General features: G+C 41.3%; 1 protein-coding gene and 1 long non-coding RNA gene across 2 annotated transcripts; both read right to left on the bottom strand.

Moving 5' to 3' along the window:
* Window positions 1-1,209: 1,209 nt before the first annotated feature.
* Window positions 1,210-57,909, bottom strand: CD9 (CD9 molecule). The gene is made up of 8 exons (XM_069106077.1): window positions 57,654-57,909; window positions 21,989-22,091; window positions 7,491-7,588; window positions 6,623-6,697; window positions 4,670-4,768; window positions 4,427-4,516; window positions 3,489-3,572; window positions 1,210-1,662 (listed from the first exon to the last, which is right to left on the bottom strand). The coding sequence occupies exons 1-8, from the start codon at window positions 57,717-57,719 to the stop codon at window positions 1,597-1,599; spliced, it is 681 nt and encodes a 226-aa protein (XP_068962178.1). The 5' UTR covers window positions 57,720-57,909; the 3' UTR covers window positions 1,210-1,596.
* On the bottom strand, window positions 24,123-30,066 carry LOC138175557 (uncharacterized). The gene is made up of 3 exons (XR_011172034.1): window positions 27,381-30,066; window positions 26,355-26,447; window positions 24,123-25,595 (listed from the first exon to the last, which is right to left on the bottom strand). It is a non-coding gene; the product is annotated as an uncharacterized lncRNA (long non-coding RNA).
* Window positions 57,910-72,089: the final 14,180 nt, after the last annotated feature.

Genomic DNA, 72,089 nt, shown 5'->3' on the forward strand with positions numbered 1-72,089 from the left:
GGTGGTCCTGAAAATATAAGCCTGAGTTCTTTGCTAGCCTTATTTGTTCTTTTCTAAGTGAAGGGACTAGAGGAGACTCTGGGGACTCTACAAGTTTTTTGTAGTCAGCTTGGCACTGATACCCTGATGAGCAAAGAATGACTGTGAGGATACAACCAACTGTGGCTGAGACTGGGACTTATCCAGTAGTGGTGATACTTTTGGATGTGAACTTGGTGGGACCAATGCTATGCAGCAACTGTGCTAAAAGCGAGTCTACTCTCCTCAGAGGCTGAGGTGAAGTTACTTCCTTTTTATGGTCCTCAATTTCCTCAAAACTTAAAACTAGTGTGTTGGATCCCCAAGATAAGGGAGAATGTGTTTCTAAGATGTTGGTAGGGGTGGAGGGGCGGGGCGAATGTTTTTACTTTTGTTCTTGTTACGTCTTTAAAGTAAATATCCTTTTATAAAAGTTAGTTGATGTTAAGTGGTCAAATGCCCAGTTACCTGGGACTTGATAGTTCTTTTCTTTTTTAAGCAATTGGGGTTAAGTAACTTGCTCAAGGTTACATGGCCAGTTGTTTCTGGGTGTGGTGCTAAGTATCTGAGCCGGAATTCGATCCCAGGTCATCCTGACACTGGGGCCAGTGCTCTTACTCACTGAGCCACCTGGCCACCCCTAAGCAATTGGGGTTAAGTAACTTGCTCAAGGTTACATGGCCAGGTGGAAGGATTAGGTTTTTTCCTTTTGGTGGAGTGAACAGAACTAGGTAAAATTTGCAGAATGAAATGTAGGCTTGATGAAAAGAAAGTCTTTCTAACAATGAGGAGAATGGGCCACCTTAGTAAACAGTGGCTTCCCCTCGATAGAGTACTTCAAGTCAAGACTGCATGATCATTTGTGGGGGCATGGTACAGAGAGGATTCTTGTTCAGGTCCTGGTTGAACTAGACCACTGTAGTCCCTTCCAACTTGAGATTCAGAGATTGTATTACGAATCAGGTCTCTCGAGGGCCTTGAAAGGTAGGACTCACCAGACATATTGGTTCTTTTGACTCTACAGAAACTGAGAAAATTCAATTTCTGAATGAGGTGGGGTAGGGAAAGGGAAGACACACAACACTACAATAAAGCATTAAAAAAAAAGTATATGGTAGATACTTAATTCAGTAACACAGTTTCCCTTTCAATGGTCAAGGGAGAGGAGGCCATTTAGAAAAACCAGTCAGATTTATTGTCATAATCTTTATTATGTATGAAATTGTCTTCAACATAAGTTACATCCTGATTAAATCTGAGATAAGACATTTTTAATCTATTAAAGGCCAACATGGTCCTTTATTCTGTACAATATCTTTAACTAGAGTCTAGCAAATATAGTACCTTTCATTGCAGGATTTCTTTGACCACAAAAGCAAAAACCAAAAAACCCTCAACTACAAACATTGGTATCAAATAAGGCATTAAAAAGATAACAAATATAGAACAACTTTGTCTGTTTAAAAATGCAGAATGAATACTAAAGTTAGTGGCAAACAAAACAAAATAAAACAAAAGACACAAACAGAACAGTTCTAGAGGGCAGACTTTCCTGCTCAGGGGATGAAAGCAAAGACTCTAGACCATATCTCGGTTCCTCCGGATAGCACAGCACAGAATCATACTGAAAATCATGCCAAAGATCTGGAAAGAAAAGAAACTAGAAGTCAGATTGTTTTACTGGAAGGAGACCAGGCTGTCCTGCTCTTGGCAGAAAGGTAATGCACAAGGGTCACAGAGAATAAGGAAGACATTATCAAACATGGTTAATGAATTATTTGTGCTGCTTGCATAATTATACTTACTTGGTATAAGGGAGAGTTTTATTTGGGAGGGGATGAGGAATCAAGGGAAAGGACCCATTTTTTCAAAATGAAGAGCATCAATATAACATTTAAAAAGGAAAAAAAGGAGGAGGCTGAAGGGAAGGTAATGTAATTATTGTCTCTAAGGGAGGGAAATTACAAGCAGAGTATTGTCTATAGGAAACTATTATTTAAGTTAGGTATCAGAGAATTTCCTGTTAAAATTTCCAGGAACTTGAAATCTGCTGTCTCTGAAAGCTAGGGAAGCTTCTTATTTACCCCAGAGATCCTTTGGCATAAGAAAATCACAGTAGAGATAGACTTCTCATTTCATAGAAGAAAGCAGCACACAGTACAGTAGAGAGAACATGAGAATAGGAGTCAGGGGACCTGAGTCTGAATTCTAGCACTGCTACCTGTGTGACCCTGAGCAAAGTATTTCATTTTTCTGGGCTTTGGTTTCCTCATCTATAAAACCAGGGGGTTGAACTACATGATCCCTAAGGCCCCTTTGGGTTCTGGATCCCCTAATCCTAAACTGAGGAAACAAGCCCAGTGAGACTTGTCCCAAGTCAAAGAAGGTAAAAATGGCAGAAGTAGGACCAGAATCCAGTTCTTAGGATGAGTTCAGGGCTATTTCCTCTGTACTATGAGGACTGGCTCAGGTGGTATCAGGACAGGTCTAGAAGAACAGGACTCCCAGTAGGTTGGAGTCAAGTGGGAGATCTGTCTCAGCCAGAGCTCTTTGCCTAGATTAGACAGAAACCTATTTGCTTAAGAAAGGTCAAAGTCTTTTCCTGCCTTATCATTTTTTTGGCTGGCCACTCTGTTGGTTATGCCTAATTCCATCACAGATAAAAGAAAGTTCAATGGCGGTGTTTCCTAAACAGCTTACTTATATTAAAGCAACTCTTCTTGGCCATTGCCTAGGGACTTCAGAATAAATTCATGCTATGTTGAATTAGCAGTAAAGTCAATTATTCGCTAATTCAGGGCTCTTTTTTCTTTTTTTGCTGGCCACATTTCAGAGTTTTTTTTTTAAGGTATATACTAAACTTGATCATCTCAAAGGTCCATTACAGAAGCTCTCATGCTGATTCTAGTTGATGCTTGACTGAGGAATTAAGAGGTAAAAGTTAGTTAAGCAAATTTAGCTCACAATGATCAGCACTGGTTTGTAAAAAAAACTGGTAAGGGAAGAGTTTGCAACAATGGCAAAATGCAGTCTTAGGACTGTGTATAAATAAGCAAAGGGTGTGAATATGTAATCTGACATCAGCCCTTGGAAAACTGAGTAATCCATATTTGTGAAGTAGGGGGCAGAGAATCAGTGCCAACATAATTGGTAGTATGACTCACACATGGCATAGTGCTACAGGGCTCCCCCCTGCCCTGCTGAATCTGGATATGGGGCTCTTCCAACTAGTCCTCCCTGATTATCTTTCTCTGGGTAATACTCACTGATCTACCACTTAACAAATACCCTGTTCATTCATATCCTGGTTTAACGGCTCTGTTCAGCTGCATATCTTTGCTCATGCCAATGCCCGTCCTGGAGCATAACCTTCTCAGGTGACCAAGGCCTGATTTACAGAACTTCCTTCCCAACCTTGCCTAGCATTACACCCTGAGCAACCAACTGCTTCATTTCCTGCTCCTACTCACCATCACAACAGCAATCCCTATGCCAACAGCTCCAATGATGTGGAATTTATTGTTGAAGACTTCTTCAATAGCTTCCGGGCAAGGCTTTAGGTAGAGAACACAAGGACATGTATCACAACCCATGCTTTTACCCAGCTTTCCCCATTAGATACTACTCATGTTCCGGTAAACAGCATACTCTGGAACAGACTGATGGAGACAACAAATGGGGAAAAGGCAGGGAACAAGAAAGTTCAAAAGAAATCCTGGCTGAAAACCGAGAGGGAAAACTTGGAAAAACATGGAAAAGGGGTTACTAAAAACTGGCTGCAAGATTTAGGAAGAAGTAAAATTTTAAGCTGCTACCTTAGGGTTTGGATTTGGTCTCAGGTTAGGTACTTTCCTCTGAATCAAAATTACATTAATACAGCACTTCATATTTACAAAGCATTTTACACTTCACTATTATCTGAGAGTCATGACAATCCTGGAATGTTAGTAGTATATTATTTCCCTTTTACAGATGAAAAACAGGTTCAGAGATGTCAAAATTATTTGTTCAATAACAGAGATGGTGTATTGAATAATGGAGCTGAACCCAGATCCCTACATTCATTCTTCTTTTAACTATGGTCCTATTAAAAATGTTTATATGGCAAGTCAGAGGAGGAAGCTCTAATTAAGGTATGGAAGTTGTACTCTCCCTCCTGCCCCCTCCATGAGAAACTTTAGGCATCACAGTGATTGCCAGGAACATCTTTGTCTTCTACCTGCTTTGCTATTGTGGTCAAAATGGAGGCAGAAGGGCATCATACAGGAAAGAATAGGGAAGACAAGGCTGCCAGCTACCCCAGAGGGGAGGAGGGATTTATTTAGAAGACACTTGGAGATTAAATGGTGGCTGGCCAATACAGCTGGGGTAGGAAGGCGTGGTGAGGAGAGAAGAAATGATTTTTTACCTTTGTAGTTATTGCTGAGACCAAGTCCTTGGTGGGGCAGGTGTCCGTGAGCAACTGATCCAAAGTGCCAGTCATGCCACAACAGTCTAGCTGTAATGGGATAAGCGCAGGGCATATAAAGGAAGACAGAAAACAAAAGTCTGGTTCAACTATTGGCATGACATAGACCTACCTGTACACATACACTCACATCCCCACCCCCTCTGAAGAAGTCAGAGAAACTAAGCGTGGAAGGAGACTTACCGCATGGTGGATGGCTTTGAGGGTTTCCTTGTAGGGGCTTTCTTTGGTCTTCATCTTTTCGTATGTTTCCCTATAAAATTCCTTGATCTCACGAATCACCTATGGGTGGATACAAGGAAGAACAAAGACACATTTCACAAAACCTTTTGCTCGTTCCTTATAGCAACTGTTGAAAACCATTTCTATTTAATTACTCATTCTCCTTTCCCTCTTTCAGTAGATGTGCACATACATATAGAGTGAGTGTCCCAAAAGTCTTGGTGAAGTTTTGAGCTTTAATAAAAAGGATGGACGAGAGAGAAATCTCTTTCTAGCTTGGCAACTTTGAGCATTGAGTTGTCCTGACATTCTCTTATTTTATTCCTTTACAATGGAGTCAAAATAAATGACTCTCCCATATTTCTTTGTCTCCACTCATGCCGTTCCCTTGCTCATTCCATGGCAAAGAACTGGAAATCAAGGCAACGCCCATCAATTGGAGAATGGCTGAACAAGTTGTGGTCTATGAATGTAATGGAATACTATTGTGCTGTAAGAAATGAGGAGCAGATGGACTTCCTAATAACCTGGAGAGACTTATATAAACTGATGTTGAATGAGAAGAACAGAACCAGGAGAAATTTGTACACAATTACAGACACCTCGTATCTGTGACGACTGACTTTGATAGACTGGACTCCTCTCAGCAACATAAGGTTAGAAGACAACTCCAAAAGAGTCATGATGGAAAGGGATATCCACATCCAGAGAAAGAGCTAGAGTCTGAATGCAGAGTGAAGCAAACTACTGGCCCTCTCTCTTTTTCTTGTTCTGTTTTGTTTCCTCTTTCCCACTGTTCACTCCATTGGTTATAATCCTTTACAACCTGACTAATGTTTAATGTGAAGGTATTTGTAGATCCTATATTTGACTGCATGCTACCATGCTGGGGGAGGGGGAAGGGAGAGAAAATCTGTAACTCAAGGGATTGTGGAACTGAATGTTGTAAACTAAAAGTAGATTAATTAATTAAAAAAAAAAAGAAATTTCTCACCCCATCTCTGCCTCTAGAAATTTTAACTTGAAATGTCATCTTCCGTGAAACCTTCTTGGATCCCCTCAGCTAGGTGAGACCTCCCTTACCTCTGGACTCTTAGAATATCTTTTGTACCTTTCAGAACACTTATCATGTTCTGGCTTGTTTTCTGGTTATTTGTCTTTGTCTTATCTTCTCTACTAGGGGAGGAACCTTGTTTCCTACAGTTTTATAACCTCTATAAGATTTATTGAGCAGATACTCTATGTACTAACTAAATAAAGATACTAAAGTGTCCATCTCATCTCTGCTTTTCTTGGAAGGCTGTGTCTTTTCAATCCCCCCCCCCAAATTAAGTAAATGCATTTATTCTGGGTAAAACACCAAGCAAGATCCTCCTTAAGGGAGGCCACTGCCCCTTAAAGGAGGTTGCAGCTTGAGGGAGACTCCAATATAAAGGGGGGTTCATCTTCTTAAGGGAGACAGTCACTACTTAATGGAAACAGCAGCTCGGAAGGCTATGTCTTCTCAGGCACTTTTTTTTTTTTGGTGGGGCATAGGGCTGGGATTGGAGGGGGCATTGAGGAAAAAGGGGTAGCCCACAATGTTCATCCAAGTGTTGTGAGGGCCAAAGGGGATGAGGCCTGAGAAAAGGACACTGGATCTGCTGATTATCCTGTTGCCAATTAAATACTTTAGTTTCCACCGAAGATTTCCTCAACAATTTCAAATGAAGGAGCAGAGATGGAATTACTGCTTGTCCCTGGCATGCGTATACATGTACATGTGTGTGTTTTGTGAGTATGTGTTTGTGTTACTTCGTGATAAATCAAGATTTTGCTAAAGACTGGCAAAGAAGATAGGAAGAAGCAATGCCACATCCTTCAAACCCAGACTACTTTAAGAAATGGAAGAGAGTCCTTTCAGGCAAAGCCTACCTCTTCTTTGTGGGAATAACCCCAGATGGCAGCAGCTATTTCAATGGCAAAAATCACCAGCAGGAAGGCAAAGAACTAAAAAAGACAAAAAGGGGAAACAAAGGTCAGGAGAAAAAACCCCCCACACATAAAAGTAGTTAGAGCATGGGATTTCAGTATATGTTCTGTACAGTTCTAAGCATATCCTTGGTAGAGTTCTCAATCAGTCCTGAAACAAAGGAGAATGGAAACCCTAGGGAATGGGTTTCTGGGGATACAAATAATTAAGTCACATGTCAGGAGAAAAAGCAAAAATATTATAGTAACAGTAGCATTAAAAGTGAGAAAAAAAGCCAAAGACTTAGAAGAGATAAAATACAGATAATAGGAAGTCATCTTTAAATTGATATTTATAAAAGCATGGCCACATTTTATTTGCAAAGATCTTAAATCTTGGAAAAAGGTAAAGGAGGTGATAGATTCTGGGACGAGTTAAGGGAACTAGAATTATTTTCAGTGAAGAGAGGAAAAAGATACCTGTGGATTCAGGGAAAAAAAGCAAACGTGGTCTTCAAAAAAAGAAAAAGCAAAGTTCTGGCACTTAGTTGCCTAGAGGCAGCCATGGGATAGATTTTGGAAGGAAAGAAGAGAAAAACAGTCACCACCAAGGAGAACTAGATATAACTAAGCTGACCACCCACCACCCCCATCTCTTGTTAATAGATATGAAGGTCTACCAAAAGGGAAGAGAGTGCTAGGGAGATACTGGGATAGTTCATTTCCTTGGAGAACCCTATTCCAAGCCAAAGAGGGGTTCTGTGTCATCCGTGCCTGGATGGGACACAGGATTAAAGGGGAGTGATGAGACAGTTTGAAAAAGGACACTCACCAAGCCCAACATGCACTGTGACTCCTGCACGGCCCCACAGCAGCCTAGGAAACCTACCAGCATCATGAGGGCACCAGCCCCAATCAAGATATAAACACCTAAGAGGACAGAGGAGAGAGAAGAAAAAATACACTCAATCACTCCTTAGCACAGCTCTGCAAATTGTTAAAAAACAAAACAAAAAAAACATCTATTGGCCTGGCTGATTTTGTACACTAGGCCCAAGGAAAATGCATAGTGAAATAGCAAGAATATTGCATTTAGAGGCTGAAGATATAACTGGATAATCCTGGTCAAATTAGTGAGTTTCTTAAGTTCTTCTTTTCTCTACTGTAATGTGAAATGAGAATGGTATCAACCATTTAAAAAAAAATAAGACACCTTAGGATGATATGGAGAATACATGTCTCCTAATTTGCCAAGGAAATGTTTAACGATCAAGGGAGGTGGTTGGTGTATTAAATTTCACAAAAGATATCCTTTAGGACTATTATGGTCTAACCAGATTTAAGTGGTATAAGTCTTGTAAAGTGAAGAGTTGTCATCTTCTTAAGACTGTAAATTCCTAGAAAATAGGAATAGCTTTGTGTGTGATGTTCTTTATAAAGCACCTTATACAGGATCATAGTTAAGGAGGTGCTTGTCAATGCAGCTAGTGGATAGAGGGCCGGACCTGGAGTCAGGAAGACAGTAATTGGCTGTGTGACCCTGGACAAGTCACTTAACATTTCTTGGCCTCATCTGTAAAATGGGAATATCAATCACACCCATCTCACAGGATTGTTGTGAAGATCAAATGAGATAATATTTGTAAAGCACTTTAAAGTGCTAATATAAATGCTAATTACAATTATCATTAGTGTTTTTGTTGATGAATTTTTAAATTTTTAAAAATATTTTATTCCCCCCATTACATGCAAAAACAATTTTTAACATTCATCAAAAAAAAAGGTTTGAATTCAATATTGTATCCCTCCCCCTCCCTTAGGGACAGCAAACAGTCTGATATAGGATACAGATGTGCAATCATGTAAAACATATTTCCATATTAATCATTTTGTGGGAAGAAAACTTTAACCAAAAAAAAAGGGAGAGAGAAAGAAAGAAAAATAGTATGCTTCAATCTGCATTCAGAGCCATTAGTTCTTTCTCTGAAGGTGGATAGCATTTTTCATCATGAATCCTTTGGGATTACTGTGTTACTGTGTACAATGTTCTCTTGGTTCTGTTCATTTTACTCTGCATTAGTGCATGTAAGTTTTTTCCAGGTTTTTCTGAAATCTGCCTTTGTCCATCCATCCGTCTGTCCTTCCTTCCTTTAAAGGCCAGGCAATTGGGGTTAAGTGACGTACCCAACATCACACAGCTAGTAAATGCCAAGTCTCTGAGGCCAAATTTGATCTTGGGTCCTCCTCACTCCAGGGCCGTTCACAGCACTACCTAGCTGCCCCCTGTTTGTCATTTCTTACAGCACGATAATATTCCACCACAATCATATATCATAACTTGTTCAGCTGTTTCCCAATTGATGGGCATCCTCTCAATTTCCAATTCTTTGCCACCACAAAAAGAGCTACTATAAATATTTTTGTACAAGTAGGTCCTTTCCCTTTTTAAAAATCTCTTTGGGATACAGACCTGGCAGTGGTATTGCTGGGTCAAAGGGTATGCAGTTTTACAGGCCTTTGGGCATAGTTCCAAATTGCTCTCCAGAACGGCTGGATCAGTTCACAACTCCACCAATTCATTAGTGTCCCCAGTTTTCCCACATCCTTTCCAACATTTATCATTTTCCTTTTTTGTTACATTAACCAATCAGATAGGTGTGAAGTAGTACCCAGATCAAGTGATTTAGAGCATTTTTTAATGTGATTCATATGATAGCTTTAATTTCTCCATCTGAAAATTGCCTGTTCATATCCTTTGACCATTTATCAACTGGGGAAGGACTTGTATTCTTATAAATTTGAATCAGTTCTCTATATATCTGAGAAACGAGGCCTTTAGAGATACTTGCTGTAAAATTTTCCCTCCAGTTTTCTGCTTTCCTTCTAATTTTAGTTGCACTGGTTTTATTTATGGAAACTTCTAAATTTAATATTATTCATTTTTATGATGCTCTCTATCTCATTTGCTCCTAAATTCTTCCCTGACCCACAGACCTGACAGGTTAAACTATTGCATACTCCCTTAATCTGCTTATGGAATCACCTTTTATGTCTAAATCATATGCCCATTTAGATCTTATCTTGACATACTGTGTGAGATGCTGGTCTATACCTAGTTTCTGCCATACTATTTTCCAATTTTCCCAGCAGTTTTTGTTGAAGACTTGAGTTCATGTACTAAAAGCTTGGATCTTTGGGTTTATTAAACACTAAATTGCTTTGGTCATTTACTACAAAGTAATGTGACCCTAATCTATTCCACTGATGCACCACTTTATTTCTTAGCCAGTACCAGGTTGTTGTTGATGAATTTTGAAAATGCTGGAGGATGTGAGAGAGGAAAACCCTGACCTTGGAGTGCTCTACAAATGAAGACACCCATTGGTTTGGTAGAGTACTATCCTTCATAGAGGCTGGAATGTGGAGATGACAAATGTGCTACTACTCAAATTTTTTAAATGGATTAGAGTATTGCTGTTCATTGTCTGAGTATAAAGACTCAGGTACGTCATTTGGGATGATTGTTATAATCTAATACTATAATCTCACATTTATGGAGCACTCTAAGATTTTTCTTATAGCCCAGTGAAGTATTGTTCCCATTTTACAGATTTTAAAAAAAGAGGTTCAGAAAAGTAGAAGAAGATTGGACTAGATCAGGCCTCAAGGTCACACATGGACCTCTAGGTCCTCAAATGTGGCCCTTTGACTGAATCCAAACTTCACAGAACAAATCCCCTTATTCTGTTCTGTGAAACTTGATCAAAAGGCCACACTCAAGGATCTAGAGGGCCACGTGTGGCCTCAAGCTGCAGGTTCTCCATCCCCGGAATAGATGATCTCCAAGGTCCCCTTCTAGCTCTAAAAGGGTTTATGTTATTTTATCTGGACTTAGGCATGTTTAGAATGGAAAGGCTTCTGTCACTCTCACTGGGTCATGAATGTCAGAGTAGAACTTGGTGAATAACACTATTAAAGGTGAAGAGGTAAAGGGATTTGGAGAGAATGTGGGGGAAGCGGGTGGGTGGCCAACACTGCCTGCCTCATAACAGAAGAAGCACCAAGACTGGTGGGGATGAGCTCACATCTGCCCATGCTCTGCCAGAGAGCAAGGGAAGAAGACTCTGGAGGACCCAGATTTTATATTTGTTCATCTTGCTAGGCTATTATGTATACTTTTGTACTCAGAGGTAGGGAAGACTGCCATCAAGTCCAAGGTTTATTCAGGCTACACATCCAATTGGGTGGCAAAGGAAGTCCTAGAATACAAACAGATCAAAAAGTCTCATGGGACTGTTGACTATTTTGATTTGAACCTACATTATGTAGAAGATATTGGGAAAAGGTTAAAAAAAAAATTCTGACTTTTAGCAGGTCCAAGAAATTGAATATGTGATCTCATTGGCAAAGGGGGCTCCTGTTGGAAGCTTCTTCTACCACTGCCAAATTGGCATCTTCTCCTTAACTCAAGAGTCTTCGAAGGTTGACTGGGCACAGGGAGGTTAAGTCCTTTGGTCACGGTCACACAGGCAACACTTACTGAGCCATCTACTCTGTAGGTATCTTTTTTGTTCCTGTTTATATAGATGTTTCTACAAGCTCCTTAAAGGCTGGGAGTTTTTACTTTTTTTTCTTAGCCACCAGTACTAGGACTAGAACCCAGATCTTCAAGACTCTATGAACATGGTGTACTGCCTCTCACGAATATACAGAATTAAAGTTAAAATGGTAACCTCTAACATAGGTAGTGTTGAGATTATGACACTAGGACCATATGGTCATAAAGATAAGACCCAGAGGGTACCTCAGAGCTTTTTCTAAACTAACTCCCTCATTTTTTAGATGAGGAAGCCAAGTTTGAGAGAGGTGATTTGCCTGATCACGAAGATTAAAAAGCACAGCTGGTATTTGAAGCCAAGCCCTCTGCCTTCCAGTCCTGTGCCCTTGTCTCCATCCAGGGCTACCTTTCTTCAATTGCTTTTTTCAAGGGCTTCAAGCATTTATACACATGCACACACACAATATTATATATATATAAAATGTTCTATACATATAAATAAATATATTTATAACCACTTCCAATTTAGGGATAGAAAAAACGTAAGCTTGAGAATGGACTTATTTTTTTTTTAAAGCAATTGGGGTTAAGTAACTTGCTCAGAGTTACATGGCCAGTTGTTTCTGGGTGGGTGCTAAGTGTCTGAGCTCGGATTTGATCCCCAGGTCATCCTGACACTGGAGCCGGTACTCTTACTCGCTGTGCTACCTGGCTGCCCGAGAATGAGAATGGACTTATTCAACATCAGCAGACAGGTTAGTGATGGTTCTCATCCCCACTCTACACACCCAGGCCAGAAAGCCCCAGGCCTGTTAGTTTAGTACAGAGCCACAGCTCTGCTTGAATTTGAAGAGAATGACTCTGAAGTGGAGGGCCTATAGCCAAGAATTCACACTTCCTCTGCCTTCATGGACCACCACCCATCTAGAATGATGTCAAGAAACTCAGGGATACTGTAAAATACTAGCTAATTATGGTTATAATTTCCAGACAATCCCAAGGTTGAATGACTTATGTGGGGGAGGGGTACAAACCCAGATTACATCTAAATGTTGCGTCTCTTAGATTCAAGCTGTATTACCAATAGGTATAAACTCTGCATCACAGGAACCAGTACAACCACACAAAAGATCATATCTGCTAACACTTTATGGCTTTATATGGTGAAGAAAAAATGTTTTCCTCAAAATAATCACACAACACAGAGAGTACAAGTATTATTTCCATTTTAAAGAGGATGAAACTAGGGGCTCTGCGAGTTTAACTGATTTTCACATTTACAGAGCCAGGAAATGTCAGAAGGCAGGATTTGAACCTAGGACTCCTGACTCCAAGTCCAGTGCTCTTTTAGCTATTACTAACAAGGCTTCTGGCTTGGGAGTTAGGAGGCTGAGGGTCTCATCTCAGTGATGCTTCTGACTTGGTGACAGTCCCCCAGCTCAGCGGGGTTGGTGCCTTTTCCTGCTTCTACCTGAGGCATGGAAAGGATGAGTTGAGTCAAGGCATTCCACAGTCTGGCTCTCATCTCCTTATTCGGCTGTTTCACAACAATCCCCTCCATGAACTCTACATTTCCAGCCAGACTGGACAAGTAGCTACTTCCAGAACTTGACATTATGTCATTGTCTGCCTCCAAGCATTTAAATAATGCCCTCCCTTACCCCTTATGCTCGAAGGCTCAGATTTCTTGTGCCTTTCCAGATCTAGGCCCTACTTCTGGGTGCTTTCCTTCCTCAATCAATTTTCATTTCCTTATTTGTGGACCTGCTTCTACCTCTAGGACAAGTTAAGCTTCTAGAGGATCAAGGATATCTGACATCCTTTTATCATTCTTGGATTCCTGGAGCTGAGCACCATCTCTTGCACAAACTAGATACTTAAACATTATTTATTGAATTGAATGAAAGGTGGTACAGAATGTGTGAAGTCAGAATGACCTTAATTCAAATCCAACCTCATATACTTAATAGTTGTGTGACCCTGGGCAAGTCACTTGACCTCTCTGTATCTCAACTTACCTATAAAACAAGGATAATAATAGTACCAACCTTCCAGGGCTGTTTTGAGGAGAATACAATAAATTTGTGAAGTGCTTTGCATCATCTTAGAGTGCTATGTTAATGTTAGCCGTTATTCATAAAGGGAGTGATTAAGAAATTAAAAATGATTTACAATTCCTAATTTGTTCAAATTCCATTTTCTATAAGAGAGACCGTGGTTACAGAAGAAGGTACTAACAGAACCTCTGAGTGTCTAAGGTTCACCTACCCCTCTTATTTGCACATCTATTCTAGTGGTTATTAAAATCAAGCATAAGGTTTTTCTTCGTGGGGTAGGAGAGCAGAAAGAGTATTTTCTAACCATAGATGCAACTGTCTTAATGGTTCTCTGATATTTTTTTACTTAAGAGCGATAGGACAGGTTGGTGGTGAGGATGGAGGCTTTTTTTGGTCAGTCAACAAGAACTTATTAAGCACTCCACTATGGGTCAGGAACCATGCTAAGTGTTAGGAATACAAAGAAAGATAAAAGCCAGTCCCTTCTCTCAAGGAGCTACCAATATGATGAGGGAGACACTAGGGAAGCCACTACGACCAAACAAGATATAGACAGTATACATTGGGGATATTCTTGGAAGGAAGGCACTAAGATTAAGGAGCACTGGGAAAAGCTTCTTCCAGAAGGTAGGACTTTAGTAGAGACCTGAAGGGAACCAAGGTGGTAGATGAGGGAGAAGAGAGTAGTCAGTTTGAAGGAGCTTTCTCAGGTGTGAGCCAGATGTTTTTAGCTGGAGACACCAAACTATATTGTGGCCCAACTGGAAACAGGCCCCCACTTAAAGCCTTCAGAGTAGGGCTGGGTTTTAAAATGGGCAGCTTATTTTGCCTCCATGAGAAACTCCACCCTTATTTTCAACCAATAACCCTCAGGATCAGCAGGCAATGACAGGCTGTTACAGTTTACAAAACAAATGCATGTTAGCTTTTTGGGTCTGACTCATGGAAAAAGTCATCTGTCGCTGAGCATTCTCTCCTCTAGGATTACAGTATTAACCGCTGGAACAACCAGTGTTGTTTATCCCATTCTTGCAAGCAGGAGCTTCAGGCCTCACACACATTTCAGGCATTGAGATGAGGAAAACTTGGGTGTGACAGTTATGCAATGCAGAAATGACCATCACACCAGGATATAGGTCTAGTTTTCTGAGACTCAGCAAAAGGAAAAGAAAATTTCCTACTAGCTCCTCCTGACAATCACCCCCTCCTCACTTCCCTTCACTGAAATGGTACTTATTGAACTGTGCAAAGGGAATTCCCAGATTACCTAGGGGTTTTTGTATATAAATAAAACCAGGAAAGCCTTTGAGCTCTACCTGTTTGGAATGATTACATTTCTCATTTCGTTCTTATCAGAAATTTCTCATTTCGTTCTTATCAGAACTTATCATTTCATCAGAACTTATCATTTCTTATCGAAATTTCTCATTTCGTTCTTATCAGAGAAGCACATGTTGGGACCGAATCTGGAAAACCACTTTATATTTCAGATTCTCTTGATGCCAATTTCTGTCATAACAGGCAAATTCCTTCTTTGAAAATCAGTATCCTTAGGGGGCCCAAGGGGATAAAAATTTAACGTCTCTTTCAGATGCCCCAAATATCTATTGCCTGTTCAGGTCAAAACACAATTTTTTTTCCCCCAATGACAGCAAACTCTTCCCTAATCCCTATACATTTATCCCAAGCATTTTCTGCCTGACCCACCAATACTAAGAACTCTTTCACCCTCAAAGGTCTCTAGGTAAGAGCAATTGTTGCTTTCTTGCAAGGTATAAAAAACATAGAATTAATTGCTTGTATCAGCTAACCACAAGGCACCCAGCCATTAGCATTATCAGTGTCCAAACCCTTTTCACCAATTGCTTGAGTATGAAGGCTTGCTAACCACAGATATCCTGCTGGGCTTCCTGGCAGGCCTGGTCCCCACCCTAAGAACTCTGGCTGTTAATGTCAGTGATGGGTTGGCTACTCAGTGAAGCCTTGGGGTGCTATTACCAGCTAAACAGTCTGGGATATGTGCTGGGGACAAGGGTATTGATACACTTGTGCCTGGATAGCTACACTGCTTCCTGAAGCAACTCTCAGCTCCCCTCTGCCCCCAGGCCAATTTATGAGATTCTCATTCTGTCTCAGCACGCATAGAAAGCATTAAATAGATGTTCTGACAAGTTATTATCTGAGCTTCTCTGAGTGACCTGTTCTGGTCAACTAAACAGGAAACTGTTCCACTTGAACAGCGGTCATTCTTACCACCTGAATAAGCACAAGTCGGAAGTCCTTCCTGTTGGGGTCCCAATTTATTTATTTATTTTGATTTTTGGAGAGCAATTGGGGTTAGGTGACTTGCCCAACGTCCCACGGCTAGTTTTTTGTGTCAAGTGTCTGAGGCCAGATTTGAACTTAGGTCCTCCTGACTCCAGGGCCGGTGCTCTATTCAATGTGCCACCTAGCCGCCCCTGGGGTCCCAATTTATCAAGATAGGGTAGCTGCTACTATCTAGAGTGAAGGGAGCTGTGGCCAGTCTGGGAGCCTGTGGGTTTATTTCCATGGGAGAAGACCTGTAAGAAATTTCTACAAACTATTTGCTGCCTAAAATGATGATGGGGGTGAGGTTATAAAAATAGCCAAGTCTCTCTGGCAACTCTACTGTACAGTTTAATTTTTTAAACCTTTACTTAATTGCCAAAATATTTCAAACCACAGTCATGCAACATGTCTTGTTATATGAAATGTATTTATTATTCACCCCAAGATAATTAGCTGAGACTGAGACAGTTTACCGTTATCCCAGTCACAAATCAACTACTTCAGCCATGCCCAGGTGAAGACTGGCAACTGGCATGGGTGGTGAAGAGAGACTAGCAAAGGGCTGGCAGACAAGATGTGAACACGAGATCAAGTGACTAACCACCAGGGTTAGCCTATGGCCACATCCTACCCAGTATGATTCCCCATTACCTTCATTCACACAAATGGCCACTGTGGCTTATCTGATAGGGAGCTGGCTTCAGATTCAAGGTCTGCCTATGACTCTTAGTGGCTGGGTGACCCTGGGCAAGTCACTCTTACCTCTTAATTCTCTAGACAATTCTCTAAAGACTAGACAATGCAGAGAAAGTGCTGACTTGTAATAGTAGAAGGAATTCCCTGATCATTACTCTTCATACTCTAGAAAGTGGCTGCCTTACAAAAAACTTCAATCTATCTAAAGAAGGTGGTGACTGAAAAATGGTAGTTGTGATTAGCATAGGAAAAGATGATGGTGATTGTGACACTGGTGATGCAGGGATATTTTTCAACAGCAATGACCTGTCACTTTTTGGTTTTTTTTTTTTGGTGGGTGGAGGAAGATTCTGTTCCTATATTCTTTAATAAATAATTCTTTTTTTTTTTTTTTTGCTTTTTGGAGGGGGGACGGGAGGGCAATTAGGGTTATGTGACTTACCCAAGGTCACATGGCTAGTAAGTGTTAAGTGTCTGAGGCCAGATTTGAACTCAGGTCCTCCTGACTCCAGGGTCAGTACTCTATTCACTGCGCCACCTAGCCACCCCCTTAACAAATAATTCTTAAACAGTTTGCCTATCTGAAACAAGGGATTGGCTTAGATGATCTTGAAGATGATCTTCCCAGCTCTAAATCCCAGGAATCTGTAAGATTTTCTGATTTGTTCCTCAATTTCAGGCAGAACAACCAGCTCTACAATGGCTAGTCTAGGGTTTTGGATCCATGTGCTTAGGCTGGTATGAGCTTGAGAAACAAATTTGCATTCCTCAAAAGCTTCTTGGTGTAGCTCACCATCACATAACCTTCTGCATGCACACAGCCCTAGGCAGTTAGCTGATCTGCCTAGTTTGGGCTGCTGGGGAGGTGGGGGGGGGGAGGGGGCTGTATCACAGTTTCCTCTCCATGAGTGACATAAAGGATCAGATTCTTGACTGGCTCAGTTAGTACCCTTTCTCTTTGAGGCATTCAGGGCCATTGGCCAGCTGGAGGCATTCCCTGCATCGACTTGATGTCTCCAAGTGCAAGGGAAAAAGGGCCCTGCACTCAACTTGACACATATGACTACCTTCCAAACCACAGGGGAAAGGCTTCATGGGAAGGGAATAAGCATTTATATAGTACCTACTATGTGCTAGGCACTTTATACAAATATTATCTTATTTGACAGGTAACACTTGATGGATAATATTCTCATGTTTCCATATAAGTCTCCATCCATTCCTTCCATCTTACAAAAACATTAAGTAGCCAAAGTACATTCTAAATCTGCTCTGGTCAACAAATCTAGCCAGCATCCAGGCCACAGTTAACAAAATAAACATCTGGCTGGCAGCAGCAATCAGAATGGGGAGGTTATTCACCATGTAGGGAGTACAATGAAAGAATGAAGGGACTCTTTGGGGGAGGAGGTAGAATATCAGTATGACTTTGGACTGATGTAGGGAAAGAACACTGAAATGGCTCCTGATCTGTATTTGGCAATTCTGCTTTCCCTAAAGGAGGGATCAGGGAAACTCAAGAGTTGGAAAGAAGGAAATGTGCATTTATTAGGTACCATCTACAGTATGTACCAGGCACTGTGGGAAGTGCTTCCCAAACTTTATATTTATGAAATAATCAGGTAATCCTCACAATCACCTTGTGGGGCAGGTGCTATGATTATCTCAATTCTATAGTTAAGGAAACAGAGGTTAAGTGACATGCCCAAGGTCACTCAGCTACCAAGTAGGAGGGCTTCCTGATTCCATGCCCAAGGCTTCACTAACTCTAAAGAACCCAAAGGGCCATCCTGGGCCAACCTGTAATTGTACAGATGTCTCTTCTAATATCCTAGGATCCTAAATCTAGAGATGGGAAGGTATAAAGTCTCATTCTCTCATTTCAAAGATGTGAAAGGTACAGGAGATTAAGACTTTGCCCAAGATTACACGGACAGTAAAGTGAGTATCAGAAGCAGGATTTGAACCTAGATCCCTTGGCAGAGGTTCCCAAAGTGGGTGATGCTGCCCCCTGGGGGGTGCTGGAATGATTCAGGGGGATGGTAGTAGCCTCAGGTGCAACTGGGGGACACTGAATAAAAATAAGGGGGTGGTGGAAGCATGGGAGAAGATAAGAAAATTTTGAAAAACCATTTGTACATGTTCCATCTGTCGTTTAACAGAGTTAAAGTCGAAGTAATTACATTATTTTCCAAATAGACACACAAAATACAAGTTATAAACAATCAGTGGTCAAGTCCTGCCCACAGACCTTAACAAGCAAGTGTTGGCAGATGAGTGTTTTCGGCACTGTTGGGAAGCCAGCAAACATCGGCACAAATACATGTGTGTAATGACTTGTTTACAATATACTATATGGTTCCATGATGAAATATTCTGTCATCAGAATTGTAGTGCAGGAAAAAGATAGAAGATATAAGAAGGTGGTGCCTGAAAAATGGTATCTGTGATTAGCATAGGAAAAGATGGTGGCAATCATGCAGGGAGATTTTTCAACACCACTATCACTTTTTTTTGGTGGGTGGAGGAAGCTTCTATTCCTGTATTCCTTAACAAATAATTCGTAAACAGTTTGCCCATCTGAAAGAAGAAGGGACTGGCTTAGCCATAGGTTCCCAAGGTGGGTGATACCTACCCCCTGGCAGGAAGGGGAATGAATTTACAATAAATTATTAAATTTAAGATGCCTAATTTTTTTTTGGGGGGGGAAGCAGGGAAGGCAAAGCAATTGGGGTTAAGTGACTTGCCCAGGGTCACACAGCTAGTTAAGAGTCAAGTGTCTGAAATCACATTTGAACTCAGGTCCTCTTGACTTCAGGGCTGGTGCTCTATTCACTGTGCCACTTAGCTGCCCTGTGATGCATAATTTTTTAAAAATGTATTTTATATAGTTTTTTGAAATGATGCAAATTTAAAAAAAAATTAAAGGTTTAAAGAAAGTAGATTTTCAGCAAGTGCTGAGTAATTTTTTTTTAAAAAGAAGACGGTAGGTCAAGTGAGTTTGAGAACCTCTGGCTAGAGTCATTGGTCTTTCTACTGCTTCCAACACCCAATAAATTCTGTTTGAAGACCTAAAATTAGTAGAAACTCATTTTTGTTGTTTAATTGTTTCAGTTGTATCTGACTCTTCATGATTCCATTTTGGGGTTTCCTTGGCAAAGATATTAGAGTGGTTTGCCATTTTCTTCTCCAACTCATTTTACAGATGAGGAAACTGAAGTAAACAGGATTAAATGATTTGCCCAGGGTCACAGTTAGTGAGTGTCTTAGGTCAGATTTGAACTCACAAAGGAGTCTTCCTGACTCTAGGCCTGGGGCTCTATCCACTGAGTCACTAGCTGCCCTAGGAACCTGCTACCTACTTCTAATTGTTAGGAAATCTGTCTCTATGTCTCCTACTCAATGTTCTTGCTGCTGCCCTCTGAAGCTAATCAGGACAAATTGAATCCTGATTCCACATGACATCCCTTTAAATACTTGGACATTATTTCTGGCTAGAAAGGAGGGATTTTTTTAAGGGCAAAACTGCTGTTCTACAGCAAAAAAAGATTATTTGCCTCCCAACCCCACCCTCTACCTCCAAAGATCCTGCAATCTCTCTTCCCCTATTTCCTTTTAAGTAACCTCTTTGTAAATTCTTCTCTTGAAGCCAACTGTACAGGATGGTGTAACAACCCTCCTGTGGCCTCTCCCTCTCTCTCTGTTACTAAAAACAAGCTAGGACACTATGGAAACCTGTTCTCTTAAAACTGGTTTTCTGACACTGTGCTCACTCCTCTATTTCACTTTCTTTTGATAGTGGGTGGTACACCCTAAAACAAAACAAAAGACAAAGCTGTTACGCCCCAGCATTGAGTCTTGTTTGGAATGCCACCAAACAGGCTGCGTGAACAGACTCCTTCCTGCTCCAACCAGGCCCAGTGGAAAGACCGAGTCAAAACTCATCCTGTCCCTGGCTGAGGGGGAAGAGAGCCTCTGTCCACCAACACTGCTCCCCCTCTTTTAAATGGCTTCTTTGGTGGGTGAGACGACTTGAAGCTCTACAACAGCATTGTCTGAAAATTAAGAAGTTTCTTTTTGATTTTTATAAATGAAGCCACCTATTCAAAACACTCAGCAGAAAAGAGAACATTCGTGTTTTACTTGGAAGCCTGGAAATCCAGTTTGATGGCCCTCAACCAACATTTAACTCTGCCTTACACCTTCTGTTTGTGTGAGGCACTCCATTACATGATGCTTTTTCCACAGTATTTTGAAGAGCTTATAAAAGGGAATGAATTAAAATAATGGTGAAGCTTGGCTCCAGAAAACAGTTGAGAAAATGCACCTTCTTCCCTTCTCTGCAGAGATGAGTATCAGTTTTGCTGTACTGCTTTCCACTCTGTTCCCTAATATCTTATTTTAGAATCTTTGTTACAAGGGGTGACATGCTTGGTGATGAAACAGCCATAAAAGTAAGATTTTAAAAATGGAAAGCTCTGGGGTGGAATTGGGGGACACACACATATCTATGCAGGAAAAATCTGGGTTTTTATTTATTCAAATGTTCCCACACAGTTAGGTGTCAGGATGGATACAGACTTAGACACTTACTAACAGTGTGACCCTGGGCAAGTCACTTTGTTTCCTCAACTGTAAAATGGGGATAATAATACCAGGTGTCCCTAAAGTCTGGACACATAGGACATCTCATTAACTATGCATATTTTCAAGAAATGAAATGAATGAAATTTTTAACATCATTTTATTTAATTAGCATAAATGAGATTTTATAGGAAGACATAAACACATAGGAAATCCCATTAATTAGTTAAATTAAATTAATCTCATTAGTATGGAAAATAGTCTCTAATAGTTAATGAAAGTTTTTATTCCATATGAAATTGTCATGGCTAAAATTTATGCTAATTAAATAAAATGTTGTTGAAGATTTCATTCATTTCATTTCTTGAAAATATACATAGTTAATGAGATTTCCTATGTGTCCAGACTTTAGGGACACTCTGGAGTACCTGTCTCCCAGGGCTGTTATGGGGATCAAAGGAGATGATACTTGTATATAGTGCCTGGCACATAGTAGGTGTTTAATCACTACTTGTTTCTTTCCTTCCTTCCTTTCTTCCCATGTGCATTTAGATTTAAAATCTTGACCATGCACTATAAAGCAGCTTGGAAAACAAAGCCCATGTTTCGAGCCTGAATCTGAAGTCTACATTCTTGGGTTTTCTGATTTATTACCACTCGACGGCTTGGGGAACAAGTCTTACCTGGGTCTTGGGTGTTCTTATTTGAAGCAAATGGTAACAACAAAGTCTATCTGTTTCCCTCCCTCTTTGGGTTTTGGTCAGTATAAGTGAATCAAATGAACTGAATTCTCTGAGTAAATGGGCAGCAGAGTCACGAGGAGATGTTCATTAAGGAAGGATTTTTTCAGCCTTTGAGGCCCAAGCTGCCTTGCTATAACCACCTTAATACTTCTGACTCCAACTGCCCCCTACTCAAGCTTAACTGGAAAAATAATCCTTCTGTTCCCAAGGCCTACCATTAGCCAAACTCTATGATTCCACAGTAGTGAAAGGAAATAAAGTTTCTATTACCTGCTAGTAAGCACAGTTAGCTGGAGAAATCAGCTCTCCTAATTCTTTCCCTGAGAGATCACTTCTCCACAGTGGAGAGCTTCCCATTCTCTTTCTCCCTTTCCGGTCTTACCTGTGTAGAAACTGGAATTGTTTTCATCCTGCTCAAAGATACTCTTCGTTTGAGAGTCAAATCTGAGCCATAGGCCAATGGCAAGGACCGCAATTCCTGCGAGCTATAAGAAAGAAGACACACCCGTATTAATAGCTGTTATTGGGAATAACCCTCCTGTACCCCAAACTGTTAAACTTTCAAAGTGCTTTGTGCTTAGTCAGCGTTCCTTACCACACTCCAGGGAAGATTATCGGTCGCCAAATTTTACATACAAGATGGCATCTACTAGGTGGAACTATGCAAATGAGGGTGAACATGGTGATCCTAACTCCCCATTATAAGAAGGAACTGAATATCAAAGAATTAGCTTTGTCCCTCCTTGCCTCTCCCCTGCTCACCTTATCTCCCACCAGTAATCACCAAATCCATGAGCCCTAAATGAAAATATTTTTTTTCCAGCTAGGGACCCAGTAAATATTAACCAATGAGATGATGTTTGCTCAGATGGAAGAAATCATCTTATTTTAAAGATGGATAAACTGAGCCACAGGAAAAATGGGGGATGGCTACCTTGCCCAGGGAGTAGAAACCGGAGTTTCTTTAGGTCAACAGGAGAAACACTGAACCAAATTTTCTAGGTCTCTGTGCTCCACATCACCTGGGTGCTGGTACATTAGAGATCTTTACCTAAAATCTCAACAGTTAGGTGGCCCTGTGGATAGAATACAGGGCCTAGAGTCAAGAAGACTCATCTTCCAGTTCAAAAAGCCTCAGACACTTAACAGCTGTGTGACCCTGGGCAAGTCACTTAATCCTACTTGCCTTGTTCTTCATCTGTAAAATGAATTGGGAAAGAAATGGCAAACCACTCCAGTATCTTTGTCAAGAAAACCCCAAATGGGGTCATGAAAAATCAGACAGGATTGAAGTAGGGCACTCTCAAGTCACAGCCTCAAAAACAGCCTCTGGGGGCATGTAGGTGGTGCAGTGAATAGAGCACTGGCCCTGGAGTCAGCGGGATCTGAGTTCAAATCCAGCCTTAGACACTTAACACTTACCAGCTGTGTGGTAAGTCACTTAACCCCAACTATCCTGCCTTCCCTCCTCCCCCCAAAAAAGACCAAAACCAAAAACCAAACCCTCCTCCCAAACCCAGCCTCTGTTTCCCCAATATATAAAAAGGGAATAATATTTGTACTACCTAACTCACAAGGCTGGTGTGAAGAAAGAATTTTATGAAAGTCTTACAAAGTCCCCTTTGCTATGGATGTCTTTCCTTTGAATCTAATAGTTTAGCGGCAAGGGAAAAGATGCCCCCTTTCCTTCTCTGTCTGTCACTCTAAAGTTAGGTATATCTTCTCCAAGGGGGAAGCTCCAAGGTACTTTTATGCAAGAATTTCCCCAGGCTTAGAGAAGTCCGGATATGTATTCTTGGGTCTTAGTTTGCTGACCTCAGTTTTTCTACCTTTAGCAAAACAATAAGGTACCATTATCTGCCCAAGTACAGTTAAAGGGCCAGAAGGTCAGACAATCAGCAGGTCCTTATTAAGCACCTACTCGGTGTCAGGCACTGTGCCAGAATCTGGGCTTTCAAGTTCAAAGAATGAAAAATTCTCAACTTGCAAAGAGCTTACATTCCAAAAAGAGTGACTGAAAACACATTTAAGTACAAAGAAATGCAAAGTAATTCAATGCAAGGTAGTATTTTTTGGAGGAGGGGCACTGACAATTTTGGAGCAAGGAAATGAGAAAAAGTTTCATGCAAAAAGATAGTGCCAGGGACTTTCCAAGAGGCTAAGAAAGCAAGTAAGGAAGGAGGGAAATACAGGAACTCCTCCCTTTTACTGAGCTTTGCTTTATTGCACTTTGCAGATATGGCAGGTTTAAAAAAAAAAATCCTACAAATTGAAGGTTTGTGCAATCCTGTTTCCTATCAGTGCCATTTTCCCAACAACATGTGCTCCCATCACGTCTCTGTGTCACCTTTGGGTAATTCTTGTAATATTTCATACTTTTTCATCATTATTATATCTGTAATAGTGATCTATGACCATGTACTGCATCCATAAGTCAATAAACTCAATCCATAAATGTTGTGGACATTCTGAGTGTTTTACCTACTGTCAGCCTCCCCCCCCCCAAGGCCCCCCTATTCTCTGAGATCCAACAATGCTGAAATTAGGCCAATTAATAACCCTACAATAGCCTCTAAGTGTTCAAATGAAAGGAAGAACCAATCAATGAGGCAAGCTTCATTGTTGTCTTATTTTAAGAAATTGCCTCAGTCATCCCAACCTTCAAGCAACCACCACCCTGATCAGCCAGCAGCCATCAATGCAGAGGATGTTCCACTAGCAAAAAGATCATAAAATTAAGTTATGTACATTGATTTTTTTAGACACGATACTATTGCACACTTAACAGACTACAGTACAATACAGTACACTATAGACAACTTTTTATGCATTGGGAAACAAAAAGAAATTTGTGTGACTCACTTTAATGTGGAATTTACTTTATTGCAGTGGTCTGGAACTGAACCAGCTAAGTGGCACAGTGGATAGAGTGGTAGTTCTGCAGTCAGGAGGACCTGAGTTCAAATGTGACTTCAGATACTTCCTAGCTGTGTGACCCTGAACAAGTCATTTAACCCTGTTTGCCTTAGTTTCCTCATCTGTAAAATGAGCTGGAGAAGGAAATGGCAAACCACACCTGACAAGCAAATCCCAAACAGGGGCACAACTGAAATGTCTCAATGGAGAGAACAGGGACCGTTTTTGATTTTCTTTGTATCAGTCAGTAAATATTTATTAGGAACCTGCGGTGTGCCTGGAATTGTGCTAAGTACAAGGAATACAAATACAAACAAAAAGATGGTCCCTACCCTCAGGAAAGTCACATTCTAACAGGGTAAGCCAACAGGTAAAAGGAAGCTGAAAGCATAGGATCCAGAGGAATGCAGCCTGGTGGGAAATGAAGACATAGCTGGCCTGGGGGCCCTCCTTAAAAGAAGTTCTGGGAAGAGCCCTCCAGTCAAAGGGAAGGCCCAGGGGCTCAGGGAATTTTCTAGAGCTGAGTTCCAGGGATAAAGGATGAAGAGGTTTCTGGGCCATGATGGAGAAGTGCAGAGTAATGTAGCCTGATGGGGGGGAAAACTTAGCAAAGGGCCTGGCCCAGAGTAGGCACTTAATAAATGTTTGCTGACTGTGTTGGTCGAAAGAAAGTATTGGCTGAGAGATGTTATAAAGGAAAAAAATGGCAAGATTTGGTCACTGATCAAATGTGTGAGGGAAAATGAGGAGTAAAGGATAATAAGGTTTATGAACCTGGGCTATTGGAAGGATAGAGGTGCCTTTGCCAGGAATAGGAAAGAGAATGGAAGGGACGCACGATGTCAAAAATAAAACATTTGTTTGTGAATTTCAAAGAAACTTTTTTTAAAATGATATTTTATTCCCCCACCCCTCCATTACATATTAAAACAATTTTTAACATTTGTTTTTAAAGTTTTGAGTTCCCTCCCTCCTTCCTCTCCTTCCTCCTTTGGAGGGTAAGCAATCTGAAATAGGTTATACCTGTGTAATCGTGTAAAATATTTCCACGTTAGTCATTTTGTACAAGAAGACTAAAAAAAAGAATAGAAAAAAAGAAAGTGAAAAATAGTATGCTTCAGTCTCTATATTCATTCAGACAATATCACTTCTTTCTCTGGAGGTGGATAGCATCAAACAAACATTTTTTTTACAAACATTTTATGTCAAATACTGGGCTAGGAGCTGGAAGCAACATGAACTTGAAATGAGAAAAAGTTCATACTTTCATAGAATTTACAGTTTACTATATATATGGTTAAGAAAGAATACTGTACATACATAAGGTAAAGGATTACAACACAAAGTGAGACATGCTTTTCAAGGGGATCAGAGAAGGAGGGTAGGGCAGGAAGTGATTTGCAAAGAGGAGCTATTTTGAACTCCCTCAGCCCAGAAGAAACACAGGAATCCCTCTCCTATGTTATTTAAGTTCCCCATGGTGAATCATAATGGTAAAGTCCCTCAGGACTGCCCTTTGAACACTGACTAGCCAATCTCCCCCCCCCCCCTTCTCCCATGGGTCAGCAGATTAAATGGTTCATTGCTCAATATCAGTGTAAGTCTATTGACCTTTGTGACCAGATCTGATGGTAGGACAGCTTTGGAAGAAAAAAATTAGATTTGAAGAAAAAGATGACGAGTTCAGACAGATAGGCTAAATTTTTAGTTTAATTACAAATATACTTGCAAACAGACATTGGTCCATCGACCTATTTATAAAGAAAAATAAAGCATCACTTCTCTTTAAAAAAGTACAAATATATTCTCTTATCTCCCCTCCACCCTCTTACCTTGATGACATTGTGTAGGAAAATCATAAGATTACAGCTGGAGGTCTGGCAGGAATTATCTGGTTCAACACCCTCATTTCATAGATGAGGAATCTGTGGTTGACAAGTACATTGCCCAGCGTTACATAGCAGCAAGATTTGGGCTCAGGTCTTCCTAACCCCAAGTCTGGTATTCTATTCACTCTACCGCATCAGCCCCAGGGTCTGATCATCTAAGGGGTCTGGTTAGTAAAACTGTGTGAAGATTCTTAGATGTCTTGATGGGCCCTTGAATTGGATTTTAGGGAAACACTAAACAGACTCTGATTCTGTGCCAGGGGAGCTCACTGCGGTTCTGAGGGAGTTGATTCCCCTCTTTAAACAAAGCAGTTTCTTTTCAGTATTAATTAAGCATTAAGGACAGCAGAAGAACAGAGGGAGAATGAACAGATCCATATTGGCTTCCAAGGAGGGTGGGAAAAACAACAAACAAGTCTCTCCAGTTTCTAACTTTCAGCCTCCTGGCTACCTTCCTTACTTGAAAGGGTGACCACTGAAAGCAAATAGGATACAGCCCTATACACAGTTATGGGCCCTGGCAGAAGGCTTTGGTTTTTGGACAGACTTCAGCCCACAAATATTTTTCCTTAGTAGTGTTCTTGTGATGGAACACAGCTGATAGCCAGGAGCAGTGGGGGCTGGAAGAAGACCATCTTAGGGCTGTGGGAAAGTCAGATTTCCTTTCTTGCTTTGAACCTCTACTAAGGGGGTAGCCCTGGCTTTGGTCATCTCAAGTCATTTTACATATTAGCAAGTTGTTGAGGGTAGGTATTATCCACTTGTTCCTTGGTATGCTAAGAAAAACCTTATATCAAAAAACACCATGAAAAGCAGACAGGTAATCCAAACAAACAGATGAAGACTCGCTGTTCTCATCTCAAAGCATCAAGATGATGTGGGTGTGGACAGGTGAAGTGACCTACCCAAAGTCAGGGATAAGGCTAAGATTCAAACCAACACCCTCAGACTCCAAGTCCAGAGACTCACACTGAACCACACGGGCTCTGAGAAATGCTGAGAAGCTGCAAAGCCCACCATAGGCCAAGCCACATTCAGAGCCTAGGAGACCATATCCTTGGATGCTCTTCTCAGAAAAAATGGTGCCATTGCCTGTTTGGATTAAAGACAAAGTACTTACAACTGGCTCTGGAGAGGCACAAAGAAATGTAATGTCTCAGGCTCTCTGAGTACTTAAACTTAAAAAAGAAAGGGAATGAGGCAGGGCTGGGAGTTCTGAGTCACAAAACTCATAGCCACTGATGGATGAATGACCCTTGCTTCCTTTTCTGATTGAATCAGGGATCTAGCAGCCAAAGGTGAAGATGTCAGTGTCTGCTATTGAAGATAACACTTTACTCTAAATCTGCCCAAGAAACTGCCTTCCAGGACGTGCCAGGAGGACTAATGGAAGGTGACGGTAAGTGGTACTAAAAATAACAATTATAACATGACTCTAACAGATCAAGATATACTTACAAGGAACTATAAGTATACTAAAGAATTCAACATTTATCAAGTGCTTACTGTATATGTAGCAAGAGGCAGCATGGCACCATGGAGAGAGAACTAGTTTTGTGATAGGAAGCCTTGCCTTTGACACATACTCATTGTGTAACCCAGGGCAGGTTGTTGTACTTGTTTACCCTTTGTTTTCCAAGATGACCAGTGACACTACTGAGGGTGATGCCTTAACTTGCTCAGGAATTGGATTTAAGTGAGGAAGAGTTGCACAAAGTCTTCAGCCTCACTCTTTCTTCCATAGTCATTTGAAGTTCATTGGCAAGACAACTGGAGAGGGTGTGGGATGCAGGGGCTGACCCTTCAGTGTCTAAGAGCTCCATGGTGTGCTCCAGCCATCTTTATGGCCATTGGAACAAATTGTTCTCATCTGCACATTCCACTGGAGGAAGTCTTTACAAGGTTGGAGTGGACACCTCCCTAACCCACTGACAGTTTGGAGGCCTGCTGATTACTCTCAACCTGGTTTAGCCCCTCTGCTGAAATAGGTTTACCAGGGTGTGCTTCTCCTCTGGAGCCACAGGTGGGAGTCAGGTGACAGGTGAATACCAAAGGCTGATGAGCAGCCTGGAAAAGGGCTCAGCCAGCCCTCCCACCAGGTGAACACTCCATAGGTAACTCCAGGATGAAACTTCAAAGTAAGTGGCAACCTGCACTGAGATAATGAGCTTCCTCCCTGAGGAGTCTCTCTCTAGGTCTAGTATCCATACAAGGCATTGTGCTGGGTGCTGGTGACACAAAATGAAAAATGCCAGACTGTCCTTCATGGGTTCACATTTTACTTGGGGAAGGGACTAGTTTTGACACAGGATAGAATGTCATAGAGGTAAAGGGAAGATCACTTTGAGTGGCCTCTTGTTGTCTCACAGGGAATAAGAGAAAGAGATTGCTGTAAAAGAAAAGGGAGCCAGAGGCCCAGAAGGCAGAGATGGCTGGCAAACATGTCGAGGGGTCTGGTCAGCACCCTGCATGATGTAGCAGAAAGAACCTGGGTTTAGGTCCTAGCTCTGACAATTATTAGTTATGTAACTTTGACCTAGTCATGTCCCATTCAAGTCAACTGAGCATTTATTAAAGTGCCTATCATGTATAAAGAGCCCTACTAGGTGGTGGAGATAAAAAGACAAAAGTCAAAACCAACAGCAACAAAAAACTGGGGAGAGATTTACATGTAAACAGAGAAGTAAAAGCAAGGTAGTTTGAGGAAGGAGAGTCTAAAAAGAGGACAAAGGCAGAGGAAGAAGCAGTGAGATGGGTCTAAGACAGGCCTGCGGCCTCAAGGTGACATGTAGCCCTCTAGGTCCTCAAGTGTGGCCCTCTGAATCCAACTTCATTTGAGGTAAATGCTAGACAATTTCTGTGATGAGGTGAATGGTGAGGGGACCAACTAGCAGTTCGGATCGGCCCTATCTTTTCCCTGGGTCTCAGCTTCTTTATCTGTAGTACAACCCACCATACTGAGATTATAACAGAGGTCCTTTTTGACTTTAGATATGAGGAATGAGGTCAGACTGGTACCTTCTGTCTCAAGCTGCCATTTTATTTAGAGCCCAAGAAAGAACCTGAACTCCTCTGAGGAGGACTTTTTGTCCTTAAACAAAGGACTAAAGACAAATAAAAAAAAAAACTTCATAAAATAAACAAATGGAACTTTGGTGGGTTAAGAAATTGCTTGGACGTCCTTCAAGGATGATGAAATAAAGCTCAGTCACGAAAATGGCAGCACACAGTTGCCATGCACCTTACTAGCTCATGTTTTATGTTCTTAGAGGGCTATTTACAGAGATTATCTCATTTGATCTTCACAATAGTCCCATGAAGTAAGTACAATAGATGCCATTATTCTCATTTTACTGAGGGAGAAAATGAAACTCAAAGGTTAAATGACTTAGCTATGGCCATGCAGCTGATAAAGATGGAAGGCAGACTTCAGTCAGGTTCCAAATCCAGAATTTAATACCCCATCCTTCCTCTCATACTTGCTGCCTTATTGTCCACCATCGTGGCAATGCCACGTATCTGACCTTCTTAGGCAGTATGTTACCTGGGGCCCCAGAAGGAAGAAGGCTGCTTTTGCTCTAAGGTCCTATTTATATCATGTGACAAGCAGGAACCTGAGCCTATGCTCACAGTTCAGGACAGAACCAGCTTACTCTACTTCATTTTACTTCCTAACCATAGCAGAATGGAAATATTTGCAATAGGCTTGTTTGTTTGGCCTTGGGGGAAAAAAAGTGAAAGGGAGAGAGCTTCTCAAGTTGTTCTGGGTGACTGCACTATCTTCTCACCATCTTCTTTAAGTCCTGTTTCTGTGGAATAAGAGGCCCTGTGCATCCCACCCTCTCCTGCTTCTTCTAGCTGGACCTTGGTCTTGTCTTTCATCCCTTCTTTCTACTGAATCTCCGAACTCCCCTATTATTCTCAAGGGTACCACTGCCCTTCTGGTCACCTAGGTTCCCAACCTTGCAGTCCTCCTAAATTCCTTATCACTCCTCACCTCATTTATCAAAACATTGGCTAAGTTTTGATGATTCTACCTCCATAGTACTGCTGAATTTGACTCCCTCTACTCACCCAGCTACCATGCTAGTTCAGGCCCTCATCATTCTCTTGCCTGTACCACTGCAGTGGCTTTCTAATTGGCATCTGGGTAATACAGTATATAGGAGTACTAGACCTGGAGTCAGGAAGACCTCAGTTCAAATCCAGCCTCATACACTTACTAGCTCTGTGCCCCTGCGCAATTTCTGTCTGCTTCTGTTTTCTCCTCTGTAAAGTGGTAATAGGAATACCACCTAAGTCTCATGAGGAATAAAATTCAATGTTTTTTAAAGCAATTTGTAAAACTTAAAGTGCTATATATGTCAGGTGGTGCAGTGGATAGAATGCCAGGACTGGAGTCAGAAAGACTCCTTTGTGAATTCAAATCGGACCAAGACACTAAGTTGTGTGACCCTGGGCAAGTCACTTAACCCTGTTTGCCTCGGTTTCCTCATCTGTAAAATGAGCTGGAGAAGGAAATGGCAAACCACTCCAGTACCTTTGCCAAGAAAACCCCAAATGGGGTCTTGGAGAATCAGACACGACCAAACACAACTGAATAACAAAGTGCTATATAATGCTTGTTGTTACTAATAATTATAATTATTGGTTTCTTTGCCTCCAGTTGGCTCCGCCATCAAAGTGCTAAAGCCATTTCCCTAAAATGCAGGTCTGAACATGTCACTCCCTTGCTCAAACCCCACTGGCTCTCTATCACGCACAGACTCAAAGAAACACCTCTGGCTGGCATTTAAAGGCTGTTACGACCTGGCTCCGCCCTCCCTTTCTGAGCCTGGTTATCTATTACTTCCCTTTGTGCACTCTGTAGTCTAGTCAAACTAGCCGTAATTATGTCTCACATATGAGGCCCCTACTTCTGTCTCTATGCCTAGGCACCGACCATCTCCCAGGGCCGGGACATATTCCCTTCTCAAGTTGGCCTCTCAGACTGCCTAGCTTATTTCAAAATACAGCTCAAGTGCCATCCTTTACATGAAGCTTTTCCTGCTGCCCATCTCACCAGATGCTGTGTGGAGATTCAGTAGAAAGAAGGAATGAAAGACAGGACCAAGGTCCAGCTAGAGGAAGCAGGAGAGGGTGGGATGCATAGGGCCCCTTATTCCATAGACACAGAACTTAAAGAAGATGGTGAAAATACAGTGCAGTCAGCCAGAACAACATGAGAAGCTCTCTCCCCTTGCCCCTAAACTACCTTTCATTTATTATGTATATAGATGGCAGAAGTGCATAGTGTACTGAGCCTGGAATCAGGAAGACCCATCTTCCAGAGTTCAAAATCTGGCCTTACACATTTGTAAAGGGAATGTAAATTTTTAAGATCTTCCCTGCCCCTAGGTTAGAGTGCACCTGGAGCCTGGGGTGGGAGGCTTGTTTCTCAGGAGATACTTTTTGATTGGGCAGTGGGTCAATAAGGTTGTTACATTCTCTGAGCCAGGAGAAGGCTATATAAGCCCTGATGTGTAGCTTTGCTTTGGGGCTTACTTTGAGAAGTGTTCTGTGATTTGATCAGATGAGACTCTGGGAAGCCGTTGTTGAGAGCCCCCTGGCTTTGAAAAACCCAGATGTTGATTTGGTATGGATGTAATGGTTGGACAGTTTGGAAACCTGTCTACTTGATGTTTTTCTGTCTTGATAATTCTGTCTGTATACTCTGAAGTTCAGGGTGCTGACCTTTTCCCCCTGAACTAGGTAAATGATACATATCTGACTGATTAAAGTAAGCTTGTTAACCCATTTTGAGTTGCTTTCCTTTATCAAAGCAGATCTAAGAACCTGTGTTGGCAGCCATCCTAGGGATGCTGGGGTGCTTGTTGGCTACATTTACTAGCTGTGTAAGTAACCCTGGGCAAGCAAGTCACTTAACCCTGTTTATCTCAGTTTCCTCATCTGTAAAATGAGCTGGAGAAGGAAATGGTAAACCATCTAGTTCTTTGCCAAAACAAATAAACAAACCTTGGATGGGGGTCATGCAGAGTTGGACACAAGTGAAAAAAAGACTGAAACAAAAAAGTTTATTTTGATTGTGCTTATATGGAAACATGATATAGGTCCCTTAAATCTTGAAAGAAGCTAGGGATTCTAAGTGAGGAGGAAGAAGGCTTATTCTCAAGTATGGGAAATAAGCCCATTCTAAAGCATGAAGGCAGGAGACAGCATGCCCAGATCTGGAAATAGGATGTTGATTATAGTTTGGCTTAAATTTAGAAGGGAAGATGAAGGATAAAGCTCTATTAATCTGTAAAGATAGAATGGAGCCAGTCTGTGGATGGCTTTGAAAGGCCATACTAAGGAGATTGTATTGTAGCCCAGAGATAACTAGGGAGCCACTGAAGCTACTTGAGCTAGAGAATGATATGGTTGGACCTGTGTTTCAGAAAGATTATTTGGATGGTTGAGGGGAGCACGTCAAGTAGGCAGTAAGGCATAGTGGGAAGAACACTAATTTGAAGTCATGGTTGAAGTTCAAAACCCAGTTCTGTCATTTGTTGTGGAACCTTGAGCAAGTTATTCTTTGGGCTTCAGGTCCCTTCTTTGTAAAATAAGGGGAATAGACTATATGACCTTTCAACTCTAGATCTATGACCCTATGGGAAGGGAAAGAACAGTTATCAACCAGCAGTCCAGGCAAGAGGTGATAAGGCTCTGAATTGAGATGGCCACCACAGAGATATGAAAGGATGGATTCAAGAGCAGAACTGAAAAGACTTGGCAACTGATTGGAAATGGGAGGTGGTGAAAAAGGTAGAGGTAAATATAACTCCTGGGTGACCCAATAGCGATGGGGAAGTGTGGGCTGAGGAAGGAGATGAGTTTCATTTTGAATTTTTAGATAAGGCAGGGCATCTAGGTAGAGCTGTCCAGCAGGAAGCTGGTAAAGTGGAACTGGGGTTCAGCAGAAAGACTGGGGATGGATACAGATTGGGAACAGAAAAAATCATTGAAATAGAAGATGGTAAGGAAGAAGGATTGCTGGGCTCTGCTCCAAGTTCTTCCATTGGCTAACTATGTGATTTTTTCCTCTCTTTGCACTTATAGCTTATTTCCTTTTTCATTCCAAAGTGACAGGAATAATGGACGGCCAGAAGACTACTTAAATGCGGAATGGGCACTTGGCTCTGGGTTGGGTCTAATGTCTGAGCTCATGGCACCAAGAAATTCAAGAGTCTCAGGCTCTGGGCAAGGCAGGTTCAAGATAGCAAGAAGCCTTAAGCCTGGGTGCTAGATTATTTTAGAAGTCAGAGGTTATTTTTTTTTTCTTTACTTGGGTGGTTTGGTGAAGCTGAGTCTTTTAAAGATGAGGAAATAAACTCAGAAAGGTAAAAGGACTGACTAAAATTACATAGTCCAGTAGAGCTGTAGAACCTAGGCCCCTGAATCTCAAATGGATCTCCAGTTCATCTATACTTGAGGCATAAATCCCCTCCTAGAAAGTACTCATTCACCCACTGCTTATAGACCTGGATCTCTTGATTTTTAGGCCATGAAGCTTTCCATTCAACAAATTAAATAGGCTGAGAGTGGCCAAGCCATATCAACAAGCTTCATTCAAGAGTCTCTTTAGCTTTGGAAACAAAAAAAGCTACAAATTAAACAGCAGCCCATTTCTGGGTTACTTCTCTTGCCCCCTCCTCTATTTCCTCACCTCTATAAGCATACATTAAGCTGAGCCAAGAGCAACATCTATAAAAAAAATTGGGCAAATCTTTTAAATATAATATCTTATTTTTTCCCCAACTGCATAAATATTATATTTAAAAGATTTATCCTGTGGGTTTTTTTTTTAATGAATCAAACCTTTATAAGGATAAGACCAGAAATCAAAATGCAACAAAAGCACCCAGAGTTGAAATTAAAAACAAGTTTCCAATTCAAAATGCGGTTAATTTTTTTTTTTAAGTATTAGGGAGATGTGGGTCATTTGGCAGCACAAAAGTTGCAAAACTGGTTTCTGTTTAGAATGTAAGTATTTCTATTCAGTCAGTCAGTTCTAAAGAAATACTTGAAGTAGGTGTGGATGGAGGAGGCAAGAGAAGATTAAGAATCTAGGAGTAAATGAGGGGGAAATTTACGCAAGTCAATAAGAAACAGGTTCAGATGTCACAGAACCACAAAATGTGGGAGTAAAGAAGCTACGAAGTCCAACCCACACCAGAACAAAAGTCTACCCTAGAACATTCTTGGATGGCATGGACTCCAGACCTGTCCATATCTTTAGGATATGCTCCACCTTATTGGACTTCTTCTAAAATATGGTGTTTAAAACTTAACATACTTCAGATGTCATTTGACCTGGGCAATCTCCACTGGAACTTCGACCCGCCTAGTCCTGGCCTCTATGCCTCTCCTAATAAGGCTTAAGATTACAGTAGGGGTGATCTTTCCTGTTGAATCTATTCCATGGGATCTTACCTATGCTCTCTCTCTGAACCCTCTGAAATCTGTTCTCAAAGGCAAATTCAGTTGAAATTAACTATCTCCTTACAGCAAAAATTTCTAAGCCCTTCCAAGTTAGCTATGTTTCCTTAGCTCTCTTCCCTATCAATAACCCGATTTCCTCTAGTGAGTTGTTATTTTTTTCTTAACTTTTCAATGTTAATTTTTAAAAATTTTAGTATGTTAATGTGTTAATTTCAGAGTCAATTTTAATGGACTGTTTCCACACTCAAGTTTCTGTAGTACACAAAAATCCACATCCATCCTTCAGAATAGAAGCAATCTGCACCTCTTTGTTCTGGGATCAGTCTAGAGCAGGGGTCACATGTGGCCCTCTAGGTCCTCAAGTGAGGCCCTATGACTGAATCCAAACTTCACAGAACAAATCCCCTTAATAAAAGGATTTGTTCTATAAAATTTGAACTCAGTCAAAAGCCACACCCCCAAGGACCTAGAAGGCCACATATGGTCTTGAGGCTGAGAGCCTAGAATGTGTGCTGAATAGAGATTCAGAAAGCAATCTACATAGGTGCTTACTTTGAGTTTATCAGCTGTCTCAGAGTTAGGGCAAAAGACTGCTTCTTAAAAAATAGAAAACAGAGTTGGAATCAGCATGTTTTTGCAGGAAGTTTTCTCCTATGTTCTGCCTAAACCCTCCTGAAGGTATTATTTATTTTTTTAATCTGACCTTAAAGAATGGGGACAGTGATACATGGTGGTAAGGAAGGAGAAAGATGCTGCAACATAGTTGGGTAAAGTGCTTTGAGAGGAAGGAACAAGACAGCAGTGATACACTTAGAGGCTGAGTAGATTTTCCTCTTCCTTTACAGAAGGCAGTTAAGAATCATGGGAAATTCAGGGCACCAGCCTCCAAGACTGGGGATGGATGGGAAGGAAGGAAAGAAGGTGAAAGAAGGGGACAACAGGACAAACTTCTTGGTCACCCCAGATCCCTCAAGGCAGGAAGGATCTAACTTAATCAGACCCAGCAACAATACAGGTAAATTCCTACTAGCCATGTGACCCTCTAAAAAAGAAGCATAGCCTTTTAACATTTGCCAAGGCACTTTTACAGCAGTTAACTTACTAGAATCTCACAACTCTAGAGTAGGTATCATTCACCCCCATTTTACAAGTGGGGAAACTGAGGTAGAGACATGTAAAAAGAGCTGTTCAAAATCATGATAATGATGTATCTGAAGCAGGTTTCAAACTCATGGCCTCTTGACTTGTATGGAAGCATTCCATCCACTTATATTAATACATTGGCCCTTAAACAAGTATCAAGCTCCCGCTTGGTTCTCAATTGTCCTCAGTAAAATGAAGGATGCCATTCCTTGTTCCCTCTATCTTTACAGGTAGTTAGACTCAATTAAGAAAATGCTTGTAAAGCACTTTGAAATTCCTACATAATTCAAGAAATATTTATGAAGTATCCACTATGTTCAGGGCATTTGGGACCATAGAAGTTGCTGGACTAGATGCTGACACCAACCCTGTGACCACAGACAAATCACTTCAACTTTCTGAACCACAGGCAGCTCTTTTACTGGACATTTTTAAGCAGAGGGAGACCCTACACCCAAGGAAAACACAAATGTCTTGATTTCTGTTCAAGGCATAGTTCATCTGGGGATAGAAAAAGGAAAATAAATAAGCAACCAACAACCCTAGGGGCTGCTGAAAACTAATAGAGGGAGAGAAGAGAATTTGGAAAGGACCCAAATAAACACAGCACAAAGGAGAACATGCTAAGGGCAAAAGAGAGAGCCATACAAAGATTCTTGGAGAAAGTCTGAAGGGGGAGAATTCACTGATACATATTAGAGATTGTTATTATTACATATTATTATCTTCGGAGGATCACGGATATGAATACTTCTTCCAGTGGCAAATATGAACCAGAGCATAACTACCAGAGGCAACAGTTTATCAACAAGGATCTTCTTACCTCTACTGCCAGAGTTACCCTAAGTCATCCCCCAGGGTCAGACCAGGTAGCTGGACCTTAGAGGAAGCCAACTCAGCCACCTTCTTCCTAGCTTCCACCTTGGAATTCAGCCCTGTCATCTACCTCCAAGCTTTCTTGGGTCCCTTTCCCTCAGGGCTTTCTCTAGCCAGGGCCAACTTCCCTAGGCACTCTTTTCAGCACTAGCTGTACTCTCTCTCTTCTCCCTGCCCCTTCTTTCCACTCTAGTCCCAGAATACTCCTTGTTCTCCATCGCCACTTCCAGGGTTTTCCTCTATCTGACCACCAGTCAGCAATTTTGCCTCCTCTGAGGTTCACACTATCCAAGTAATTCAGATTCTGGTGGCAGTTATCTACTGACCTCAGGTCAGTTTTCTTCCTTCCTCAGGGAGGAATGAGCCTCAATGGGCCAGTGCCTGGCTCACAGTCCCTCTTTACCACAGATCCTGCCCTTACACTAGGGATATTCAACAAACATTTTGATGATCCTCAAATAAACCAACATGCCACTTCCTCAATCCACTCACTTCCCCAAACCTACTTGTCAGCTCTCCCCAGAAGTAGTGGTACCATCGTGTTTCCACCCACAGTTACCTTACCTTACATGCTCATCAGCTCCAAAATCCCATTATCTGATCACAGTCTTCAGCAATTCCATTTTTGCCTCTGCTTTATGATTCTTAATCCTGTTTTTTATCTTCACTATAACCCTCTCAATTCTTTTTAAATTTTATTTTTAACTTATGAAATAAAATAAGCATTTCCATAATAGAGTAGGATAAAAGATGACCAAACACAAAACTGTTGCAACTTGCTATTCCTTTTAAACATATAAAAAAATTATCATGTAAATTTCTTTTGTTGGCCTCCCTTGCCCAGCCCCCTCCCCCATGGCTATCATTGGACACAAATATATATATATACACATATATATATCTACACACACACATATATGTATCTATACACACATAAATATATACACATATGTATATGTGTCATACCCTGACAACCCCAATCCTGGATTATTTCCGCCATCCACCCTCTTCAGTCTTAAATGTTTGTGCTGTTGAAGAAAAATCACTAAAATATGTGGAATGGGTCCCTTATAAATTAGTTACCTAATACCAGTTGGGTCCTCAGCACAAAGGGAAATTTTTTTTTTTACTCTTTTCTAATTAATTTTACTTCACTGTTCACAACAGCTGTCCCAAATCTTGTCTCCCCTTAAGTCTTCCACAGCACTTTCTCCCTCTACTCTCTTAAGCTGAAGACCTCATTCTATTGCTCCTGTCTCAGTCATGTCCGATCTGATCCCCCTTGGAGTTTTCTTGGCAAGGATACTGGAATGGCTTGCCATTTTCCTTCTCCAGCTTTTACATATGAGGAAACTGAGGCAAACTGGATTAAGTGACTTGCTCAGTGTCACAGGGTTGAGTCCAGATCTGAACTCGGGTCTTCTGAACTCCAAGAGGCAGTGTTCTATCCATTCACTGTACCACCTAGCTGCCCCCTTATTTTATACTTCATTGAAAAAACTTAAGGGGGCAGCTAGCTGCAGTGAATAGAGCACTGGTCCTGGAGTCAGGAGGACCTGAGTTCAAATCCAACCTCAGTCACTTAACACAAAAAACTAGCTGTGTGACCCTGGGCAAGTCACTTAACCCCAACTGCCCTGCTTTCCCCCCTCCAAAAAGGTAAAAAATACCCCCAAAACAACCCCAACAAACCCAAACAAAACAAAACGAAAAAACGTAAGGCCATTGTCAGAGTTTTCTCTTCTCTCTTCCTATCACTCTTATCTCCTATCACTCACTCCTCTTTCCTCTCTATCTCATCATCTCCTATCACTCACTCATCTTTCCTCTCTATCTCATCTTTCACTCCTGTCGTGGGTTAAGAAGTGGTCTTTTTCCTTGCTAAATCCAAGTCCTGTAGGTGCACTCTCAATTCCATCTCCTCCTGTCTTTTCCTCACTCTCTCTTTAATCTCCAAATTTCCCATCTACTAGCTACTTCCCGGTTGCCTACAAATATTTTGTCTCCCCCATCCATTAAGAACCTCTTTCTCGATCTATCTCTGCTAATCTCTTCCTAATCCGTGCTAATCTCTTTTCTCCTTCTTACTAAACATTTTGAGTAAATCAGAGACTTTCCCCTCCCCTCTGTTATAAACCCTCTACAATCTGGCTTCTGACCTCATCTTTCAAATGATAGCTGACCAACTAGAGTTCTCAGTTACTTTTTGGTTTCGGTTCTGGTTTGTTTTGGCTCCTACTTTCTTCATGTGAGATGGAAAGATGAGGCCATTAGAGGAGGATTTTAGTGGAAGAGAGGGAGTGACTAATAATAGAAAGGTAGCATGGACTAATGGAGAGCCAGTCTCAGATTTAGAAAGACCAAGGTTCAAATCCCATCTCTGACATAACTCTGGGCAAGTAATTTATTTTTTTTTTGCTTTTTGGAGGGCAATTGGGATTAAGCAACTTGCCCAAGGTCACACGGCTAGTACATGTTAAGTGTCTGAGGCTGGATTTGAACTCAGGTCCTCCTGACTCCAGGGCCAGTGCTCTATTCACTGTGCCACCTAGCTGCCCCTTAGGCAAGTCATTTAACTTCTTAGAGGCCCTATGCAACTTTCTAAGATCAAGTCAAAGAACAGTTTCTGACCTGCATTGGTAGAGGGAGTCTCCCTACTGGGAAAATTCTCTCTTATCAATGAAAATGGGCCTAGTTCAAACAAAAACAAAACCAAACCTCAAAAAATCCCCACTAATCTCATGCTAATTATAATTGGCTGTGAGAAAACTAAAGGTAAACATGACAGTGATCTTCAAGTACTTGAAAGGCTATTATGAGGAAGACAGGTTGGACTTGTCCTCCAGTGGTTAAAACTGTAGAGAGGCAGATTTAAGCTTCACGTAGGGAAAATCTTTCTAACAACACAAGTTAACCAGAAATGCTTTGGTTAGGCATTTAGGGTTAGGATTAGGGTCAGAGGCAGTTGGGGGGTTAGGGTTAGAGAGGTAGCTCTTCCTCACTGGAGTTCCACAAGCAGGGGCTAGAGGGTGGGGCTAGGTGGTGCGGTGAATAGAGCACTGGCCCTGGAGTCAGGAGGATCTGAGTTCAAATGTGATCTCAGACACTTGACACATTTACTAGCCATGTGACTTTGGGCAAGTCACTTAACCCTAATTGCCCTCCAAAAAGAAAAAAAAAAAGCCGGGGCTAGAAAATGTGGACAGAAGTCTTATTGTGCAACACTTTGGACACTTCTAGACCTTATGAACTCAGGCTCTAGGACTGGTTATTTTCAAAGCTCTAGGAGAGAAGTGTAAGGTACCTGGGAGCTGCAGTGGATAGATCACCAGGGCCTGGAGTCAAGAAGACCCATCTTCCCGAGTTCAAATCTGGCCTCAGATACTTCCCAGCCATATGACCCTGGACAAGTCACTTAACCCTGTTTACCTCAGTTTCCTCATCTATAAAATGAACTGGAGAAGGAAATGGCAAATCACTCCAGTATCTTTACCAAGAAAACTACAAATGGGGGTGGCTAGGTGGCACAGTGACTAGAGCACCGGCCCTGGAGTCAGGAGGACCTGAGTTCAAATTTGGCCTCAGACACTCAACACAAAATACTAGCTGTGTGACCTTGGGCTAGTCACTTAACACCAATTGCCCTGCCTTACCCCCTCCAAAAAGGAAAAAAAAAAAGAAAACTCCAAACAGGGTCATGAAGAGTTGGACATGACTGAACAGCAACAAAAGTAGGGAAGTGGGGCTGATGCAGTAGAAGAGGTGATCCAAATTTGGTAGGGGCAGGTCAAGGAAGATGGTGGTTTTCAGCTTTTGAGCTCCCTGACTTTCTCTTGTCTGTCTTTCTGGCTTGTGAACTCTGTTCCATCCAAGAGTCTGGGAATACCAAGGAATGTTTAATTCTTCACCCTTTCCCAGAACCTTGATGGGGACTGCTAAGGTGCCAGGTAAGAGAAGTCAAATCATCATGGGCAAAAGGTCTGAGGAGTGGGGCAAGAGAAAAAAAAAAAAAACCAGAGGGTTCAAGAAGAAAATGGTGAACTTAGGAATCAACAAGACGAGTTTGAATCCTGGCTCATACAGGAGGCATGATTATTTATTAGCTCTTTGACCCTAAGCAAGTCACTTAACTTCTCTCAGCTTCCATTTCCTCATCTGTAAAATGGGGATAATAGCACCTACCTCCCAGGCCTGTAGAGAGGGTCAAATGATGTAACTTATATAAAGCACATTGCAAACCTTAGCTAAGTAAATGCTAGCTAGCCTTGGTCTCAATTTCTGATGAGTGACAAAACCCTTTTTCTAATTCTTTGCTCCAATACCCCAGAACAATCCTCAGGTAGAAGTCATTCTGGTTGGAAAGGGCTTTTGATAACCTCCAATGGAATCTATCCTTCTACAGAGGAGGAACCTGAATCCCTGAGAAATCAAATAACTTGTCCAAGGCCACACAGTCAAGTAAGTAGCAAAGTTGGATGTAATTAAGATTATTGTTCCTTCCAAGCAAATGCTTCAATGGTATCCATAACCTCACTGATACGGGCACTTCCTGGAATGGCTCAGATCCCACATAGCTCACCCATGCCTGCCTTCTCACTTTTGTGTGAGAATTCCCACATGGACCTCCCCACTTCAGCCAGGAGCCTGCTTCTTCCAGGTCCTTGGCCATCATGTGCACTCCAATGGAGCACACAGCTTAACCAGTACTTAGCCTGGGGTTTCCCCACATAACCAGTCCACCTTCTTTTCCAGTGATCTGTCTCCCTGAGGATGCACTTTATACTGTTTCTCTTGTGTAATTCCTTGTGAAGAGTTGCACACGCCCACCACGCCCCTTGATGTTGCCCTGTAAGTAGCCCCAATTTGAATTCTTTGGAAACTGTGATGTTCCATAGAACACCAAGAGAATAAGGAGGTGTGGGCACTTGATCTGTTATTTCACTGGTTGGTACAGTGGATGTGAAAATTCCCTAGACTCATTCAGGTGAGCACCATCTTGGAGGTGCCTAGAGAGCCCTGAGAAGTTAAATGACTTGTCCAAGGTCACAGAGCTGAGATGCTTCAAAGGCCTGAGGGGCAGAGGCAGAATAATTCAACAGAAGAATATGGTTGTTCAAATGTTACCTAAACGTCAGTTCATGCCTGTGTGGAGGCAGATGAGGGGACAAATTCCAAAACCACTGTTTACTAAACAGTAAAAGAGGTAAAATGGAGAGATATTATTGAGGTCTCCCTAGGCTGCTGATCATATGATTCTATTCAGAGAATGAACACAAGCCAAGGGAGACTTACTACATAAGCAATGCAGATTCAGCATATGTTATTCTAACACATCTATTCAGGACTCAACCTCCCTCCCTTCCCCCACCAGTTGGGGCCTAAGGGCAGCATCAGTAGTATCCCATCAGTCCTTCAGTGTGTGTGGGAAAATATCAGGCAGCTGCAAGAATGAAAAACAGTAGATTTGAGAGGTCTTTCTAGGGCTAGAGATAACTTCAAGACCAGAACTATCATCCTAGGGACTAAATAGCTTTTTAGCATGGTCTGCTTTTTAGAAAACAGATTTAGATTGTGTTCAGTGCTTTCACCCACTGTTTTAAGTCTTGCTAATAAACAAGTTAGTCTGTTCACATACCATCCTCTGATAGCTTTGATTTTGCTCAGGACAAACAAAATACAGCACTTGGAACAGAATGCCTACTTCCCCCAACCCCATCTCCGCCGAAATTCCTTCCTTCATTTCAATCACAATTCACAAGTCAGCACCTTGGTGAAGTCCTGTCTAATGTCCATTCTCTTCTTAATACTTTTTATAACAATACTCGGCTCTTCCTCTCTTCTGTCTCTCTTTAATTATAATTCTCTACTATGTGTACTTGCATACAGGTCAACTCCTTTCTTCCATTAGTCTGACTGCAATCCCCCCTTCACTGTCAATTAGCCCCTGGCACATTATCTTCTACACAGAAATCCCACATATAATTCCACATGGTGTGTACTATACATTGTTTAAGAGTAAACTAAATCATCTGATCAAGGAATTGAAAAACACAAGACCTCCCAACCAGACACATTGGCTTTTCTGCTGTGCTTGGGTCTTGACGAGCTTGAAGATTCAAAGTCATGCCACCCCAGCCAACAAGTTCCTGTGCTATCTGCACATCAGTGTTTTGCAGACACTTCCTCTACTATGTGGTCAGTGATGCTGCTCCTATTACAGAGCCAGGCACTCGGATGAACAAGTTATGAGTGAATTAGCACCACAAGCAAACTGAGCTCTTCTGCATTTCACAAAGATATCTCTCTATTTCCTCAAGCATGACTCATGGGGAGGCTGGGTCACTGGGAGCATTGAGTCAGGCAAGGGAAATAGAATGATTATTTTAGCCAGGTCAAAGCCAACCACTACGGTACCCCATTCCCCCCACTCCCTTCCTCCTCTTGGCCCTTTGTCACATGGGTTATTTTCCCAGAATCCATAGGTCTCTGCTCCTTCTACTTTTTTACCTCCTTAATGATCCTCTCTCTCTTATTCTTTACTATATACATATCCTTTCCAATTCCTATTTTTTAAAAAATCCTTCCGTCTTTGCAACCTGCAATCTTGACTCAAACGGAGAAATTTCTGGTCACTGAAGGTCACACAGAAACCACAAAAACCACTGACTAGGAGTGGAAGGGGGGAAAAAAGCCCTAAGACTTTTCACTGATTTGAAGGTACCTTTTACATTCCAACCACAGCACTGAATGGGGCAGCCAAACTCTGGTTAAATATATGAACAATCTTGGTCTAGGAAAACAGATAAAAAAACACACCTCTCATTTTCATAGAAAGGTAGGAGACTATGGGTATGGAATGTTACACATGATGGGAAATGTAGTCTGGTACAGGGACAGGGCACTCACTAGATCTGCAGCCAGGAAGATCTCAGTTCAAATTCAATCCCCATATTAATAGCTAATTAGCATGTGTGATCCTGGGCAAGTCACTTAAATTCTCTGTCTTGGTTTCCTCATTGCAAAATGAGGATAAAAACAGTATCCAAATTCCCAGGGATGTTGTAAGGACAGCACAATTTATCTGTAAAGGACTTTGCTACTAAAGCACTATATAAATGCTAGTTGTTATTGTTATTGTATTTGACTTTTTTCTCTGTTAAAAGGGAGAGTTCAAGGTGTAAGTCAGAAAATGTGATGTAAAAGCAAAACACAGCAGTGGTGCAAGTGGGTAGAATAGAAGTACAGTCTAAGGCTGTATCCCAGAGATCATAGAAGTGGGAGGAGGATCCGTATGTACAAAAATATTTATAGCAGCTCTTTTTGTGGTGGCTGAGAATTGGAAATCCAGGGGATGCCCATCAATTGGGGAATGGCTGAACAAGGTGTGGTATATGAATGTAATGGAATACTATTGTGCTATAAGAAATGAGGAGCAGACGGACTTCATAATATCTTGGAGAGACTTATATAAACTGATGCTGAGTGAGGAGGGCAGAGCCAGGAGAACTTTGTATACAATTACAGACACCTCGTATCTGTGACGACTGACTTTGATACACTGGGCTCCTCTCAGCAATGCAAGGTTAGAAGACAATTCCAAGGGACTCATGATGGAAAGGCTATCCACATCCAGAGAAAGAAGTACAGAGTCTGCAGATTGAAGCAAATGACTTGCTCTCTTATCTTTTGTTTCGTTCCTTCTTTCTCGTTGTTCACTCCATTGGTTATAATTCTTCTTTACAACTTGACTAATGTTTAATGTGAAGGCATTTGTAGATCCTATATTTGATTGCATGTCGCCATGGAGGGGGATGGGGGAGAAGGAAGGGGAGAAAATTTGGAACTTAAGGGATTATGGAACTGAATGTTGTAAACTAAAAGTAAATAAGTAAATAAATTAATAAAAAGAAATAGAAGTACAGGTAGACTCCATATAATGCTCCCAACAGAGTAGAACTAATCCCTCCCAATTGGGAACCATCTCTAAAACTGTTCTGTTGCTACTGTTTCCATTATCCCAAACTAAGTGCTCCCTAGTAACACCATTTTGCCTAAAGTGGTGTTTGAGAAACTGGTTAGTGCCAACACAAGGGGTATGCCTGCGTCTGCATGGCTGTTCTCCAGAGCAGAGCCTACAATGTGAAGGGCCTATGCCAGCCATAAGCATCTTCCTCGGCCCATAAGCCCTGCTCTCTGGAGCAGGTTCTTTGGAGTAATTTGGCACATCTGTCTTTCAGTCTGTTAAAAAAAAAAAAGTGCGTGTTAGGGGAGTCATCTTAGCTTGGCTGCAGTTGGAAATTTGGCAAGGGCCACCACTGTGCATCTATCAATAGGCCATTGTGCCTGTGGACAGAGGGCAGTTTATCAACCACTGGCCCCACTCTCAGAATGTGCATAATGCTGCCCTGCCTTTTCCAATAGCTATATCCTGGTAATAAAATGGCTTCTTGACAGGCCCAAGCTTCTCTCTGCTTTTGCTTAATAGGAAGCCATGTGGAGGTAGGGGCTTTTGGTGAAGGCCTCTCTAGGCCCTCTGCCCCTCAGCCCCATCTTGGCCTGCTGCTATTGCTGCCTCTGGTTCTAGGGTTGTGTCTGCTCTCAGTCCCTGTCTTCTCTGCTATACAGATATGTGAGGGGGGTCCTCTGTACACACGTACATCATGTAGATTTTCACTAAGTGCTGGAAAAATTTTGATAGGGGCTTTTTGTCTCAAATAGCCGTGTGAACATTTGGGGTCTAGGGTCACATGGCTAGGAAGTGTCTGAGATGGGATTTGAACTCAGAAAGATGAGTCTTCCTGACTCCAGACTCAGCACTCTATTCCCTGCCCCACCTAGCTAGCTGCTCCAAACATTGGCATAACACTTTGCAAACCTTAAAGGGCTATATAAATGCTAGCACTTATTATCATCCTTATCCAATACCAAAACTAAATTAATGAAGTCTGAGCAGGGACCTTGTGGATGGAAGTCATGAGCTAGCCAAGGATCTGTAGATAGCAGGAAAAGGTGGCCCCTTTAATGGGCAATCAAAACCTATAAGCTGGCAATGGTCTAGGGAGATACTTTAAAAATGTCAATTATTCCAAATAATTTGTCCCCAAACCTCTTCCGTTCTGGAACCCTGAAATCTATGCATTAGGCTTCCTCTTTATAGAGTAACATTTTTTTTCCCTAAGTTGGAAGGGCCTCACTGGCTATATTTTATAACTCATATCCCCCAAAGGAAGTCTCCCTCCTGACATAAAATAAGTCACAAACAGACAGCTAGCCTTTTCTTGAAGACCTTTGGTGAATGGGAAACAAACACATACAAGACAAAAACAAACTTAACCACTCTCCCTAATGTGTCTATGCCTGCCATTAGTCTTGACCTTTCCTCCCCAAATCACTGGGTCTCTAACTGAATGTCCTAGATAGCAGTCCTTGGCTCTGTGCTATAGTAGGAGTTAATAAAAAAAATGAGTGGCTTGGTTAATGGGACATAAAGCATGACTATTAATACTTGAGGATGATACCAAGTAAGGAAGGATAGCGTGATGTATTTTAGAGTAAGGATCCAAAAAGCTCTTGACCTATGGGCACAATGGGCCAAATCTAACAAGATAAATCTTACACACGGTTTCAAAAGCAATGAATTTCACAAGTACAGGACAGAAGTGGATGTAACTAGCCAACAATTTGTATTAAAAATATCTGAGGGGACACACTAGATTGCAAATACAAGTGACAAATGCTGTTAACAGCAGTCAAAAAAACTAATGTGATACTAGGCTGAATTAAGAGAAGTACATAATCCAGGACTAGGAAAGGATAGTCCTTCTGCACTCTCTCCCAAAACAAACCACATCTGAAGAACTGAGGTCAATTCTAGGCATCATGTTTCGGCAAGAACAATGATAGAGTGTCCAGGAGGACGACCAGGGAAGAATCCTCAAGACCAAGCCTCATAAGGAGGTCAGGAGAAAGAATTATGGATGACTAAACTGGAGAAGACAAAAGAGAGAGGAGAACAGGACAGCAGTCTCTAAATATTTAAATAGCTGTCACATGGAAAAGGAATTAGGCTTGTTCTGGTTGGCTCCAGGGTATCCCTTATAAGCAATAAGTAACAGCTCCAAAGAGGAAGATTTGGGTTTCAAAGTAAGGGAAGACTCTAACAATTAGAGGAATTTAAAAAAGTGGTTGCTTTAAGAATTTACCCCACACAAGAGGCCTTCAAAAGAAAAGGTTGGATCACCAGTTGTTGAAGAGATAGTAGCTGGGGATTCTTATTCAGGTTCTACTAGGACTGGGTGACCTTCAAGTCCCTTCCAACTCTTGAAATTCTATGTTTATTCTGCAATTGGGGAATGACTTATAGTCTTATAGAGTTGGCAAAGCTCTTTATATATGTGAGATATGAGATCTTTATTTGAGAAGTGTCAATAAGTACCCCTCCCAATTTTTTGTTTTCCTTCTGGTCTTGGCTACATTTGTTTATTTGTAGAAATCCTTTTAAGTTTAATGTAATTGAAATTATCCATTTTTTACCTAACTTTGTTCTTTATCTGTTATTTATAAATTGCCTATCCATCATTGAAATATGTTCCATATTCTTCTAATTTTCTTGCAATATCTCTCTTTATATCTGGGTCATGTGTCCATTTTGACCATATCTTGATAAATGTCCAATTTCTGGCATACTGTTTTCCAGTTTTCTCAACAATTTTTACCAAATAATGAATTATTATCCCAAAGTCTGAAGTCTTTACACTTGTTGAATACAAGGTTATTACATTAATTTACTGCTGTAAATTGTATGTCTACTTTGTTCCATTGATCTGCCTTTCTATTTTTTAGCCTTCATGTTAAGTGGAAGGTTCTTTTGGATTTGAATATTTTCCTTTTTCTCAGAAATCACTCTTCCTTGAAGGAAAGGCCAGGTAGGGCTTTCTATATTCCCTACTTTGGGGAGAAGTAAAAAAGGGTATGGCCTTCATGGGTAACCTTCTCTTTGTTCTGAAATAGTGTCAAATTAGGGAAAACCAAAACTGTGAGGTGAAGCTTGGCAAGAAGCTAATAAAGTTACACTAGTCTGAACTATAAATGTAAGTCATCAGTCATTAAATTTAGAAAAGAAAGAGGAAAAAGGGTTCAAAGCTGTTCTTGGGGCTCTGATTAGGTCAAATGTCAGAGCCAGGATGGGTGGGGAAGCTTGCCTAGGCTCCCTCTGAACATAAGAATACATGGAGTTCTTTTTCCATCCACTTTATTTAAAAAAATGTATTATTGAAATCTTGTTTTTGAAATACAACATAGTTTCCTGATTTTCTCTTCCCTTTCACTAAACCCTCTCTTTTAAAAGGAAATTTCAAGCAAAAACAATATAGGGACCACATTTGACATCACAAGCAACATTCCACACCCACCATCTCCAGGAAGGAATTCCACACCTTTCTATGGAGAGAAGTGAGGCATGCTTCATCATTTGTTTTCCTGGACCAAGACTGGTCATTACCAATTTTTAGTGTTACTCGCTGTAATTATATTCTCCTGGTTCTGACTTCTTTGTTCTGCAACAGTTCATGAAAATCTTCCCATGTATCTCTGAACCTTCACTTCTTATGGTTCAATAGTGATTCATTACATTAATAAAACATAATTTATCTAGCTATTCTTCAATTGATGATCACCTCTTGTTTCTTGTCTTTAGCTACCAGAGAGAGTGCGATGGAAATTTTGGCATATTTTATTTCTGTCTTTTACCTCTTTGGGGTATTACAGCTAGTAGCCATATTGTTTGGTCAAAGAGTATGAGCAGTTGGTTGATTTCCTTTCCTTCCTTTTCCTGCTACTATCTTGAATAAATTTCCAGAATGGTGGGTGTAATTTACACCCTCTTCTTCTTATGCAAACTCAAGGAAAGGAGTGGGAAAAAGGAGAAAATTGCTGAGGGTTAGACCTCTATGGTACCATGGGAAAGTTGTAGGACACAAGACAGAGTGGGGTGGGGAACCACTCTGAGGAAGACGCTTCTTGAGATAAAGGGGGATAATAAGTGTAGGTGACCCTCATGGTTCTGTTCAGGGCCCTCTTCTTTTCCCCATCTATACTACCTTCATTTGGTGATCTCATCAGCTCCCATGGATTTAAACTATTTTTATGCTGATGATCAGTAGCTAGGTGGTAGTACAGTGGAGAGAAGTGCTGAATCTGGAGTCAAGAAGAATCATTTTCCTGAGTTCAAATCTGACCTCAGACACTAGGTATGTGACCTTGGGCAAGTCACTAACTGAACTCTGCTTGCCTCAGCTTCCTCATCTGTAAAATAAGCTGGATAAGGAAATGACAAACCACTCTAGTAACTTTACCAAGAAAACCCCACCAAAGGGGTCACAGTCAGATACCAACTGAAATGACTGAACAAAATGTTGATGATTCTCAGATCTATTTTTTCTACCCCAATCTCTCTGCTGAGCTCCAATCTCCTATCTCCATCTGCCTTACAGACATCTTAAATCAGATATCCAGTAGATATCTTAAGCTCAGTATGTCCAAAAGAGAACTCATTATCTATCCACAGAAATATAGCAATATGCGTGTGAATGCACATGTGTGTGTACGTGTATATCTACCTAGATATGTATATCCCTTCCCACCTTCAACCTTCCCCATTACTATAGAGGGCAACATCATCTTTTTTGTCCCTTAGGCTCACAACCCAGGAGTCATCCTGGATGCCTCACTATATTTCAACCCTCCCATATCCAAGCTGTTGCCAACACCTGCTGGTTTCACCTTTGTAACTGCTCAGTCCCTTTCTCTTCTCTGACACTGCCACCCCTCTGGTGCACACCCTTATCACCTCGAACCTGGACTACTGCAACAGCCTGTGGGTGGGTCTGTCTCTCCCCACTCCAATCTATTCAGCCACTATAGTGATTTTCCTTAAATCACAGGTCCCATCATGTCACCCTCCCCTACTCAATAAACTTCCAGTGGCTTCTTACTTGCCTCTAGGATCAAATACAAAATGCTCGGTTTGTCATTTGGTGGAGGATGTCCTTTATAACCTAGACCCCTCCTAAATTTCTAGTCTTGTACTTTACTCCCTGACTCATGCTCTTCAACTAACTGTGGGATGAGCCACCACCAAGATACTGCATCTCTTGGCTCTTGTTGTCCCAGGCCTGGGAGGCTTTCCATGCTCTGCTGCAACTACAGACCTCCCTGGCTTCCTTTAAGTCTTACCATCTGCAGAAAGCCTTCCTTAACCTCTCTCTAAATTCCAGTGCTTCCTTCTTCTCAGTATTGCCTATATATATAGCTTGCTTTGTATAAACTTCTTGAATGAAGAGAGTGAGCTCATGAGAGTGTAAGCTCTTTAGGAGCAGAGAGTGGGTGGTTGTTGTTTCTTTTTGCCTCTTTTTGAATTTCCCGAACTTAGCACAGTGCCTGGCACTTCCAGCTGCTCTGATTGGCACGTAGTAGGTACTTAATAAATGTTTATTCTTTGACTAATAATCAGTAGAATGGTAGGAGAGGACTGAGTTCAGAACTGCAATCCATATGTCAATGAGTCTATAGAATGAACATAACAAACCTACTAAATATACTTATTATCAAGGTATCCCTTCTGGGACAGAGATAGACCTTCTATACTTCCATAGTTACAGGTTGTCACTAGATGGAAAAGTGAGTCTTCTGAAGGAATGAAGTATATAAGCTGTCTGTTGTCAAATCTCAAATATTACAAACCTCCAGATCTGAAAAGATGCCATATTCGAATTTTAGACCCTCCCCCCCCTTTACATAAGAAGTAAACCTTAGTGGGAGAAGGAATCTTTGTGCTTGACCCTAGCAGAAAAAGAGTCTATCTTCTATTTTCAAAAATTATATCGCTGACAGTGGTGACTGTATGTGGATGTCAAGACCAATGCATGAACATACACTTTGTGCTGTGCACCTGGAAGGTTGTTATGGATTTAAGGTCACACTGTTCCCTGCAGTGCCTGTTCCTACTGCCAGCCAAAAGCACAGAAGACAGAGCTGTCAATGCTGGATTCAAACAAAGTGTATACTAGTACTAACTGGAGTAAAGAGGGGACATGAGAAAGGGGAGCTCAGAATGCAAAAGATGAATACGGAGGGGGGGTAAAAATTCTAACTTGATCCCTCTCCTCCCTTCCCTGCCCCTTTCTCCCAACTCACCAGAGCTTGACAACTTGCTGCTAGCAAAATCTGTTGTACCACTTGGGGTGATCAGAGAGAGAATTTGTATAGTGAAAAGATGCTGGATTGAGATACAGATTAGTTGGGTTCAAGTCTTTGCTAAACTATTAACTGTGTCCTTGGCTAAGTCAGGAATATAGCCCCATTGAGTCCTAATTTCTTCATCTGTAAAAAGGGGTTTGGATGAGGTGATCTCTAACATTTTTTTTTTAGGTCTAGATTTTAAGACTCTAATATACTAGATTTTTCCAGTTACTTTTCACTTGAGTGCCAGACGAAACCATGCGATGATTTGTCAGGCTTTGAGTTATTCTGAAGAATGGCACCACATAGATCCAGGTATCACTGAAAGTGGCCACACCCATTTACAAAAGAACTGAAATGAAGTCAAATGGAACTCAGTTTTTTTTCTTTTTTTAAAGAATGGAAAATTCCCTTGCAACCAGCTGTAATGGGAATGTAAATTTTAAAGATCTTCCCTGTCCCTAGGCTAAAGTGCACCAGGAGCCTGGGGTGGGAGGTTTGTTTTTCAGTAGATACTTCTTGATTGGCCAGTGGGTCCAGAAGGTTGTTACATTCTCTGAGCCAGGAGAAGGCTATATAAGCCCTGATGTGTAGCTTTGTTTTGGGGGCTCACTTTGAGAAGTGTTATGTGATTTGATCTGGATTCTGGGAAGCCGCTGTCCAGAGGGCCCCCCCCCCCTTTGAAAAACCCAGATGTTGATTTGGTATGGATGTAATGGTTGGACAGTTTGGAAAGCTGTCTACTTGATCTGTTTCTGTCTTGATAATTCTGTCTGTATACTCTGAAGTTCGCGGTGCTGACCTTTTTCCCCTGTACGAGGTAAAAGATATATGTTTGACTGATTAAAGTAAGCTTGTTAACCCATTTTGAGTTGCTTTCCTTTAACAAAGCAGATCTAAGAACCTGTGTTGGCAGCAAACCCTGAGGACGCTTGGGGTGCTTGCGCTACACCTGCCTCCCGAAAGAGTTGTTCCTGAATATAGGGATGGGGAGGAGGATAGAGAAGAAATGTCCTTTTTTTCCTGGTTTCAGGCGCCCTACCCTCTCCCTTCCCTAACCAGCCAGAGCTTTGGCGATAACAGCCTCATCCGCCCATTTTGTATAGATGCCAGAGGCGGGAAGCCATTTCAGTACAATGCTCCCTCTTCAGAGATGGTTTTCTTGGCCCAAATGCCCACATCAAGAATTAGAGCTTCTTGGAACCTGAGATAAATCAGGGAATTTGGTGAAGGGCCGTCAAGTTCCTTTTTTATCTTCCCAGAATCCCTGCTATACATGCGGTCGCTGGAAAGTTGTTCTTTTTAAAAAGGCGGGGCTCTGCCTCACAGCCTCACAAGTTCTAACGCATGAAATGTGGCTACATGATTCAGTAATTACCGAGACAGTGAAGGTATAGGGTAGCCTGGCACTGAGGAAGCAGGGAGAGGAAGGAGAAGGGAGACAGAACAAAGGTTGCATGGACCTTTATGGAAAGATCTGTGTTTATGGTTCAAACTTTCTCAACTCCACAAGGAACTGTTCCCAGCCCATCACAGTGTCTGCTTGCTCCGCCTCCTACCCCCCCTTTAAAAAAAAAATGAAGTTTAGTTTTAAAAGCATAAGAGGCTTCTGTGTGTGGGTGAGGAAAAGGCATATCCAAACAGAACAGGTCTAAGCTCAGGACCAACAGACAGCTGCCCTCCGCCCCCACCCCATTGCCAGTCAGCAGCCCGGCAGAGACAAGTTTGAAGCAGCAGTAAGGCTCATTACTGAGTCCACAGTTAAGAATTACATTGTAGAGGTCACACTGAAGGGACCACAAAGAGCCCATTGGATTTAGAGCTGGAAGGGGGCCTTAAAGAGAATATGTTGTTCAACCTCCTTATCTTACAAGGAACTAAACTAAAGCCCAGAGTATTGAAGTGATGTAGCTAGTGCCCAACAGCTCTGCAAGGGGTTCTTTGAACCCTAAATACACTGCTTTTTCTACCATACCATATAAAAGTGAAACCAAGACCTGTGAAAACTGGCATAATCTTCATAATCTTCTCAGCTTCCCAATAAGCTGTTAGGCTTATTTACCACACAATTTGTGCTTACTTTCTACCTTCAGGTTTCAACTTCAAGTTGGCAGAGGGATTGGATCAGCCCTGCCACAGGAGGAGAGTGAGGTGGGGAAATTTCACAGAAATTTCTGTGCCTCTCTAAGGCACCTTAGAGGTCACTTAGTCCAAGCCCCTCATTTTGGAAAGGAGAAAACTGAGGCCCAGAGATTAATGACGTGTATGTGGTCCCACATCTGGTGCCAGTTATGAGAACTCTGATACCGGGCAAGAAACTTATATTAAGCCCTTGGTCTGTGCATGGAACTGAGTTCCTTCTACCTATTACATAGGGCTTCCTGGTAATGGTGTTTGCTTTGCCATTTTCTCTATCCTCCCTTCTCTAGAGGTCTCATTCAGAGTAGTATCATAGGTAAGACACTTGGGTGAGGTGGAGAAGAACAGGGTAGGTAGGAGAGATTGATTCTTTTCAACTGTAACTACCAGGGAACTAGGAATTCCTTCTATATTCCTATCAAATATTCCCAAAGAGGGTCGAATAGCACATATGGGTGAAGATGGTATATATTCCATAGAAGAATGCCACACCATAGCTCATACTTTGTCCCGCATCTAGTGGGCCAACACTTATTCTGGAAAGGGTGGGTAGGAGGGGAGAGTCTAAAGGAAAAGGAAAAACTATCATCAAACTGGGGCGGTCTGAACAATTCAGGCACTAAGAGAGCAGATTGTTGGTGTGGTTGTTGGCTTCCTAAGAAGCTACACCGCCCCTGAACACCAGCCCAAATTAGATGTCAGAAAGCCAAGGGCAAGAATATGTTTTAGTTGGGTATCCCTTGGCCCCAAAATGACCAATTCAAAACAATCACATTTCAAGGCATTGTGGGAATACACAGACAAAAATCAAAAAAGTAGTTTTTGAGGCACTTTCTAGTTCACTCAGCAATATAGGATGCATCTGATGCACTGTTTTAAGATGAAAGTCGGAAATAAAAGGGAGTCTGGAAGATAGAGCTAGCCTCGGAGCTTGAAAAGACCTGGTCCAAGTCCTGCTTCCAACCCCTACCAGCTGTATGAACCTGGGAAAGTCACTTAATCCCTCAGGGTGCCAGGCAAGATGAAATTGCAGAGCAAGTGGCTAATGACAAAATGGGAAAGAGTTTCTGAACTGGGATTCTCCAATGTAAGTGAAGATACAGATTGGGTGCAAATAATAAAAAAAAAGAATGGATAAGGGACCTGTAGTTTTTTTTAGTTCATCTAGTTTTGTCCCCAAATCCCCAACAGACTCTTTATTCCAACATCTGCTCCAAAATACCTGTATGCTGAAATTCTTGATACACAGATGGGCAGCCAATTGAGGGCATGATATCAAGAATCCTATATGGTTCCTGGTCCCTTTCCTTTCCCAACAATTAGCTCTCCCCTCTACCTCTACCAAGTGGCTTAGAAATATGGCTATTTGCTGGTTTTCGAAGCTCCCTCAGAGCAGCACCTCCCAGAAAATGGGGCTATAATGTTATGATGGAATAGAAAATGCTGAGTCAGAAAAACCTGGTTCTGCCACTAATTAGCCCATAATCTTGGACAAGTCATTTTCTTCATCAGTGAATGAGGGATACTACTTATCGCCACCTTGGGTTGTTGTGGGGATCAAATAATATATTGGATGTAAAGATACCTGGTAGCTGTAAAACACCACACACATACATATATACGTGTGTATATATATATAAATATGTGTGTGTGTATATGTATGTGTGTGTGTTTACATCAATACAAGTGCCCCAGTACTATTTCAGTATTTGGAGGATTGACACAAGTTACTCCTCCTCCTCCCACCCCCCTTACCTTTCCTGCCTATTGAGTAAGAAGATAGTTGAACTGAGTCTGAAGACATGACTACTCATTAGTGGCAGAGCCTGGATTAGAAATTTCTCCACATCCCTGGTCACATAACTTATTGCCAAGTCTTGGTTTCTTCACTTATTATAAAATGGAGTTTAGTTAAATGATCTTTAAAAGGTTAATGTCTTAGTACTCTCTCTCACCTTCTAGAAACTGAGTAGGGGCACACAGACCAGGATCTGTGAAAGTACCTTCCTAGGAAGAAGAAAATAACAGCAAGAAGAACCAGCAGTACAAGGGGCTTAGAGCTGCTGGGAAGGAGACCCATTAGGATCTGAACATGCTCCAGCAGTGGCCCTTCACTGAGAAGAAAGAGGCACAAGGTGTCTAGATGCCAGTTCACGATTTACAGATGGCTGGGGTGTGGTGTGGAGGAAGCATTAACATTTAGGAAAACGTTAAGTCATAAATTTGCTTTCCTCTGAGGGCTGAGTAGGGTGGGGACAGACTGACTCTTCCAAGACACTTTCTTCATGCTATTCCATAACAGAAGCCACTCTCCTCTTAAGTATTAAAAAGGAGGGAGATAAGCAGGATGACAGGTGACAGGATATAGGAGGAAAGAGCTGATCAGCAAAAAGGGTTCACCAGGCTTCCCCCAGAAGAGTGAGAAGGAAGGAGGGGCAAAGCTACAGGTCCTGATGGGTAGGTAGCTTTCTCTGCAGCAGCTTAGTGCCCTGTAACTAGCTTGGGAAGACTCCCCAAGAAGTATCAGAGACCCTGCAATAAGTCCCTCCATCCAGGTCTTCCCCTAGCTTTGGGCTAGAGAGAAGGGCAGGAATTCCCCCAATTGGAAAGAATGACTTTGGAATCAGAGGGCTTGAGCTGGTCACACTTACTGTGTGACCTTGGGGAAAAAATGTTCACCTTTTTGGGTCTCAGATTCCTATTTCTAAAATGAAGGGGCAGGATTAGATGATCTCTAAGGTTCTTTCCAGTCTATGATCCTCTAGATGAAAAAGGATTCTGAGTATCAAGAAGGTAGGAAAGAGAGATTTTCCCCAAATTGTCTCAAATGCCTAATTCCAGTGAATAGGTAGAGGTGCAGTACCTTTCACCACTCCCATTCACCCACCCATCCCCATCCCCCTCAGCCAGGACAGTAGTCTGCAGCCACATTTTTATCTAAAAAGGAATTGAATTTTTCCCAAGTCTCTTTCTGAAATAGCATTGTGCAGAGAATTGGGACACCTAGTCTTAGTCCTTGTTTCTGACCCACCTTAAATAGGGGTAGGGAGAACAGAATGGGGGTCAGTTACTCTTTTCTCCAAACTCAATTTTTCTACCCTGAAAAGGTGGGGCAACAGGAATGGGGTGTGCCCTAGGTTGGGCTCAGGGAGGTGGTAGTTAGTTCAAGGTCCGGGTAAACGGGGTTGCAGATCCTTGGTGCCACCTAGGCCTGGGGAAAGAGGTGAGGCATTTCTCTCTGTAGACACGAGGGCACCTGATCCCTCATAGCAACGCATGCTCCTGGCCAAGAGAAGCCCGATGCTCAAGTGGGAAACCAGGACAGATAGGGATCTCACAGTTCCTCCTCCCCCAGCCCCCAGCATTTCCCAATTAAGATACTTATCAACCTTTAAGAAAAAAAAAAAAAGGAAAAGAAAAAGCGAGACCGGCTAGACTTTCAGGTAGGGTTGGACGGAAACTCTGACTTTCTCACGGATACTAGAGTCCCCGGCAAAGGTGAGGCGTAGGGCCGGGAGGGACAAAGGTTCTTCACGAAGACTCCTAGGAAGGCCTGGTAAAGGGGGTCAAGCACTAGGAACGCTTTTAAATCAGGCAGGACAAAGGAGGGTAGTGTCCCCACCTCCTTCCTAGTCCTCCGAGAGGGGCAAAAAATGAAAAAAAAAAAAATTCTCAGCAGCCTCACCCCTTTACCAAGAACTTTCTTTCAGGTTGCGCCACCTCAAAACATCAACTCCACCCTTAAATCCTGCCTTCTAGACCTACTCTGCACCACCTAGAAAAGCCCCAAAACCTTCTCCAGTGCTAGTAGACTCGGGACAGGGTGGGGACTAGGTGGGGCCGGGGAGGAGACTCCAGGGTGGTGGAAAAACAAGCCCCGGCCGGTCCTCCCTCCAGGGGAGCAAGAGGTCGGGAAAGGTGCCCTGGATCCCAGATCCCTATACCCACATCCAATAAGGGATCCATCCGGACCGCAAACATCCCGTCCGTCCCATTCCCTGGCCAGTGCCCAAAGGAATCTTCGGTGACCCTTGCCTCCACCTCCCACCCTTAGTCCACGGTGGAAAGAAACTCCTCCTCCCACTCCCTTCTGGTCCTGCAATGGCTTGTCCCGACCCGTGCAGTCGCACGCCACCCGGAGGAGATGCCAGCTGGCGACAAGGACAGACACTCTTTCCTGAGTCCTACCAGTCTTCCCCATCCCGTCCCTGCCATCTTCCCTGGCATCCGACCCGCACCAAGCAGCCCCGGCTGCCAGCTCTCTCTGCTCCACGCAGGATGAGGGAGCAGGTGAAGAGCGGGGTGGGGAGTAGGGGATAGGCTGCAGAGGAGAGGGGTGCAAGGCATTTGCCTCTGCTCACTCACCCAAAAGATGAAGTTAAATCCAAACAGCAGATATTTAATGCACTTGGTACCTCCTTTGACCGGCATGGTGGAGACTAGCCTGAGCTGGGTTTAGGTTCTCAGTGAGAAAAGCCGGGCGCACACAAGGACCGGATAGGACCCAACAAGTAACTAAACTAAGGTAGGAGAGGGTGCTGGGTGGCCTTAGGGTTGCACTTTTAAAAAGTGCCACTCCTTAAGGCGCTTCGCTTGGATTCTGTGCGCATGTGCGAAGGAATTCCGTTCCCCCGCCCCCGCAGACCCCTCCCCCTTTTTCCAGCACCTGCCCCGCCTCCGCCCTCCTGACTCGCCCCACCCAAGTTCTGGGGGTTGTGTTCAGTCTAGGAGGTGGCCGATGTGCTTGCGGCTTCCACTGCAGGCTTCACTGACACCGCCACTGGTAAGGTGCAGCTGCATGTCCAGGAGACTCTCCCTGCCATCCTCAGGAACGCGACGGTGAACTGACACCTTCCATCCTGCCTCAGCCAGTACAGAGGTCTTTGTAGACCGCTCCATCGACCGCCTCACACCTTTCCGAAGATGCTATGGGCACGCCCACTGAATCCTCCCCTTATTGACTCCGGACTCCTCTCACTGAGTTCTTCTAAGAGCATTTGGAGACCTTTCCTTCCTAAAATCTTGCCTTTGAAACTGGAGGGGAATACAGAACTCATCTAATCCAAATCTAATCGCCTAATTTTACAGATGGGGAAATTGAAGCCTTAAGAAAAGAAGTGACTTAAGAAGGGCAGTGACTTACTGAACATCTCATACATAGTAAGGAGAACAGCTGAGATGCCAACTCTTTCCAGTTTTCCTTCATCCCCAGTTGGATGGACTTCTTAAGGCTTCATTTTAAAAGAAATTTTCTACTTATCTCATTCCCCGTACCTTGCATTCAATCAAGTGATCAATTCATTTAGTAACCAGACTTGTCAGAGAAGAAGAACTTAGAAAATGACCCATTTTCTCTTTGCAGTGATGGGAGAATATGGGTATGAAATAGTGCACATACTCTCAGTCAGCTGATGTGTTGTTTGGTGTTGCTGAACTCCTTGTTTTCCTTAAATATGTTTTTGCTACAAGGGCTTATAGTAGTTGCATCCAGAAGTTTAACCAATATGAATTAATTGCTACTACAAGGAGACAAAAAGAGCCCAGAAAGAGCCCAGAAGTAAACAACTGACTGGCTTGCTGAGAGGAGAGAAATGGCTGCCAAAAGAAACATAGGGTTAAAATAGAAACCCGTTTTTAAAAAAGGATGATTGAAGGTTATGAGCACTATTGTCTCATAAAGCAAAAAAGAATAGTGGAGGGTGAAACCAGTTTAAATGAAGCTTGGCAAGAAATCCAACTAAGCAAAGTCAATCCGAGGACATTCAGTGGTGAAAATGGAAGGACTTCTAAAGGAGGAAAAATGGGAAAGATTTACAAAAATCATGGAAACAAACTCTTCCTGATTAAGGATTGTAGTAGCACCATGCTTTAACCTCACAGTCCCAGATGTGCTCATAGAGGAGGTAGAAATGACACTAGGTTGCTTGCTGTTTGTTCTTCATTCTGGAAGAGGACCATGACATCAGGGAGGTGATGCCAAGACATGCAAGTGAATTGAATTTAAGTGAGGGAGGGCTGTGTAACTCTGCAACTGCAGCCCCACTTTCTCCTCAGGAGCTCTCTGGTTCCAATGGTCAGAAATGGATCGGGGCAACTGGAGATGACCCAGGATGCAATGGGGGTCATTGACCTTTTCAAGCTAAGGTCTTTACAAGTCTCAGTTTGACTGAAGCAGTGTCCATTCAGGGATGAAGTCTTAAAAATTGAGGCAAAAGGGGTGGCTAGGTGGCGCAGTGAATAGAGTACCAGCCCTGCAGTCAGGAGGACCTGAGTTGAAATTCGGCCTCAGACACTTAACACTTATTAGCCATGTGACTTTGGGCAAGTCACTTAACCCCAATTGCCCTGCGTTCACCCCTCCAAAAGCAAATTTTTACAAATGAGGCAAAGTATGGCCTCTTTAAAAAAAAATAGATCTGGGAGGGGAAGACTCAGGATTTTTGGTCAAAAAGAAACAATTGTTATTTTTGTTCATTCTGAGCTAATCAGGGCTCAAACAGTGACCAAGTAGGGCTTGGTCTGGGACTAGAGTGATTTCCTGTTAAGGCTGGTTTTAGGGGGAAAAAACAATCAAAACAAAAGTTTCAGAAATGATACTAAGGAGAACCAAGGAAAGTTGTTGGATTCAACTGAAGTATTTGTAGAAGAGATTCAATCCAGGGTAATGTAACTATAAGGATGTTGAGAGATTAATATAAATAAAAAGTATCTGGAAGACAAGATATCAAAGTTGTGGAAAAAGATCTTGGACTTCATTAATATTGAAAAGGGTGAGAAAATATTTATAATTATTGATATGTGTGTGTATATTCTCTCCTATTTCTATAAAAAATCTTTAAATGTCCTCTATATATAAGTTGAAGGCATCCTCTATGAGAGTTTTAGTAGAGACAAAACAGGGATTCTAGAAATAATACTCAACCATCAACCAAATCTTTACCATTTCATAATTAAACTGAAAGATATAAGAATTTAAGATCTAATTGTACAATTATTTGTTGAGGAAAAAAATAAAAAGCATTTTATTTGGTAGAACAAAATGATGACTTACAGACTTTTACGATGGAATATCTCCCTTGCAAACATCAAGATTATTCAACATTCTTTGAAAGTTATAGAAATAGAAATAATATTATTCAATGATCCTCTGATAATAAGCATCAGGTGAGGCATGAAACTGGAAGAGATAAGTGTTTGCTAAAGAGATTAATCATTGTAAAGAGGAGAGACTCATCATAGAGTCAAGGTTTAGAGATATTCTCTGTGGTTGGTGAGGTCTTCAATAAACATTCCTATTAGAGTAGAATCTACCAGCTAGATATTCTCGTAACTCACCAATGAGTTTGAGGCCTGACAGATACCCTTAACCCAGTTTAGCCTGTCTGCTGAGTAGATTTTACTTGGGTGTGGCCCTTGCATATGCTACAGCTTCTTGTAGCCACAGGTGAGGCTTGGATGACAGGTGGACACCAAAGGTAGATGAGCAGAACTCAAAAGCAAGCCATCACACTAGAGGTGCTGGTTTGTCTATACACATGGGAAAGACCAAGTGGATGAAGAATGTCTATTGCCCAGATTATAACATGAATTTGTATATGTGTTCAATAGAGTTTGTCCAACAGTATGTCGGTCATTTGAGGTGCATTGCAAATGGTCAATGGTCTCTATTCAGAGTTGAACAGTAGGAGGAAAGTAGACTGGATTGCTTAATGGAAATTGAAAAGCACTTTCACTGACTTGGCTTGGGGAACCAAGCTACCAAAGGAAGCAACAACGTTATCTTTTCAATGTTAGCATTTGACCAACATTGCAATGTAGAACTGTTTTTTGGATTGCTGTTCTCTCCATAGAACTAGAGGATGATGGAGGGTGTGGGATGGTGTGAATTAGCAGGTTGCAACGTAACTGGACCTCTGAAGAACAGGAGTAAAGGATATCATTGAGAAAGTATGTGCCAGAAAGAGAAGATGAATTAGTCACATGACAGATGTGAAGGATGACAGGTGGACTGCCAGAGTACTCCACTAGTACCCTTGGGGTGTCAGGAGAAAGTAGGGAAGGGTTTTAAGCATGTTGGGCAGAGTCCCTGTGCTGAACTTTTGGAAGAGTATGGACAAGAGTGGCCCAGGATGGCAAGCCCAGATGGATTGCCGTCTATATAACTGGAAAATACTCCTAAATTGAAGGGATAATAGATTCATTTGAATATCAAGTTATATAGTTTTATTGTTGTTCTTGAAGAAGACCAATGACATCAGGAGGGTGATGTCTTGACTTGCTGTAAGTTGGATATGAATGGTGAAGAGTTGTACAAAGTTTTCAGTCTCACTCTTTCTTCTGGAGTCATTGAAGTTCAGTGGCAAGACAAAGGTCAAGATGAGTGGTAATGGATCTGGATGCAATGGGTGACCTTGGCCTTTCTAAATTAAGGTCTTTCCCAGGTTTCAGTTTGTCTGAGGCCACAGCCATTCACTAACTGAGGGCTGGGTAAGAGTAGAGACAAAAGATGGCTTAATTTACCACCACTCTTTGTGTTATCTTTTATCAATCTGGGAGGGGGAGACCCTTCTAGTTTCTGACCTGAACCAAAAACAATTGCCACTTATACTCATTCTATCCAAACCATCAAAAACCTAAACAATGAAGCTCGGGTTGAGGGCTATTATTGGCTGTTCAATGAAAGCCAGAGTGATTTGGGTTTTAAGGGGCAGTCTAGTAGCTCCATTTAAAACATAATGGCCTTTTAAAAACCTGTCTTTTCAGAGCTATATTTCAAGAAATCAAAAATGAAAACCACAGGCTACAAAAGTAAATAGTCCCAGCTTCTTGGGGAAAAAAAAAAACTACTTAATACAAATAAATAAATGAAGAAGAAGAAATAAGGGCAGTCCCCAACTTCTGCTCAAATTGGCAGCTTTAACAGAGAGCATTTGCTTGGGAAGTCATCTCTGCAGAGACTTCATGCAGAGCCCTTGTATTTTGTCCTTCTTAAAGATATCCTGAGGTCCCATTTGTACCTGAATAAGGATTCTTTTTGTAATATAAAGTGTCCCAAAAGGCTTAGTGCCGTTGTGTGGTTTGGTTTTTTTTTGGGAGGGGGGAAGGCAGAGCAATTGAGGTTAAGTGACTTGCCTAAGGTCACACTGCTAGTTTGTGTATTATGTGTCTGAGGTCAATTTGAACTCAGGTCCTCCTGACTCTAGGGCCGGTGCTCTATTCACTGTTCCACCTAGTCACCCCCTTAGTGCAGTTTTAAAAGTGGTTATCGAATCTTTGCTTGAACACACTAAGGCAATCTACAGTTTCTCAAAGTAGCATATTATTCTTGTGAGGGATAATTTGCAGTGAAGTTTCCCCATTCTGAAAAATCAAATCTAGAGTGGCTTCAGCCTCCACTAGGCCTAAGTTTAGAAGTCACCTGACCTTACAGGAATCTGGGACTTAGAGCAATGGAGACCCTCCCCAGTGCCACCTCAGCACAGGTTATGCCAAATAAGGACAGAAGTGCTTTCTCAAATGTACATTGCGTGGTCTATTGTTTCCTTGTTCCGGTACTTGAAGTAGATTGCCGAGCTTAAATTGTACACCTAACTTCCAGCCAATGGAAGAAAAGGATCAGGAGGGGGAGGGAGAGAATTCTGCATTAGGGTTTTATAACTTCACTATTTCCTTTTGTAAATTTGCTTCTCCTCCCTGACCATTTGTCAGGAGGGTGGCCCTTTCTCGAGATTGTATTAAACCATTCTTTTCTGCTTCCTACCTTTTTTTGGGGTGCACACACTCTCTTGGGTAGCTCTAATTGTTAAGGAGATTTTCCTTATGTGAAGACCCCTTACACCTAGGAGCAATGGTGTATCTCCCAAAAAGGCCCTGACACTGGGATCATGAAGACTGGGTTTAAACTTTGGGAAACCTGTGCACCATTCCCTGCCTCCACCCCCTCCCCCCTTCTGTAAAAAGAATTGAATCTGGGTGAATTCTGGTCCACTGTATTCTGCTCAGTCTTGGGGTGGTGGTGATGTAGGTCATTTGTCTAAATTGCCCGAGCCTGGGGGTAATCTGGGAGTAAGTGACATAATCAAAATTGTGTCCTTTCTCATTATGATATTGATTCTTCTCTTAATTGTTAACTAGAGTTTATTGCTGTATGTGACAAACACCCACTCTTATGATGGCAAAAAAGTGTCAATAGGCCACCACGATCCATCTTTGGTTCATGAGACATGGCCAAATGACCAATCCTTTTATTAATTATTTGCTAGCCATAATTAATAACATGATTAATTACCCAGAAGTTATGTCTCTTGAATTTTTATACATCTCAATCTTTACCTACGCAACTTACTCTTCTGGCAAGCCAGGATACATAGCTCTTGTTGCTAAGTAGTCAACTCTTTTTGACATAGTCACCCATGGTGGAGGTGGAGGGATGTGACACACAGGGACCAGTTAGAAGCCTTGACTTGCACATGCCCTTTATAAAGAGGCCAAAGTATATGTTTTGATAGAAATGTCCAGTCCACAGATTTAGCATTCCATAACAAGTGTTGCACCCAAAACTTCTGGAGGGTCCTAAGGGGTTTACTGAAGACCTGTCCCTACACATGCTCCACCAGTGGGTCACTGTTACATCTAATATCAAGATTCAATCTACCTCTCTAAAACTTATTAGTTCTCAGTTCTTCCTTCTGTGGCCCAAAAGAATAAGTCCAATTCTTCTTCTATATGATAGTTCTTCAAATACTTGAGGATAGCTATCATGTGTCCACTAGGTTTTCAGTCTCTGCCTTCAAGGAGTTTACGTTCTATTGGGTCATACAACATTCATAACTTAGTAAATATTTTGAGAGAAGAAAAAAACACTATAATTGAAGGACTCAGGAGAGGCTTTGAATAGGAGGTGGCACCATATTTGAACCTTGAAAGAAGCTGGGTATTCCAAGAAGATGATATTCCTGGATATTTCTTCAAGAGGAGGAATACATTCTAGGAGTGACCAAAAAAAGGGGAAAATATCCAATGTTTGCAAAAATACTTATGGCAGTTCTTTTTTCGTGGTGTCAGAGAACTGGAAACTAAGGGGAGCCCAACTAAGGAAATACTGAAGTTATTGTTAATGAATGTAACAGAATGATATTGCTCTGTAAGACATGATGAATAGGATGGTTTCTGAAACCTAGGAGGATCCATAGGAACTGATAGAGGAAGGAAGTAAGCAGAACAATTAAAACAGCAACAACAATATTGTAAAGACAAGAAACTTTGAAAGACATCAATTAAATGACCAACCACAATTCTAGAAGACATGATAAAACATGATACGTACCTCCTGGAGAGAGGTGACAGACAGGCACAGATTGGGAAGGAAATTCTTTGGACAAGGCCAGTGTAAGGATTTGTTTTGCTTGATTACATATATTTGTTAAAAGGGTTCCCCCCCTCCCCTTTTATGGGGAGGGGAAGGCAGGATTGAGAATTCATTTTTTTATTAATTAAAAACGATTAAAAAATATAATCTGAGAAGTAGAATTTTTCTGTTACAAATGTAGACTAGATGGGCAGGAGATAGAGCACCAGGCCTGGAGTCAGGAAGACCTGAGTTCAAATTTTACCTTAGACATTTACTAACTGTGTAAATGGGCAAATCATTTCACCTCTGTTTACCTCAGTTTCCTAATAACATCTACTTCACAGGATTGTTGTGAAGATGAAACAAATAATTGTAAAGTATACAACACAATGTCTGGCCTATAGTAAGTCCTATATGGATGTTAGCTATTATTAATGGATTCATGAGGAGCTTTTTCACTTGGTTCAGAGAAACTGATGCCCAAAGAATCTGTATTACGAAACAATTGATTGTAGAAAGCCCGAGTTGATCGGTAATTAAAGAAAGATAAGAAAATTCTGCAGAAATCTTTGGTGTTCAGAGAATACTGAAGAGATCTGAAATAGAAATTAAAGATTTGAATCTGAGGTAGAAAATTTTGAAAATGAGCTATCTTAACGGAATTGGAAAAAGGTAAAACAAAGGCTTGCCTTTAAAAGAAAAGAAATAAGCCATCCTCTATTGATACAAAAGATCTATTAAAATGAGCGGTGCAACCTGTGTTACATTGAAGCATCTAGTCAAGAAGGTTGAAGTCTAGCTTCCTTCTCAGTCAGCAAAGAAAACTGCTGAGGAAGCTATTGCTTGGAGTAAAGTAGACACTGCATTTAAGAAACCCAATAATTTTACCCAGGACTGAAGAGAGCCCCTGGTCAGGCAAGTGGGTAGGGCTGAACTCAGAGAAATTGCCTTTCTTGTTGAGAACCTCAATTATAAAATACCCTAGATATGGAATTTTAACATACTGATAGTAAATTTATAACATCAACTCACTTGAATATGTAAGCTAATAAGTCAAAAGACAATCAGAACTATTTAAAAAAAGATTATATAACTGATTTCCCTGACCCTCTATGTGATAGCATTGCTATGGAAACTAGATACTCAAGCAGATGCAATCACAGAATTCACCAGTTTGATGAATTTTTTTCAAACTTGACTTTAGGGGATTCTGGGAAGAGGAAGCCAGAACAGAAGAAATTGTCTGTCCAGGGTCAAGGAGGAGGAAGTGTGGTTAGCAAGATCAAGCTACATCTAATTTTTAGACTTCCTACTGGCCCCTCCATGTTACTATTGTAGCCAAAATGGTCAATACTGGTATATGCTGTTTCCCTTCTGTTAACTCCAATCTCAAACCCATTGGAATAAGACTCTGTCCTCGCTGGTGTAGATCAGTGCCCTGCAAGGAACTGGGTGGAGTTGGTGAGAGCTGGAAAGATCCAGTCTCTTCAGAGCTCTTGAACTTTCAGTCTCTTCAGGTGCTTCTATATTCCAGCTTTGAGAGAGAAGATGCATGTGTGCTACTCCACTCAGGTTGCTGAAGGACAAAATTCTTGGAAGATGAAAGGAGCAGTCTCCATCATGTCCCTAGCTTCCAACTGCCCCCCACCCCACATTGTTGTTTATGTCCAGCATCTGATTGTACACAAAGAAAATTCAGTAGCTGCCAAATCCTCGTCCAGTGGGATCGATGCTGGTGAGAATAGAAATTTTGGAAGACTTTTTGATCCCTTTAAAGAAATGTCAGACTCATTTCTGATTGAGTGGAGTGCCAAAGCACAGAGGGGAGGAGTAGCTGCCACTGACTCTGATTCCATATGGAAGTCCACAAACAAGGGGAATGTACCAATCTTGTGAACCTAGGTCAGTACTTGCAAGTTTCCAATAAATAGGAAAACGTACACATACACACACAGCCATATCTACACACACACACAAACACATACACGCGCACACACATGCACAGGCTAGATCTAAGATAAACCTTGGAAAGTACAAGCTGAGCTAGGGCAGGGTGGAGGTGACAGTACTTTATAGAAGAATTAGTTTTGTTACTCATACCTCTTACTTTAGAGGAGGGTAGAGGGAGATAGTTTTTCCATACATGGTCCTCCTAAACCTGGTTAATCACCTTCCTTACATGTGAAAATTTTATCTTTGGGAATGAATTAAAATTTTTTTGGGGGGGGCTTCTGTTCTGTGCTGTTGTTAGGATTTATGCTTTATTATCAGTTTGAAAGGCCATTTTAATTCTCTCTTGTGGTTAGATTTTTGGTGATGGTTTTGAGCTTTGAGCTGAAGTGGCTGCAATATATTTTCATATTGTAGGGATTGAAAGTTACAGAGACTTCCATTTATACTAGGAGTAGACTCAGATTATGAATAAAGATATTTATAAAATTAAAAATATTATAAAAATATTGCAAAACAATATGGAAGACTTGAAGTGTTGCTGAGTGATCCATGGTATCCCCAAAGTCTTAGTGCAGTTTTGTGCTTTAATAACTTAACATTTCCCTAAGGCTTTTAGGTGAGGTAAGTAAGTACTCTGTGAATTACCTGACCCATCTGAGGATTCAAACATTCCTGATGTACTGAAAATAGAGAAGAGTATCTGGGAAATAATTTCTAAGCCATCCTCTGAAGAGGAGAAGCTACTTAGAAAAGTGGAATGTCTCCTGAACAAAGAAAGCTTTCCCACAGAGAAACTGAGAATCACATTCAAGTCTGAAAACATTTCCCATGTAGGTAAGGCCAAAGCCAGATCTCCTGTAACAGAGAGCTAGTACAGGTCCAAATTACAGATCTTTTCAGGATAGGAAACATGACACCCAAGAGAACAATTATGGGAAGCCTGTATTAGCCAAGTGTCAGATACACTACAGCATTAGTGGGCACTAGAGTCAGCAAAGAGATGAAGATTGATGGAAAGCTTACAGTAATGGCTGTTGGCTTTGTGAAAGGCTTAAAGGCCACACAGTGAGGAATAACAGGGCATGCATATTTACAAAACCTAGAGATATAATACGGTGGTGATCAGATATCAAAACGAGCATATAATATGTTTATTAATTCTACTGTTCAGTGTACAGGAGAAAGGTCTTTGAATTATGTTTAGAATGGATTCTTAATTATAGAGACTAATAGAGAGAGGTGCATTAGAAACTGAGAAAGAGTATACAGTCAGATTGTAGCCAATACAGTTTTGATATACAATCCTGAGGTGTAGGTTAATGTTATTGGCTTTGAGTCATGGCCACAGTTAGCCAAAATGAGGCAGATACTAACAGAGATGTGGGATCTCAATACCACCTCAAAGAAGGGCTTAACCTTGACTTGTCAGGAATATATTTTTATGTATAGACCACAGAAGCAAAGCAAGAGAGCCATACTGCAAATGAATATTCAAAGACAGGAGGGCAAAGGGAATAGGATTAGAGATGGATAAAACTGTTTCTTTTGGAAAGGTAGAGAGCCAAGGGAATGCAGGCTATAATGGCCTGATAAAAGGACACCTCCATTTAGACATGATCAGAGAAGCAGATCCATCTTCTGTCAACAATTATGGATTAGATGGCCATACATATAAAGGATTTTCTAATGAAGAAATGCTAAAATCTCCTGACCTGGCATTAAAAGGAGGATTTAAGGCCAGGGAAGGAGGTTGCCCCAGATCCTCCAAACAGTGACAAAGACCTCATCATTTATTGTTTATGAGTTTATTTCACTTGAATTTGTAGGGTCCCATTAAAGGGTGATGTAAAAATTGAGAATGTGGACTGCACTGATATCCTGGACCTTCATTTGCCATCATATTTCAATAATTCTATAATTCTATGTGTATATATTCCATATAACATAAAGAGAATAAAGACAAATGGGAACTAGTTAAATACAAGGGAGTTTGGGAAAAGGGCACTAGGAATTGGGGGAATTAGGAAAGACTTCATGCCAAAGATAGTGCTTGAGCTATATTCTTTTTTTAAAAAATTCATTTTAAACTTAAATGCAAAATGAAAAAAAGAGAAAAAGAACATTTCCATGTACACAGCAGAACATAAGAGAATATTCAATATAAAACAATAAATTTCTGTTTCACAAAAACCTATGTCATAAATCTTTTGTTTTTTTGAGGGGGAAGGCAAGGCAATTGGGATTGTGACTTGCCCAAGGTCACATGGCTCTTAAGTGTTAAGTGTCTGAGGCTGGATTTGAACTCAGGTCCTCCTTACTCCAGGGCCAGTGCTCTATTCACTGTGCCACCTAGCCTCCCCCTATGTAATAAATCTTACATGTTGTTTTCAAAGCTACCCAGCTTTTCTGTGCTTCCTTCTAGGTTTTCTTTTGTTCTCAGCTGTGCACTTTTTATTTTATTTTCCCCCCTCCCCAGTGCAGGTCTAAAATGCTATAGTCTAAAGAAAGAGGGACTATGAGACAGAAGAAAGGGTAAGGAATTCCAAGGCATTCCAGGAATGAGAAAGAGCCAGTGCAAAGACACAAAGAATGGAATTGGAATGTTACAAGTGAAGAACAGAGACAAGGCCAATTTGATTGGATCTCAGAGTGTAGGAGTGAATTATTTCATTGAATCAACCTTCTTTGCCTCAGTTCTCTGTGGATAACTAACAGTGAGAGCAGATGACTGATGAAGGAAGGTGTAAGAGAACTGGAACAAACTAAGAAGCAAATAAGTGATGCTCAAGGACTCAGATTTCAGTTGGTCAAAGGTACCTTACTATCAAGACCAGAGCAGAAGTTAGAGTCATGTAATGTTAAGCTAGATTGTGACTGTATACCAGGAAGCAATGAGTGCTAAACAGATCATATCACATTGTGACCAAGAAACTTTGGACAAATGGTTGAAAGGACCCTAGAGCTCATAAGAAACATATTTTAGTGGTCTAAGATGCCATCAGATGTTACTAAAAAGTGTGAAACTTGTAGCTGGTATGAAAAAAGAAAAGTACTACCAACTTGTGCTGCAAATTTAGAGAATATATATACTAGCAAACCTTTAGAACTTGCTTACATTGACTTTTCATCTCTGTAAGGAGAAAATAATAACATGTCATATTTAGTGGTAATTTGATCATTTCATCATGTATACACAAGCATACCCAAACAGGAACCAGAAAGTTCCCATAGTTTTTTAAGTATCGTAGGAGAAGTATTTCTCCATATATAGATGGCTTTCTAGGATCCAGAGACTTTGAGAGCAAGTTATAAATAAGGAAATGCCAGATTTGACAGATATCAAAGAGTATAGAACTGTACCCTACCATTCATGTAGCCTGAGCATTTCATGTACATGCTGTTGAACATATTAGGAACATAAATTTCAGTGAAGTCTACATGTGGCATGAATTTTTTAAAAATTAATTTTGAACTTAAATACAAAAAGAAAAAAAACATTTTCATGTACACAGCACAACACAAAAAAAAGATTCATTATGAAACCATGAATCTTCATTTCACAGTTTACTTTAAAAAAGCAACTATGCAATAAATACTACACGTCATTTTCAAAGCTACCCTGCTTTTCTGTGCTTCTTCTGAGTTATCTTTTGTTCTCTATGGCTCTGGAGATGAAAGTGAGGCTTGTGACCTTGCACAGCCCTTCTTCACTCAAATCCAAGTCATGTCATCATTTCTCTGATGTCATGGTCCTCTTTGAGAATGAAGGACAAAACACACTCTCTTCGGTACAATTTTAATTTATTTTTTTCTCCCTCCCTCCCCACCTCACACTAGAGAAAGCCACCAACAGACACAAATGTGTGTGAGCATATGTTTGCATATGTGTGTATATATACATATATAAAACCATACTTATAAATACTTCCATTTATCAGTTCTTTCTCTGGAGGTGGATAGTGTCTTCCTTTAGAGGTCCTTTGTAGTTGACTTGAGTATTTAGTGTTCTTAGAGCATTACTGCTGTTACTGAATACAGTGTTCTCTTGGTTCTGCTCATTTCACCCTTCATTATTTCATGCAAGTCTGTCCATGGTTTTCTAAAATAAACTGGATCATCATTTCTTATAGCATAATAGTATTCCATCAGAATCATCTGCCACAACTTGTTTAGCCATTCCCCAATTAGTGGGTAGTCCCTTGATTTCAAGTTCTTTGCCACCACAAAGAGAGCTGCTATAAATGTTTTAGAACATACAAGTTATTTTTCTTTTACCCTAATCATCTTGGGAAATAGATCTAATAGTGGTATTGCTGGTGCAAAGGGTATGCCCAGTTTTTTAATTCTTTGGGCATAATTCTAGATTGCTTTCCAAATGGCTGGATAGTTCACAATCAACAGTGTGTTAATGTCCCAGTTTTTCCAACATGCCCTCCAACATTTGTCACTTTCCGCTTCTATCATTTTAGTCAATATGATAGGCATAAGATGATAGCCAAAAGTTTTAATTTTCATTTCTCTAATCAATAATGATTTAGAGCATTTTCATATGACTTTATATAGTTTTGATTTCTTCATAAAAAAACTGACTGTTTTGACTATTTATCAATTGGGGAATGACTTTTATTCTTATAAATTTGACAAAGTTCTCCATATATTTGAAACATGAGACCTTTATCTGAGAAACTGTCCATTATTCCTCCCACCCCAATTTTCTGCTTTCCTTCTAATCTTGGCTACATGGGCTACAAACCCTTTTTAATTTAATGTAATAAAAATTATCCATTTTACAACTCACAGTGCTCTCTATCTCTTGTTTATTCATAAATTGTTCTTCTATCCATAAGTCTGATAGGCAATATGTTCCATGTTATTCTAATTTTTTAAAAAATGATATCTCCCTTTATATCTAGATCATTAGTCCATTATGACCTTACCTTGGCAAATGGTTGTAAGTTGGGCTATGCCCAATTTTTGCCAGAATGCTTTCCAGTGGCATTTCCAGTACACATGTACAACTTCACCAGGAATGATGCCACAGTCTTTACACTATATATACTGATTTTTTGGGTGAGAACTATGCTTACCTATTGACATGTGCACTGGAGTTTTAGAAGGAAAGGAGATGATGCAAATATTCACAATCCATGCATTTCTTAGCTGAGAAAGAAGCTAAAAGAAGACCATCAATTAGCTATAACTTTGCCTTGGAAGAGATCTTATGGGAAATGGTGATGGGATGCTTGAGTCCTTTGTTAAGACCTCCCACATGGGAAAAAGTACTATTGGGAAACCTTGGTATACAAGGGATATCCAAGTTAGCAGATCAGTTTAAAGGTAATCTATATAAAATTGTTGAGAGTTTGGGAAAGTTTCCTATTTACAAAATAGTTCAAGAGAGAGAGGGAGTACTGTAAAAATAACCGACCACATCTATTTTTTGCTTAGGGAAATTTCTGATCATCAGGTATATAAAAGAGGTAGTGCTGCTCTCATTG

Source organism: Petaurus breviceps, unplaced genomic scaffold, assembly GCF_028583685.1.
Source record: "Petaurus breviceps papuanus isolate PSGF00001 unplaced genomic scaffold, PetGlider_PUasm1.0 78, whole genome shotgun sequence".
NCBI lineage: Eukaryota > Metazoa > Chordata > Mammalia > Diprotodontia > Petauridae > Petaurus > Petaurus breviceps.

Bases quoted from the DNA above. Each gene is read 5' to 3' on its own strand.
- CD9 (XM_069106077.1), bottom strand. From the start codon at position 57,719: ATGCCGGTCAAAGGAGGTACCAAGTGCATTAAATATCTGCTGTTTGGA. The intron at 4,517-4,669 runs GTAAGTCTCCTT...ATCCCATTACAG, and splicing joins TCAAAGCCATCCACCATGCG to CTAGACTGTTGTGGCATGAC. The intron at 3,573-4,426 runs GTAAAAAATCAT...CTCTACCTAAAG, and splicing joins TCTCAGCAATAACTACAAAG to CCTTGCCCGGAAGCTATTGA.